Genomic DNA, 72,089 nt, shown 5'->3' with positions numbered 1-72,089 from the left:
GCCCGTGCGTCGCAACTACTGAAGCCCGTGCACCTAGAGCTTGTGCTCCGCAACAAGAAAAGCCACCGCGATGAGAAGTCTGCGTACCGCAACGAAGAGTAGCCCCCGCTCACTGCAACTAGAGAAAGCCCATGCACAGCAACAAAGACCCAACGCAGCCAAAAATAAATAAATAAATAAAAGAATGATCTCTGAGAGCTGAGGCTGTGTACCCCCAAGAGTTACAGTGTTACTAAAAACAAACAAACAAACAAAAAAAAAACCCAAAAAACAGGAAGTTCTGGGAATAAAAGACTGCACCATCATTACTGCTTACATGTGTTCACATCTCTGCTCAAAAAAGGTAGAAAACTATCCAGAGGAGGAAACCGCATACAACAAATGTGTTTATTGCCCCTCTTTAATAAACACTGGGGATAAGAGGAAATTTTAGAGATCGTTTTGGTTCCTTCCAGCTTCAGCTTTGTCCACAGAGCTGGTGGGAACCTGGGCGGGATGCTCAAAAATGGACGAATTGGGGCTTCCCTGGTGGCGCAGTGGTTGAGAGTCTGCCTGCTAACGCAGGGGACGCGGGTTCGAGCCCTGGTCTGGGAGGATCCCACATGCCGCGGAGCAACTAGGCCCGTGAGCCACAACTACTGAGCCTGCGCGTCTGGAGCCTGTGCTCCGCAAAAAGAGAGGCCGCGATAGTGAGAGGCCCGCGCACCGCGATGAAGAATGGCCCCCGCTCGCCGCAACTAGAGAAAGCCCTAGCACAGAAACGAAGACCCAACATAGCAATCAATCAATCAATCAATAAATCTTTTAAAAAAAAAAAAAAGGACGAATTGACAATCTAGCCTCTGTAAAGAACCCCAAGCCGCATCTTATCCAAGTTGCCTTTGTGCCCTGCTCAGCACCTGTGATGCCAGGGGACACGGTGTCAGAGCCTGATGCCGGTCCCCACCTGCACCCATCAGCTTGCTTCCAATGGGGACCAGGCTTTTCCCATTTATCAGAAGGCTGAAGGCTTGTTTTGGTTTCTTGGCTTCTTTCTTTGCTGAGATGTCTGGATATTTAATTTTTCTCCTTTTGGGAGCATATACCCAGATTTCTCTAGATTCAGAAACAGAAAAATAAACTCAGTTACAAAATGAAGGAACATAACATGACACTCTCTGGGCCTTTGGCATCTGCTTTTTCCTGTTGTGTTTTTAATTTGGTCATTCCTCTGTACAAATTTGCAATGCACCAATGTTTAAAGTAAACAAATAAAAATAAGGCCTTCTTTTAAATACTAAGTCACCAACTATAATATGCAGCTCTCTTTAAGAAAAACATATATTACATATGCAAAGAACATGAAGCCAAGACTTTGTGTTTGTGTAAAAACAGAGATGTGGACTTCCCTGGTGGTCCAGTGGCTAAGACTCTGCGCTCCCAATGCAGGGGGCCCAAGGTCAGGGCCAGGTTTGATCCCTGGTCAGGAAACTAGATCCCACATGCCACAACTAAGAGTTCACATGCTGCAACTAAAGATCCCACATGCCACAACTGAAGATCCCGCATGCTGCAATGAAGATCCTGCATGTGGCAATGAAGACCTGGAGCAGCCAAATGAAAAAATAAATATTAAAATGAAAAACTAAATATTAAAAAAATTTTTTTTTAATTAAACAAATAAATAAAATAAAAACAGAGACGTGGTCAGTTGTTTAAACTGATAAGGAATTAACAAGAAAAAAAATGAAAAGAGCTTTGTTCTGTCCTCTTTACTTTAGATTCCATTATTCATTGAGGACCTGTATTAGTCAGCGTTATCTAGGTTAGGTTGCAATAAAAACATAAAAAAAAAAAAAAAAAAAGCTAAATCTCATTGGCTTGCACAAGGAAGTTTACTTGTTTTGTTTTTTTTAATTTATTTTTTTACATCACACTTGTAGTTCAGATGGCTGCCCTGGGTGCTCCCCATGGTACCAAGCTAATTTTCTGACCCCTGTACTATAAGGACGTCCCTGTAACACTTGCATCAGTAGGATCAGTAGGGTGCTGTAGGAACAGATCTCAGTGCCACTGGTTCCACACTGAATCTTTTTTTGAGACATTATGGTTAAATGAAGAACTTTTCCCTTAAGGCCATCATTTGAAAGTCATTCATAAAAACTAAATTTCAAAAGTAATTGGGGAAATGATGGCAGGGATGGTTGCTAATTATCTCATAAAAGTACTATTTCTTCTATGATTATCTATGAATTTATCATGTGATCTTTAAATTGTATGTGGCCAATGCAAAACACTGACCACTCCTTTATGTTATACTTTTCTTTGGATCCTGCTTTCTGTTTTTTAATTTTTAAAAAAATTACCTTAAAAAATGTTTTTTTCTGATAGGGTGTTTCTTATTGATATATAACATATTTATTGGTGTATTCTATTATATGTTATATATATTTATCTATATATTTATCTATATAAATATGTATGTTTCTAACATGAGGAAAACATAGCATTTCTCTATTCTAGCTTCCCAAAGTTTCTTAATTTTATTTCTACTTTTATGTGTTCCTAATTAACAACAACAACTACAAAAATCACACTTTGCTTAAGCAGCCTCAAATTCCATGGCCTCTTCACATAAGTAAATGTAAAATTTTTAAAAAAAAACTAAATAAGTATCTGATAAAGTAAAAATGAGCATCATGGGGGAAAAAATGAAAATATGACGTCACTGCAGCCTCATCTTGAACTGGGCTGCATGTCCTTTGAGAAGTCCACGTAGAATGCCAATATGTACTCATGTTCAGAGAAGTCTTTTACATTTTGAAATTCTGTCCTTGGCTGCTCTGAGAAGGATCTGTGGACAAGCATAGGCACCTTTTCTCTTTACCATCATCTGGGCGCTGCACCAGTTACCATGAAGTTCATCCACAGATGTTCCTGGTTTTTTGGTTCGTTTCATTGTTCTTTGTTTTTTCTTTTCCTCCTCATGATGGCAACATGCTATAGTGAACAGAACATGAGTTCTGGAATAAGGCAGGCCAGAGTTCAAAACTCTGTTCCATCTCTGAGATATAGGCCAGTTACTCACCCACTCAGATTATTTCTTCACTCACAAAATAAGAGTAGCTCTTGTGATTCAAAGGCACATTCACGGAGCTTATAAGTCTTAAACTGAAGTCTTATAATGTAACTTTGAGAACATCTTCATATACTTTCTGGAGTCCAAGCCCAGGTAATCCTACACCAACTGAGGCAGTGCTGTCTCTATACCAATCTGAAGAATGTATTTTAGGAACCTAGCTGTGACAATCCTGGGCCCACTGGAATCAACCGTATGATGTTGGACAAAGTGTGGGAAATGCTGATTTGAGAGGCACTGGGACAGTAAAGGATGACTGAAGACTGACATGCTTCACCTGTGTGTGTTTCCATTTGATTAGCAACCAACTTCCTTACAAAGGGGAAGATGTTTGACTCATTCCCAGGTAGAGATGGAATCATCCCATCTGCCCAGATCCAAGTCTGTTCCACCCTAACCTAGCTCTACACTGTCAACACTGACATCTTTATACCTACATAGGGTCCATCCTGAGAGAAGAAGACCCCAACATGAGTGTGGATGAAACTTCTGCCCCTACTTCTCTAGGAAGTCTCCAGAATAAGGAGACTGTCACAGGATGATCATCAAGGCTGCAGAGGGTGCATGGAGGAGCCTTGAATAAATGCACGATGATACACTCCTCAGTTTATAGGAGAGCTGAACATAAGGAAGTGGCCGCAGGTCCTTTGGGGGGAGGAACTGAGGTGAAGTTACTACGTACAATGGCCTTGTTGTTGCAATGCCATTTTCACTGGGATTCAACCTCTCCTTCGGTCAGTGGCTCTGAGTATGAGAACTTGGCTCAAGTTTGGAAACTAAGAGATCTTGATTTTTTTTAGGGGCAACTGCTCTCAGCCTCCTGGTCTCCCGTTCTCCCATGATTTTTTTTTTTTTTGGCTTTTTTTTTTTTTTAACATGAGTTGAGTAATATTCTTGTTGGCTGCCCATCTATCTTTCCCATAGAAAAGCACAGTGTTCTTTTAATCATTTCCATAACTCTCTGGCCCTGTGTGCCACTCTGACCTAGATGCTCATTTTGAAAATTGTAGTCGCTTTACTGCTGACAGATAAGCACAGCCACCTGGCTTTTATTATACTGAGATCTTTTTATCCTCATTGCTCTCAGAGAGTCCTGTTTTGTAACAGCATCTCCCACCATCAGCCTTGGCTTATAGAGGACAGTCGTCCCTGACCTTTTCAACAATACGGGTGTCCCTCTTTCCAATGTCCTCAGGGCCCTCCTATGTAACTTGTTGAGCTGGTGGGTTTCGTGTCCTTATATAATATATCCACTCTTCCATGCCCATCTCCCTACCACTGTCTGCCGTGGTAGTTCGGACATTTCTACTTGAGTTAATGTGTGCCATTGCTTTATCAAAGCTTTCAAAATCCATTCTATTAGTGTGTTAGCACCATCTCTCACCTTTGCTAGGTGTTTAATCCCTATGATGAGAAAGTGCTCCTGTATTGATACATTCTTCCTTATCTATCTTTATGTCCCTCCCCCACTGATCTAAGTCCCTCAGAATCTAGGCCCACTAAGATCTTGATTGTACATATTAGCCTAGAGTTTATTTCTCCCTTAGCAGGCCCAACTTTTTCCCAGTTACTGGTCCAGGACAAGGGGGCCAACTGGTAGACCCTGTGGAGGCTGCATGCTATCTTGAAGGGCAGAAGCCTCTGCATTTTCTTCAAGCAATGAGGGGAGTGTTAGTCTTTAACAGGAAGGTGTAACAAGTTATTCAATCCCAAAGGCACAGGGGAATCACAGGATTCAAGGTTCTTTGAGTGTAACAACCCAGATTTCCCTATATTGGAATCAGGACTTCTTCTTCCCAATCAGAGCACTGACCTTGGCATAGTAGACTTGGCCTAAGTGAGAATTGAATTTCTCTAGAGCTGTACCACTCTTCTAATTAAGTCCTGGGCCTAAGCCTTAGCTTTTGTTTTTTTAGTTATAAAAGATGAGAGTCTCCATAAGCTGCCAAGGAGGCCCTCTGGCTTTTAGACTTGACCTTAAATGCATGATTAATCACCCTCAGCTTTTCATTGTCTTTCTTCAATGCATCAATAACAACTAGCCAGAGCCATCTGATTCTATAATCTTTGTAATTACTTCTTATACCAAACCTCTCACATGCCTGAGGTATAACACCCCACCAGTTATCTGTGTAGTCCCTCCCTCTGATATCCCATCCCAATTCACAGACAAGGAAAGTTTTTAAAAGTATATTACAACCATATGTCAGTGTCCATCAGTGCTCTGTGTTCTACCAGTTATGTGGTCCTTATTGTCAGTCATCCAGTCAGCAAGGAATCTTATAGAAATAAAAAAAGATTATAAAGGAATACTATGAACAATTGTATACCAATAAATTAGAAAATTTAGATGAAGTGCCTCAGTTCCTGGAAAGACACAAACTACCAAAACTTACTCAAGAAGAAATAGACAATCTGAGAGATCTATAACAAGCAAAGAGATTGAATTAGTAACTGAAAATCTATCCACAAAGAAAAGCCCAGGGACAGATGGCTTCACTGGTGAATTCTACCACACATTTAAGGAAGAATTAATATCAATTTTTCACAAATTCTTCCAAAAAAAAAAAAAAAAGAGGTGGGAACACTTTCTAATTCATTTTATGAGTAAGTATTACCCTGATACCAAAACCAGACAAAGATACTACAAGAAAACTACACACCCATATCTTTTATGAATAAAGACACAGAAATCCTCAATAAAATACTAGCAAACCAAATCCAGCAACATATTAAAAAAATTATACACCCCGACCAGATGGGATTTATACCAGGAATGCAAGATTGGTTTAACATCTGAAAATCAATTGATGTAATATACCATATCAACAGAATGAAAAGCAAAAACTACATATTTCAATAGATGAAGAAAAAGCACTTGACAAAATCCAACACCTTTCATGATGAAAACATTCAACAACTAGAAATAGAATGGAACTTCCTCAACCTGACAAAGGGCATGTAGGAAAAACCCAGAGTTAATACCATACTTAATGGTGAAAGACTAGAGGCTTTCCCCTGAGATCATGAAGAAGACAGGATGTCCACTCTCACCACTGCTATTCAACTTTGTACTTGTGGTTCTAGCCAGGGCAATTTGGCAAGGAAAAGAAATAAAAGCATCCAGAAGAAGATAGATGTAAAACTATCTCTATTTGCAGATAACACATTCTTGTACATAGAAAATCCTAAAGAATCCACTAAGAAACTAGTAGAACTAACAAATGAGCTCAGTAAGCTTGCAGGATACAAGATCAAGATACAAAAATCAATTGTGTTTCTATACACTAGCAAAAAACAATCCAAAAATGAAATTAAAAAACAATTCCATTAACAAGAACTTCAAAAATAATAAAATACTTAAGAATAAATTTAACAAAGAATTTCAAAACTTACACTCTGAAAACTACAAAATATTGTTGAAAGAAATTTTAAAAGATCTAAATAAGTGGAAAAACGCCCCACGTTCATGGATCGGCTGACTTAATATCATTAAGATGGCAGCCTTCCCCAGTTAATCTGTAGATTCAATTCAGTCTCCGTCAGAATCCCAGCTGGGTTTTTTGTAGAAACTGAAAAGCTGATTCTAAAATTTTTTATGTGATTGCAAGGGACCCAGAATAGCCAAAGCAGTTTTGAAACAGCAGAATGAAGTTGGAGGATACACACTTGTTAATGTCAAAACTTCATGCAAAGCAATGGTAATCAAGACAGTCTGCTGCTGACATAAAGGCAGACATAGATCAATGGAATAGAATCGAGAATTCAGAAATAAAGCCATGTGCTTCAAGTCAACTGAATGTTGCCAAAACCAGGTAAGGAAATGGAAAGGAACAAATCTGTACCATATGACATAAAATAGGTCAGGCAAAGCCTGACAATAGGAAACAATAGAATTGTTTCATAGTTGTGACCAGCTCTGGGCTCAGTTTCATCTGCTTGGAATTCCAGCAGGACATTCTAAGATGGCAAAGAGTCCCAGCTGTGACAAGAGTTGGGACACTCTTTCTATGTGGCCAGCACTCATGCTTTATCACCAACAAGATATACTAGTTATTTTGGTTTTGCAGAAGCAAAGGATAGTACTTTCCATCTGGCCTTCTGGGTTGTAAAGAAACCAATTCTCCTCCTTTTGGCATCAGTGTATGTGAAGTGAGACTCCCTGAAGAAGAAAGGATGGTAGGAATAGCTTAAGTCTTCCTGAAGATAAAAGAAAGCATCAAGCTCATTCCTTCCCTGGTAAAGTTAACTAAGTCCTAATCAACAATAAGAAAGCGTACCCCCTTTCAGAACCTTGGCCTCGGCTTGCTTTTGGCCTTAGGAAAACTTTACCTTTTTAGAAACAGAAGGCAGAGCAGCCACTTCTGCAGTCTCTCAGCCCCTCAGCTGAGGTTCAGTGTCAGAAAATTCTCTTGTTTTAATCAGCAAAAGAGCTATCTTTCTTCTGCTGTTAATGATTTTTTAGCACTGTTTGAACTCAATATTGTTTTTAACAGGAAATAAGATAAAAAGAAGGATCAAATCATACAGAGAAGCGGAAAGTGATTTTTACTTTACAACTCTCAGTGTTCATACCACTTTCCCTGGGAGAGTTTAATTCCAAGTGCCACTAAGTTATTTTCCAGTAGAAAATGACAGCAGCCTGTCTGAGGAGAAAAAGGGAACAAACTACATTAATATATCACCTCCCCTGCTCCCAAACTCTGTCTGCCTTCCTCCTACAAGTGTGTCTGTCCAAGAAGCTAAGAGAGGGCATTTGTGGCTAAAATGTACTCTTACAGTTTGCAAGAAGCATTCTTTACATTCTTTACATTTTAAATACATCAGGGTCAGAGGAGACAAAAGAAGGAGCTGCCCTTTATTATATGGGGTGGATAATAATGGACAAGGCAAAAAACAAGAGGACTTCCATGTCATTTTTTACCTCACTTCTCCATGGAGTGGTCAATTTTAGTCCGATGACCAGTGCAGGGGGTGGAAGTCTTCCAAAAAAGAAGAAAATTGGATCCAGAACTTCTGCAACTTAAAATGCTCTCAAGTCAATAGGCAGAAATGGTTGGAGGTTTTTAAGGTTCTGCCAATTAGTATTTTAGAAAACTCAGGGAGACTGTGTGAAACACTCTTAAATCTGACACTACCAAGTCACCAACATAACAATCCCAGACTTCTTTAAAACGTTATCAAATGATCCATGTGTCAGAACTAAAGAGACCACGAGGAGCAAAATAATAACGACCAAGTAGATGGTCTTCAATCCCACTCTGTCTAGCCTCCAGGAAGGGGGAAATATAGAGATATTTTGGCCCCAGGAAGTTCCCCACCTAAGCCTTTCAAATAAAATCTTAGTGCTAGATTTTATGACAACAGAGTACTGCCGTAGGTGAGTTGATAGTGTCCTGAATCCCATGGTGGCCACAAAAAATGGCCTTGAGGGCAGACTGAGAAGATTCTGTTTACCTTGGAGAACATGCACTTAGCAGGTCCCTCTTTCCCTGTTCTTCCAAGGTTGGATGTGAGAGACACTATTGTGGGAGGTTCACTTATAAGCTCCCAAATAACATAGCCTGCTGTTCCCAACTAAGCCTCCCGTTCATTGGTTCATGTCTTATCACCCTAAACCCCAGCCACACTGGCCCATCAGCCTGGGTGTGTGAGCTACCACCAAAGGCTGGGAACCACGTGCATGCTGTGTGATGATTTTGCACACTTTGGGGATGACTTTCAGGAGACAGGGAGTAGTGGACACAAAAGTAGATCTCTCTTGGATCAGAAGAGGGGAGTTCGTAGATTCCCCAGGGACAAGAAGAGTGGGGTAAAATGAATGCTTGAGTTTTCCTAAGCCATGATCAGCACAACAGCTGGCAAGACGTGGTGATCAAGAGCACAGACCCTGGAGACAGAATCTTCTGGGTTTGAATCTCTGCTGGGCGGTTAATAAGGTCTGTGCCCAGAGCCCCCCATGTCCAGCTTCTCTGCACCACAGTCCCTCAGATACAAAATGGGGGTAATAGAGCCTACCTCACAAGTCTGTTTTGAGGATTAAACATAACATTGTATATAAAAGCACAGTATAGGACACAGCCCTTAGTAGATGCTCAGTAATTGTTATTACCATGACAATCCCATTACATGGGGGACACTATTTTTAAAAATTTCCCAATCCTTCCTGCTCTAAATCCTCCTTTGCAAAGCACATTCTGGGTTTTAAATAGTTTTCATATACAAGGGTTAGAAGCTGCCCTTCTTACCTGGCAGACGTCCCCTTTTGGTGCCCGTCTGCTTCCACCATCCTCTCAAGGTTTCTGGCCTAAAACTCTCAGATCAGATTTGAAGAAAAAAGTAAAAAGGGAATTCTTTCCCTCCTTTTCAAACCTATGAAGATGAATTGCTAATTCCTTCTCTTAGGAAATAAGGCAAAGTATGTTCAGTAATTAGTTGGAGGACAAAGCATGCTTGTCAAATTAGGCAAAGCAGATGTTCTCTTGGAGGAGTGACAAAAGAAAACTGGTGAGGGAGGAACAAGATAAGGGAGAGCACGGCTGTCAGTCTGTAGAGAATGCAGGGCAGTGTGATCCTGCCTCAGTGCTCATCCATCGAGGAGCACCGTCCAGAATGTCGACCTTCCATGTGGTCTCCACTCCCCAGACTGCCTCTACACGCAGCCCCCTGGACTCTATATGGGGGGGGTTCTTCAAATCCTAACCTTGGAGAAAAACGCTGCAACTCTGAGCTCAATGCATTTGACTGCCATGCACCACGTTTGTGCCTTAGCTCCTAACACTGGTCTCAGCCAAGTTCCAAATTAAAGTTCCACAAAGTCCCACTCTTTTGGGATTGGACCCTTAAGTGAACACATTTTGGTATTGTTCTTCTCATGTAGAGAAATTGCATAATAATGGAAGAGAAGATGAATATATGGGTGGGCAAAAATTTTAAGTGCCTATAAATATCTCATGTATTTGGCATATTTAATCTTCATAAAATACTAAAGTTGGGATTGTTTCCTACATTTTATGGACAAGAAAGAGGCTCAATTCAGACTCATCAAGAGAAAAAGGGAGAAGGCCCAAATCAATAAATCAGAAATGAAAAAGGAGAAGTTACAACAGACACCACAGAAATACAAAGGATCATAAGAGACTACTATGAACAACTATATGTCAATAAAATGGATAACCTAGAAGAAATGGACAGATTCTTAGAAAGGTACAATCTCCCAAGACTGAACTAAGAAGAAGTAGAAAATATGAACAATTACCAGGAATGAAATTGAATCAGTATTTTTAAAACTCCCAACAAACAAAAGTCCAGGACCAATTGGCTTCACAGGTGAATTCTACCAAACATTTAAAAAAGAGTTAACACCTATTCTTCTGAAACTATTCCAAAACATTGCTGAGGAAGGTACACTTCCGAACTCATTCAATGAGGCCACCATCAGCCTGATACCAAAACCATACAAAGATATCACAAACAAACACACACATACACACACACATACACACAAACTATAGGCCAGTATCACTGATGAACATAGATGCAAAAATCCTCAACAAAGTACTAGCAAACTGAATCCAGCAATACATTAAAAGGACCATACACCATGATCAAGTGGGATTTATCCCAGGGATGCAAGGATTTTTCAATATGGGCAAATCAATCAACGTGATAAACCACATTAGCAAATTGAAGAATAAAAAACCAGATGATCATCTCAAAAGATGCAGAAAAAGCTTTTGATAAAATTCAACTTCTGCTTATGATAAAAACTCTCCAGAAAGCAGACATAGAGGAAACATATCTCAACATAATAAAGGCCATATATGACAAACCCACAGCTAATATACTCAACAGTGAAAAGTTGAAAGCATTTCCTCTAAGATCAGGAACAAGACAAGGCTGTCCACTGTCACCACTTTTATTCAACATAGGTTTGGAAGTCCTAGTCACAGTAACCAGAGAAGAAAAAGAAATAAAAGAAATCCAAATTGGAAAGGAAGAAGTAAAACTGTCACTGTTTGCAGATGACATGTTACTGTGCATAAAAAATCCTAAGGATGGCGCAAGAAAACTACTAGAGCTTATCAATGAATTCAGTAAAGTTGCAGGATACAAAATTAATATACTTAAATCTGTTGCATTTCTATACACCAACAACAAACTATCAGAAAGAGAAAGTAAAGAAACAATCCCATTTACCATTGCATCAGAACAAATAAAATGCCTAGGAATAAACCTACCTGAGGAGGCAATAGGTCTATACTCAGAAAACTATAAGATGCTGATGAAAGAAATTGAAGACAACACAAACAGACGGAAAGATATACTGTGTTCTTGGCTTGGAAGAATCAAAACTGTTGAAATGACCATACTACCCAAGGCAATGTACAGATTCAGTGCAATCCCTATCAAAATACCAATGTCATTTTTCACTGAACTAGAGCAAATAATTTTAAAATTTGTATGGAGACACAAAAGACCCCGAATAGCCAAAATAATCTTGTGAAAGAAGAACTGGCTTCAGACTATACTACAAAGCTACAGTAATCAAAACTGTATGGAACTGGCACAAAAACAGACACATAGATCAATGGAACAGCATAGACAGCCTAGAAATAAACCCATGCACTTATGGTCAATTAATCTATGACAAAGGAGGCAAGATATACAATAGAGAAAAGAGAGTCTCTTCAATAAGTGGTGCTGGAAAAACTGGACAGCTACATGTAAAACAATGAGATTAGAGCATTTCCTCACACCATATAAAAAAATAAACTCAAAATGGATTAAAAATCTAAATGTAAGACCGAATACTCTAAAACTCCTAGAGGAAAACATAGGCAGAACACTCTTTGCCATAAGTCACAGCAAAATCTTCAGATCTGTCTCCTAAAGTAAAGGAAATAAAAGCAAAAATAAACAAACGGGACCTAATTATATTTCAAAGCTTTTACATAGCAAAGGAAATCATCAACAAAATGAAAAGGCAACCCATTGCCTGGAAGAAAATATTTGCAAATAATATGACCGATAAGGGATTAATATCCAAAATATATAAACAGCTTGTACAACTCAACATCAAAAAAACAAATAGCCCAGAATAGGCAAAAGAACTGAATAGACATTTTTCCAAAGAGGAAATGCAGATGGCCAATAGACACGTGAAAAGATACACAACATTGCTAATCATCAGGGAAATGCAAATCAAAACCACAATGAAATACCACCTCACACCTGTCAGAATGTCTATCATCAAAAAGAACACAAATAACAATTGTTGGTGAGGATGTGGAGAAAAGGGAACCCTCCTACACTGTTGATGGGAATGTAAATTGGTACAGCGACTGTGGAAAACAGTATGGAAGTGTCTCAAAAAACTAAAAATAGAACTACCATATGACCCAGCAATTCCACTCCTGGGTATATATCAAAAAAAACCCCAAAAACACTAATTCAGAAAGATACATGCACCCCAATGTTCATAGCAGCATTATTTACAATTGCCAAGATATGGAAACAACCTAAGCATCCATCAGTGAATGAATGGATAAAGAAGATGTGGTATATATACAATGGAATACTACTCAGCCATAGAAAAGATTGAAATTTTGCCATTTGCAGCAACATGGGTGGACTTGGAGGGCATCATGCTAAGTGAAATAGGTCAGACAGAGAAAGACAAATACTGTATGATATCACTTATATGTGGAATCTAAATAATACAACAAACTAGTGAATAAAACAAAAAAGAAGCAGACTCACAGATACAGAGAATAAACTAGTGGTTACCTGTGTGGGGTTGTGCTGGGGGAGTAATATAGGGGAGGGGGAGTGGAAGATACGAATTATTGGGTATAAGATAGGTCAAGGATGTATTCTACAACATGGGGGAATATAGCCAATATTTTTCAATAACTGTAAATGGAAAGTTACCTTTAAAAATTGTTTAAAAATTTTTTTAATTAAATGATAATTTTAAAAAAGAAACACAAAAGAGGCTCACTGAGAGGTAAAGGCAGGCTTCAAATGCCGGGCTCCAAATCCTATCTGGTGCTTGTCACCACACTGATTTGACTCCCTGTGGTATTACTGCAAACTGGGTATCCTTAGCCTCTTTCTAGCACTTTTATGAGCCTTTTCTCACTTAAAAAGTTCAGAGATTGGAATAAATCACCTCAAAGTTACTTCCCAGCTCTGTCACTTATTAAAAGGAAGGGCATTCCTGTAATGGCGAGGCCTGAGGATAACAGGATTCTTTCAACGTTTGGAAACACCCAGCCCCCTCACTCAGGGTGGGAGACAAAGCTGGGATCCGTGGGGAAGCTGGTCGTGGGCTGAGAAACCAGGCAAGTGTGAATTCTAATCCTGGTGCTGACATTGACTTCCTCCTAATCCTCGCAGTCACTTTGTTTCTGGGTTTCCATCTCTGCAACAAGGTTAATAGGACTCATCAATCGCCCAGGAGGTGTTCACGTCTGCCCTGCGTTTGCAAGGAGCTAAAACCTCATTTCTGAATGCTTGTGGCTGTCTTACATGGAGGAACCCTCAGAAACAAAAATCAGGAATGCTGGAGGGCAAGTTGTTGAAAACCGCATTTAAAAAAATAGCATGTGTGAACCTGCTCAATGATCTCAAATCTAAAACTCATTTTAAGAAGCAGGAGTTCCATTATTTGTTCAGCTATTAGGGAAAAAATTTTGCAGCTAGAGTCCAGCCTAGGAGAAGACACATAGGAAAAAAGTTCTAGAATAATACCAGACATTTTGGAGCTCACACTCACAAAAGCAATGTACTCTAATCTCTTTCTTCTCTTCCTTTTTTTTTTTTTTTTAAATATTATCTTTACCAACAGAATGACAGACTGAGTTGGAACACAGGATAGTCGTTTACATCCTCATTTAAATGGTTGACTTTTTACCCTGAAGAAACATTCTGGAAGAAGTAGAATCATCCAGAACTTGCTCAAAGTTTCAAATGGGTAGAAATAGCTGAACACAGCAGGAAATGCCCAGATTGTACGCTTGTCTGTGAGGTGAAACAATTTGCCGGGTGAGTTTCATCTTGTCATGCCTTTTGTAGATGAATATATACAAAACACACACACACATTCAGAGCATACAGCTTTTATCAAAAAGTTTTTCCTACCCTGCTGTGGTGGGGCGCCTGCCGTGGAGAGTCGGGGGAAGAGAGTGGGTCAGCCAGCTGTGCACCTGCATCTGTAATTCCTCCGACCTGCACATTCATGGGAAGAGAAATTTCCTAATGTCTCTCACCATACCTTCTCATTATCCTCAAAGGCTGATCGTGTCTGCGCTCCCTCTTAAGAGCAGTGAGACTCACTTTTCTTTTATGCAGGTCTTCCTTATGATTCTTTTTCCATCCTGAACTGAATTTCTGACTGCTTTTCTCAGGCTGTGATAAATCAGGGACTTCTGTTTCCCACTCCGGACTCCATTCTGCAATCACAGTAGATATACAACCCACAGAGTTAGGCAAACAAAAGAATTTTTCATTTTCTCTTTCATTCAATAAGGCTCCAATTTCTGTCACCCTCCAACCTTTTGACCTGTGTCCTAATGGCACCGGTCACTCAAGGGCAGAAGTTCAGCCGTAGGTTAAGTCTGTGTGTGTTGATGTGGAGGAGAGGGTGTGTGCTCACTTCCTGTTGTCTATGCCTGCACAGTGAGATTGCTCTTGCAGGGCCCTGAAATCCCACCTGCTGAGTGAGCTCCTTCCCCTGAAAGGTTAAAAAAAAGAAAAGAAAAAGGTTGTTTTCCCTTTTCTTTCCCTCTGGTCACCAAACCCTTTTGTCTTTGCTGCAGCTGAGCTGACATTAGCCAGTCTTACCTTGAAAGGTTTGAGGGAATAAGTGCTGTAATACTGACTATTCCATTTGGTTGTAACAATTTCCCAGTTTGCATTTCCTAGCATCTATTCATCTATGAATCCTGAAAATTGCATTCAAATGTGCCTTGGGTTGCTGTTTTAAGATGTTTGAAACTAATGGGAAACTATGTATTCAATAACTGAAGCACCATGGAAACACAGACTATATGGGGAAAGTTCTAATTAAGTCACATAATTTCCCTCATAGGATCTTTCTCTCCTATATGCCTACTCTTGCCAGGTCACCTGCTACTGCCCTACTCTGCCATCCTACCACGCTGCTTCCAGGAGATAAACTCTCTACCTGCCACTAGCATTTGTGTTAAATAGCTGAACTCTTATGGAAAGTGTTGCTTTGAATCCGCCTGCCGATGCAGGGGACACGGGTTCGAGCCCTGGTCTGGGGAGATCCCACGTGCCGCGGAGCAACTAAGCCCATGCGCCGCAACTACTGAGCCTGTGCTCTAGAGCCTGCAAGTCACAACTGCTGAGCCCGCGTGCCACAACTACTGGGGCCCGCCCGCCTAGAGCCCGTGCTCCGCAGCGAAGGAGGCCAGCACAGTGGGAAGCCCACGCACCTCGGCGAGGAGCGGCCCCCGCATGCCACAGCTGGAGAGAGCCTGCGCACAGCAGTGAAGACCCAATGCAACCAAGGATAAATAAGTAAATTAATTAAAATTTATTAAAAAAAAAAAGACAGGAGCTCTCATTTTTTGTTAAACAAAGAAACAAAATTCATTCATTTATTCATTTGTGCATTTATCCAATCCGCTCAGTTATCCATTCAGCTGTTCATCTCTCCCTCTTCTAGGCAGACCCGGGCTCTAGACAGTGGACAGCTGTGAACTAGCCTGAGTAGTTCAGTATGGCTCCAGTATAGGGTGGGATGAAGGCCAGGTGAAACCGTCCTGGAAAAGGATGTAGTATTCATTAACCACTCATAATAATATACACCACGCCTTATATCTCCTGTCTTGCCAAGACCTTCTCTGCACAGCCCACACCACGTGAGCAGGCATTGTGTACATAGCATGGCGGTGCCCTCCAGGGACCCCGTTCTCTCACATTCAACTGGCCCCTGAAAGATACCACAGAAAGGATATTTAATTTGGTACCTCTCCAGAAACACTGATTTACTCTCCCTGCTGGTTCTCTCTTTCCCCTCCAAGTCTGTATGACAGACTCTAAGACCAACAATGGGCATGTAATTAACTACTTGACCTCTGCTCAGCTATGTGGACAGATGATATGTAATGCTTCCTTCCTTCTTTTCCGTTTTTGCCAGGATTCCAAGTTATGTGTGTCTTTCGGTTGCTCAGTCTCTTGTTTCGCCTTCCCCCATATGGTGTGACAGATCACTACAACAGACCATTATGGATGGGCTCCCATGCGGGAAGACTGCCTTACTGAGGCAGATTAATGATCACCCTGGAGGAGTGCCACAGTCTGCTTTCCAGGGACCAAATCCGGCTGCTACTGAGGAAGATATAAAAAATCTATAGGCACTTAATTGTGCAATGTTATACTTCTCAGTACCAGCTGGTGATCAAATTATGAGATGAAACAGGAGGATTTATAATCCTTGAAATTTCAGCTGAGCCTGTGTTGTCACAGAGGCAGTCTGACCATATGGTCCATCCCTCTTGCAAAGTTCCAAGAAACCCCCCCAGGGTACTGAGCCCCCAAGGGTTAATTTCATGGTCTGTTTACTTCCTATTAGAGCAAGAGATAAGATGCAGTGGGGTACTCCTATTCCATTTATTATTTTTCTTTGAATCTATGTTCTCATCAAATATGAGTGGTTCTCTCCCTAAAATATGTGACTCTTTTCCCCAAAATGGTTTAGCATTTCTTACTGTAAATCCTTCATCATACAGCTGTTCCCTGTTCTTTATCTGAACTGTCATACTTTCCTTCCTAGGATTTCTATCATTGTCTTCATTCTGGTTTACTATAAGCATTTCCAGAATTTTCATGGTGACTGTTTTTCTCGTCTCTAACTCAAGGATCTGTGCCAATATATAAATATATGGGACATAGTTCTCTATATATGGTTTTGTTCCAATATCAGTAGGAAAATAAAGTCCTTATGTTTCTCTCCCCCAACGTTCTTCTATATCTGTGTATGGAACTTAGGAGACAAAAATGTCTCATTCAAGATATAAATGGCAAACCTAAGGTATTTAGGAGATGTATAAAAATCAACGAGCTGCATTTTAGACACAAAAAACCATCATGGGTCTCTGAATGGAGATATTGAAAAGGAAGATAGTGGCCAGCCTGGGAAAGAGTAAGATAACTTCAACTGGATTTCATGAGTAAGTGTTGCCCAAAGATGGATCTATGTAGAGTTGCAGGTACTTATACTAAAAAAAAAAAAAAAGAAAAGAAAAGAAAAAGTTTTGAAGGAGCAGGAAAAAGATGGGAGACTCAAGGTCAAAGTCATGGACAGTAATCTAACCAATTCACAAAATTGAAAACGTCAGAGGAAAGTAGAAAAAACTATCATTAATGCAATTTAAATAAGTACTTGTTGATTTAATCCATTATTTGAAAACTAAGTTTATCATAAAAGGGACTATATTCCGGCCAGAAAGGACATAAAGAGAGAAAAAAATGTTTGTATCTTCAGAAATCCAAAAAGGCAGTCCAGTTAGGATAGACAGGTAGAAATACAATTAGCTAGTTATACCCCCCATTGACTATACCTCAGTGGTCAGATTTTAGATGCAAGCTGGATGGATATACATCACCATTAAAAGCTCAGACTTAAGCCAGACTAATTGAAATAAAAGCCTGGCTCTGCCATTTACTAGCTGGGCAACTTGGACAAGTTGCTTGACCTCTCCATGCCTCAGTTTCCTCCTCTGTAAAATGGTGATAAGAATAGTATTAACTCCGCAAATTGATCAATTGATTATGAGAACTAAAGAAATATGTTAAAAAATGATTTATATTTTATATGTATAATATATATATGTTATATATCTATAATCATATATATATATATATATAATTTTTAACAGTTCCTGACACAGAGTAATCACCACATAAGGATTAGTTGTTGTTGTGTTACTATTGGACAGAACTAAGAAACAAGAAGGTACTATCACTATTTTGACCTTTGTCAAGCCAGCTGGCTTAGGACATAGCAATAAAACTCTGGACAGCTACATTTGCAGGATGGAAAAGGGGGAAAATGAGCCAAAGGGAGAAGGAAAGAATAGGGATGCCTTAAAAATAATTTCTGCACAGTTCACATTTTTTCCAGAGCTAGGTCCAACCAGACCCTTTATCCCCACATTTTCAACACCTCAACTCCCCGTAACGGGGACTAAAAATGTAACTCACTGCACATATCTTCTGCCATCCTTCTGGAAACCACCTAGGATATTTGCTGTTTGTAATCAATTCTCTTTTAACCAGATTAGGTCCCAGTCCTCTAGCCTCTACGTGGATTCACCCCTAATCTCACTAAGAGGCAGATGAGATTCTGTAAAGGAGAGGTTGGTAGAAAATGCTATCAGTGTGAAGGGAACAGCTAGAGCGAAGGCAGAAAAAAATAGGAATCATGAGGGTAAATTCAGAGACCGTTTGGACTAGAACACAAGTACTTGAAGTAATGTAAAGGAGAAAAGGGAGCTGAGACCCGGCAGACTTGATGAATGCCAAGGTGAGGACATCATGCTTAACCTGGAAGACAACACAGGGGGGCCCTGGGGGCCTGGGAGGAGAATACTTGTTAGTATTCATAGTGTACAAGCAAAACGTTTAGGAGTCCAACCTGTTCACTACCTAGATAACCTTGCTCACATTCCTTCTCTAACCCTCAGCGTCCTTATTGTTTCGATTTTTAAAATATGTCTGGAACTTCTACTTTGTGCCAAACACTATGTGAGGCCCTCTAAGTAATTAATACCAGCATTTGTACAATTAAAGTCAGACCAAGAGACCTGTTCTGCATGTTCCAACTCTAACATCTTATGATGCTATAATCAGGATTCAGCCAACCAGATTCCCAATCCCATTAACAAAGAACAGCCAAAATATTTACCAAATGTTGTTGCATATATTCTACAGACTATTAAACACTGAAAAATTTTGTTCAGATCTACTGCCACTGGCCTGGCAATCATTTTACTTTTTCCAGGTGAATAAACAGGTGAAGAAAACTCGATAAAGAGTGATTGATTCTCTATACTGCCTAAGAAATTAATTACATATGAGAATGAAAAAAAAAAGGAAGTGTAATATTGAATGATAATCAGGAGGTACATTATCTTGCCTAATTTTAATAAACTTTGGAATTATATAAATAGAGGTCTAACTAGTTGGTTAATTCTTTTTCAGTTTGTGTGTTTTCAAGTGATTTGTGATTTTTTTTTTAAATGTCTTTCTCCTTTCCTTTTAAGAATCCCTGGCAAGTTGACATACATATGGTGAACATATGGCCTTCTCCTAATTGATTTAATTCAGAAGAGGACCCAGGGGAAAGCTCTGAGCACTATCTGTTTGAGAGGTTTGGGGAATGTTTATTTCAGAGTGAAGGGTCTAAGTGTGATAGCATCAGAGCAGTGCAATTGAAACAGGCCAGGCAGTACCCACACATGGTCGGAAGTATCAGTGGTATAAATCATTAGGATAATTTTAACTCAAAGTCTCTGAATTGGCAGAACATTATAAAAAATACATTTTTAAATAAAAGAAGGAGTTACTGATTGTGATGTTTATTTCAAGAGGGTTTTTTTTTAATTGCTTGTACTAAATTTCCCCCACTTGTAAAACTGTCTCTCCCCAGGTGAAGCTGCATTGCCTAATTAACCAGTGGATCAATTTGCTTACATTCCAGAAGGAGACTATGTTTGCCTAATGCATCGTCCACCTGATAGAGATAATTCTGTAGCTAAACTACTGCGGAAGAGCTGGGGCAATCCACTGCATTCCTTCCCTACAGACGGCTATAAATAAAGCCATGTGTCTATCGTCTGTTTGCTAAATGGCTCCTAGATGATAGTAATCCAGCTGCAACAAAACCGAAACCAAACTGAGTGTACTCTCTTTATTGTCCTTCCTGGTTTGGCTCTAACAATAAAGTCAAAATACATGTCACTAGCTCATGATGACCTTATTGACTTGGAGTTTAAATCCTTAATATTGTGTCACAGGACTGAATTTTGAAAATGTGGCATCTGGCCATGGTTCTATCAATCTAATGCCCTATACCCAAAGCCTATTTTGCTTTGTGATGCAAATAAGGGACATACCAGATAAAATCAGCCCTTCTGAGTCAGGCATAGGAAATATATATTTAATATATATATTTATGTATTTTTACATATCTAATACATGTGTATATATGTAAATATTTAATGTATGTGTATATAAGTATATATGTGTATATATACATATACATATATAACATATAAATGTGTATGTATATGTATGTTATATATGCGTGTGTCTTTTGTTTCTTGTCTCTTTAGCCCTCAGCCTGACACATATGTTTTTAATAAATGTTTGTTGAATGAATAAACGGTTGGGTTTTTTCCCATGGTTTACATAAATAACCATCTAGTGGATAATTTTATAGTGGCAGTAGCACTAGTACTAGTAGTAATAATACTGCTACTACTAATACAGCTCCTATTAACTGAACTTTTACAAAGTCCAGGTGCTAATGAAAATGTGCTTAGAACTAAATACTCTGTCTCATTGAATCCTGATAATTGTCCTACAAGAGAGATCTTGTTATTCTCCAGATTATAGATCAGGGGGTTGGGGTGTGAGGAGTTTAAACAATGTGCCTAAGAACAAATAGGTGATAATATAGAATCCAAATAATCTAAATAGTCTGCTTGTAATCACAGCAAACCCAACTCAGGGGAGTACATCATTTCAATGAGAATTCATTGGCAGTTTCAACACTATTTTTGTTTGAGCAGTATAATTTCACTTAAAGATTCCTCCTCTGCTAGGAGTTAATCATATTAAATTGTTCTGGCAAATTGTTAATGACCCTGTTTTCATAGACTATAAAATAGAAGGGGTAGGAGTGGGGCCTTTGATTCTGGACACAGATTGTAGTTAAGAACAGAGTAAGACAGGAGCCAGAAAATATTATATTTCTGAAGTGCCCTTGTCCATTTCCATGGGCCTGAGCAATCCTCCGAAAAATTATTATTGTACCTAATTAGCAACCATTGGATCATCTTCAAATCCTTTGCAAAGGAGTGGAATATCATTGCTTCAGCTCCATGGAATGTTTAGGAATTTTCTTTTAGGAATTCATCCTAAGGAAGAAGACTTTAAGATCTGCTCTGTGCAGCACATGCCAGAGTATGCTAGCACATTTTGACGTTTTGTAAAGTGATGCAACGTAAGTGCCATAGAAAACAGCACCCCAGTCAATGACCCTAAATTAAAAATTCCCTTCCTGAATTCATATGACTATAGTACCAAGGGAAAAAGGAGACCTGATATATTTCTCTGTGCATCGTGACAGTACACTTTGTCTACCCAGTGGAACCCAAAGAGGGAAAATCAAACCAAATATTATTTCAGAACTAACTGTTAGCTCATGTGATTTATTTCACACAATAGAGTTACTAACACCTCTGGTGTCATTTCTTAATCAACTGGAACTTGACCCTCCATAGTTATTATAATTAATTGCATAATTTGAGCATAAATTGTACACTTAACATTTCTGCATTATCACAGCTATTGACTTAATAAGAGGAATAATGTAGACTCATACTAGAGGTCTCTTCTGGATACCTTGAATGTCATCTCTATTTGTGAACAGAAGCAGAATTGGAGTCTATCCCTTTGAAAGTCTTTTCACTGAATTTCCTCCAAAGCCTTTCCAGTTTCATCTCATGAACCTCTCTTTAATTTATAGGCAAGGCGATTATCCAGTGCAGAGTTTTCCAGACAACATAGTTATAAATATTCTTTTTCATAGGCCACATCTGCACACTCAGGGTGGTCAGATTGTGTGTCCCGATTTGAGGTTTGGAAGCCTGGCCACAGGACGCACGTAACGACTAAGCAGCATAAGGTGAAGACAGTGCCGTGTCTATCCCAGAACTGGACAGTATTGTGAAGGGAGCGGGACAAGACTCATCAGACTACAAGGGAATTCACACCATGGGAGCTAGTGATCCTGCTAAAATAGTCCCCTTGCTAAAGAAAGATCATTGGAGTAAATATTTGTATGGTGAACAATCCACATTCTTCCTTTCCCGTAAATGTCTACCTATCATCAAAGATCCACTTGTCACCTGCACAAATTGCAGGTGTTGAAGCCAGGCCTGTGACCCTGAAGACCATCTTTGCCGTTTCTGAATGACCTATGCATCCAAAAATGTGCCCAACGTCTACAAGCAGTTGAGCTCCTGAAATGTTCTTGAAGGAATACAAAGCATATGCCATGCAGCTGGCTCACATATCACCCATGGTGTCAGACAACTGCTCTCTGAAGTGCTCTGGTTTTCTGATCAGGAGACACCTGTCATGCTGGTCATGCAGTGGGGAGAGCCTGGGGCTGGGATGCCAGTGACTGGATTGTGGGCCTGACTTGGCCACCAGGAATGTTTGGGCACAGGAGAGTTCCCTTTTTCCTAAGCCTCCACTTCCTTGCTTGACAGGTGGCTCTATGAGCTTTAAGGTCCTTAACCCAGTTCAAAACACCTGTGCTCATATGATTCTATAATCAAACAGGATAGTGGGAACTTACTTCAATCTACTCTGAGAGCTTCTTTGGAATTCTACTGGTTATTAGATACTTTGGAGAATATTATTTTCAGAAAATTACTTTTTGGTAATTTTTCACTTGGAAAGAAAGTCCACACCCACCCTCCAACAAATCTACAATACATTATGAACATCATAAACTACCATGTATACCTTTTCACAAGCACAAGCCCTCACTGCATTATCACAGCTATTGACTTAATAAGAGGAGTAATGTAGACTCATACATTATGAGTCTCTACTACATTATATAAGTACACAAGGCCTTATAATCAAGCATACTTATCCATTTTGCAAATCTGGTTCAGCAGATTCATAATAGATGGAAGCTAGCACAAAGACATCCGAACTTATTTTATGGTGACAAAGAACTGGAGGAAAATAGAAAATAACTATTTTGTCTGCTTGAAGCATTTTGTCTGAGTGACTGGGATTCATTACACAACCAGGACAAGTGGCAAGAAGTAGGTGCCTCAAAGAACTCCTGTTTCTGAATGGCTGTTTCCTCCAGCCATTCAGAAACATCCTGAGCCATGGTGATTTATCACATCAGCCATCTATGATCCCTCCAGTGTCAAGTTGACCCCTGTCTGAGAAGCAGCTCTTGTTTAAAAGCTCCCACCCAAACAGAAGAGTGCCTCCTCCTGAAGCACTGGGTACATAAACCATGACATCCCTAAATAATAGAAAAATAACAACATAAGAATTAATGTTTTCATGACAATTTACACTTAACAAAGCAATTTCACCTTCCCAATTCAAACTCCCCCCAATGATCTTTAGAAGACATTTCCCACAGAACGGGTGCTTTGTTTTGCTTTATTATTATAATTTTCTCTGCGTAGGAAATAGTATAGACACACAACAGACTGCAAAATCCAATTTTATCCAAAATCACAGACCTTGACATGCTGGAAGCTTTGAAAATGTTTTCCAATTTCAGTAACGATGAGAAGCTATGCAACCTGCACCTGTAAATGTAAAACATGAAATGGAAACAGGTAGCCATTCATCTGCTTTCCATTTGGAGCTGTAAAACTGTCCTGGGATGTGCTGAGGAGGCATCTAGGGGTGTTTCAGAGTAGAAAGTACTTGCTAATGGGAGACAAATTTAGGTGGCCAAGAGTTGAGGGAGAGCCAGATTTAACCCCTCAAAAGCAGATACTAGTTTGTCGGGAGAAGCTTTTAAATAAACCATAGCTCTAGTGATACTTGCTTTCATTAGGACTCATAGTCCCTCATGTAGGCTTTTTAACCCAGTTCAATAGACCCCTCCCGGTTTACCAGATGTCTCTACTCGGGATGGCCTCTGTAGACAAACCCTCTCTACTCTAGTCTCTTTCCCCTTATCTCTTTCCGAGTTTCTTCCTTGTCAATCACCCACCCAGAGAGCCTCCACAGTCTGCCCTTCCCTCTCTCCCAGGTGGACACCTTCAGTTGACTTAAGGACATCTTGGTGTAGCCTGCTGTCTTGTCATCATTCTTAATACTGTTGCCTTTCTCTCTCAAAAGTACCTCTTTTTGGAAGATAAATTATATGGTTGCCTTCTCTTATCTTGCCTTCTTCCCTTGCTCCTTTTATAATATCTTTAATATCTAGTTCTGTAGCATCAAAATACCGTGTCAATATGAATGTCTATCCGGTCACTCCTCCAGCCCTGCCTCTCCCTTTCAAGCTGCAGACAAACAGTTCCATTTCAGTGTTCTATGTCTATTTGAGTGTCCTTCTAGAACCATAGATCCAACAAATAATAAATCAAGTCATCTTCCCCTCTTTCTCAGACACATACAGTTACTCTCTGGCATTATTATTTCTGTTAAAGGAAGCCAGTAAAGCTCAATATTGGAAAGTCATCTTATCAAAGGAATCATATGTCATTTCCCATAACTCCTTCTGGGTCAAGATGCTCCAAACCCATGTTTTATGCTCCCTTCCACTGGAAGCACCTCCAGCCCTAATTTCCTCACTCCCAGACTATTACAAATGCTTGCTCACAGCTGTTCAAAAATTAGCCGTGATTCCACAGGACTGCTAAATGAACTTAAACCCCTTGGCCTGGCTTTCAAGGGCTTGCATATTATGCCTTCAAATCAACCTGTTGATCTATTTCAGCTCTAACTTACCAGAACTTTAGGATTCTAAATATCCTTCCTTATTTCTCAGTAGTAATCAACCTTGTATTCTATGCCTCAGGTGAATCTGTCTACCTTCAAACAGGTTGTATTCATTTCTGAGAATAATCTGTAATTCCTTGCCTTTGTGGCCTCATCTGTGTCACTTTGTAAAAAAATTTTTTTAACAAACTTTATTTTTCATTATAGAAAAATTCCAAAGATAGTACAAAAAGTTTCAATACACTGTGCCATTTCTTCAGCCTGGAATGTTCTCATCTTTGTTTCTACCATTGAAGTCCACCCATTCTTCAAAGACCTATTCAAACACGGCTGCCTCAGAAAACCTTTCTTTCTCCACTCTCCTGCAAATAAGTAATGTTTTCTCGTCTTCACGTTCACCACTATTACCATCATTCTTTATTTTCAGAACTTTACATTATAGTGGCCTCTGAAGGTTTCACTTCCTTTCAATAATAGCCAGATCCAAATTCATTTTCCATATTGCTGTCAGGCTGATCTTTCTAAACATGAAACTCATCATAGCATTTCCTAGCTTAAAGGCTTTTAATGATTCTCTTTCCCACCGGACAAAATTCAAACTCCTCAACATAATATGCAACAATCTGGACACTATTTATCACTCCAAACTCAAGTCTGCATTTTCCCAATTTTCATCCTTTGGGCTTCAGCAACACTGAACCTCATAACTTTTCCCAAACAGACTATTGGGTGTTTTGCTATTGCCTCTCCCCAAAAGTCCTTTTCCTCCTTGTATACCTGGATAGCTCCCCTAAACTCAACTCTGATGATAATTGCCCTATGACACTGTCTTTGATCATCTACTATTTTTGCCTTCTCCACTCCAGACAAGAGTAATTATTTTCTTCTCTTGGTATTACCAGATAGTACTTGTATTATTTCAGTTATCACGATATATTTAATTTGATTAGATTTTTCTACTAGATTGCAAATGCTGTAGGAGGAGGACTTATGTCATGGATAAGAGTATGGACTCTGGAGAGAGAATGTGAGCTCAAATCTTATCTCTGCTACTCACTAGCTGAGTGCTCTTGTACATCAATTAGTTGTGACTACAAGAATGCGGCATAACAAGCAACGACAAATCCTCAGTGGCGTTAACAACTCTTTTTATGCTCATGAGTCTATGGGTTGACTGGTAGTTTGGCTAATTTAAGTCAAGCTTGGCTGATATTGGCTGGGCTTGTTTATGCATTTGTGGTCAGTGGTGGGTCAGCTGGGCCTGCACGGTCTGGGATGGCCTCAGCTGGGATAACTAATTTCTACCTTTCTCTCATCCTCCAGCAGACTTGCCTGGACTTGTCATCGTAGTGGAAGCAGAATTTCAAGAGAATTTCAGGGATATACATGGCCTCTTGAGACCTAGACTGGGAACTACAGCAATGTCATATTTCTCCCAAATTACTGGCCAAACAACATACAGCCCAAATTCAAAGTGTTGGGAAGTAGACTCCAAATCTACCAGAAAAGATGCAGAGACACATTGCAAAGGGCATAGATATAGGGAGGCCATTACTGGAGCCACTTGTGCAATCAATCAACCACATATAAGGCAACTACAACATTAATAATTAACAAACTTTTTCAAAGCATTCACTACGTGCCATGTCCTATTCCAGATGACAAGGAAAAACAGTAATCAATAAAAACAAAAATCCAGTTCTCAAAATGCGTGAATTCTAGAGGGAAGACAGGGTATAAATTAAAAAGGAAAGTTAAGCATATGATTTGTTAGTAGTGATGAAGGTTAAAAGTGAGTGAGTATAAAGAAGAGAAGGTAGAAATGAAAGTTGTGTATAGGGTATGTTTTACATTGAGCGGCGAGAGAAGAGGATTAAAAGGGGTGAAAGCATGAATTATTAGGATTTGAGACCAGGGGCTATGGGGATGTGAGAGCGTGAACTATTGGGATGTGAGAGCATGAAGTGTGGAGATGTGAGAGCATGAACTGTGCGGATGTGAGAGCATGAACTGTGAGGATGTCAGAGAATATAAACTGTGGGTTGTGAGAGCAGGAACTATGGGGATGTGAGAGCACGAAACATGGGGATGTGAGAACAACAACTATGGGGAAGTGAGAGGACCAACTACAGGGATGTGAGAGCATGAATTTCAAGGATGTGAGAGCATGAACAGTGGGAACGTGAGAGCATGAAATATGAGGCTGTGACAGCACGAATTATGAGGCCATGAGAGCAGAAATTATGAGGATGTGAGAGCACGAATGACGGAGCTGTGCGAGCTCGAACTATGGGGAAGTGAGAACATGAACTGAGAGCATGTGAGAGCATAAACTATGGGAATGTGAGGGCATGAACTTGGGAATGTGAGGGCATGAACTTGGGAATGTGAGACCATGAACTGTGGGGATGTGGGAGCATGAACTGTGGGGATGTGGGAGCATGAACTGTAGGGATGTGAGAGCATAAACTGTGGGGATGTGAAAGCATGAACTGTGGGGATGTGGGAGCATGAACTGTGGGAATGTGGGAGCATGAACTGTAAGGATGTGGGAGCATGAAGTATGGGGATGTGAGAGCATGAACCGTGGGGATGTGAGAGCATGAACTATGGGGATGTGAGAGCATGAACTGTGGGGATGTGAGAGCATGCACTGTAGGGATGTGAGAGCATGCATTGTAGGGATGCGAGCGGATCAACTGTGGGGATTTGGAAACATGAACTGTAGGGAGGAGGGAGCATGAACTGTAGGGATGTAGAAGCATGAACTGTAGGGATGTGGGAGCAGGAACTGTGGGGATGTGGGAGCATGAACTGTGGGGCTGTGAGAGAATGAACTGTGGGGATGTGGGAGCATGAACTGTAGGGATGTGGGAGCATGAACTATGGAGATGTGGGAGCATGAAGTGTGGGGATGTGAGATCATGAACTGTGGGGATGTGGGAGCATGAACTGTGGGGATGTGAGAGTATGAACTATGGGGATGTGGGAGCATGAACTGTGGTGATGTGGGAGCAGGAACTCTGAGGATGTGGGAGCATGAACTGTAGGGATGTGGGAGCATGAACTGTACGGATGTGAGAGCATGAACTGTGGGGATGGTAGAGCGTGAACTGAGGGGATGTGGGAGCATGAACTGAGGGGATGTGGGAGCATGAACTGTGGGGATGTGGGAACATGAACTGTAGGGATGTGGGAGCATGAATTGTGAGGATGTGGGAGCATGAAAGGTGGGGATGTGGGTGCATGAACTGTAGGGATGTGGGAGCATGAACTGTGGGGATGTGAGAGCATGACCTGTGGGGATGTGAGAGCATGAACTATGGTTATGAGGGAGCATGAACTGTGGGGATGTGAGAGCATGAACTGTGGGGATGTGGGAGCATGAACTGTAGGGATGTGAGAGGATGAACTGTAGGGATGTGGGATCATGAACTATGGGGATGTTGGAGCATGAACTGAGGGGATGTGAGAGCATAAACTGTGGCGCAGTGAGAGCATGAACTGTAGGGATGTGGGAGCATGAACTTTTGGGATGTGAGAGCATGAACTGTAGGGATATGAGAGCATGCACTGTAGGGATGCGAGCAGATCAACTGTGGGGATGTGGAAGCATGAACTGTAGGGAGGTGGAAGCATGAACTGTAGGGATGTGAGAGCATGACCTGTGGGGATGTGGGAGCATGACTTGTGGGGATGTGGGAGCATGAACTGTGGGGATGTGGAAGCATGAACTGAGGGGATGTGGGAACATGAACTGTGGGGATGTGAGAGCATGAACTGTGGGGATGTGAGAGCATGAACTATGGGGATGTGGGAGCATGAAAGGTGGGGGATATGGGTGCATGAACTGTAGGGATGTGGGAGCATGAAGTGTGCGGATGTGAAAGCGTGAACTATGGTTATGAGGGAGCATGAACTGTGGGGTTGTGGGAACATGAACTGTAGGGATGTGGGAGCATGAACTGTGGGGATGTGGGAGCATGAACTGTGGGGATGTGGGAGGAAGAACTGTGGGGATGTGGGAACATGAACTGTAGGGATGTGGGAGCATGAAATGTAGGGATGTGGGAACATGAACTGTAGGGATGTGGGAACATGAACTGTAGGGATGTGGGAACATGAAGTGTAGGGATGTGCTAGCATGAACTATGGGGATGTGGGAGCATGTACTGTGGGCAGGTGAGAGCATGAACTGTGGGGATGTGAGAGCATGAACTGTGGGGATGTGAGAGCATGAACTGTAGGGATATGAGAGGATGAACTGTAGGGATGTGGGATCATGAACTGTGTGGATGTGAGAGCATGAATCTTGAGGATGTGGAAGCATGAAGTATAGGGATGTGAGAGCATGAACTGTGGGGATGTGAGAGCATGAACTGTGAGGATGTGAGAGCAAGAACTGTAGGGATGTGAGAGCATGAACTGAGGGGATGTGAGAGCATGAACTTTGGGGATGTGCGAGCATGAAGTGTATGGATGTGAGAGCATGAACTGTGGGGATGTGAGAGCGTGAACTGTAGGGATGTGGGAGTATGAACTGTAGGGATGTGGGAGCATGAACTGTGGGGATCTGAGAGTATGAACTGTGGGGATGTGAGAGCGTGAACTGTGGGGATGTGGGAGCATGAACTGTGGGGATGTGCGAGCATGAACTGTGGGGATGTGAGAGCGTGAACTGTAGGGATGTGGGAGTATGAACTGTAGGGATGTGGGAGCATGAACTGTGGGGATGTGAGAGCGTGAACTGTAGAGATGTGAGAGCGTGAACTGTGGGGATGTGGGAGCATGACCTGTGGGGATGTGAGAGCGTGAACTGTAGAGATGTGAGAGCGTGAACTGTGGGGATGTGGGAGCATGACCTGTGGGGATGTCAGAGCGTGAACTGTGGGGATGTGAGAGCATGAACTGTAGGGATCTGGGAGCATGAACTGTGGGGATATGGGAGCATAAATTGTAGGGATGTGAGAGCATGCACTGTGGGGATGATGGAGCATGAACTCTGCAGATGTGGGAGCATGAATTTTGGGGTTGTGAGAGCATGACCTTTGGGGATGTGAGACCATGAACTGTGCGGATGTGAGAGCATGCACTGTACGGATGTGAGAGCATGAACTGTTGGGATGTAAGAGCATGAACTCTGGAGATGTGGGAGCATGAACTGTAGGGATGTGAGCGGATGAACTGTGGGGATGTGAGAACATGAACTTTGGGAATGTGAGAGGATGAACTGTGGGGATGTGAGAGCATGAACTCTATGGATATGAGAGGATGAACTGTAGGGATGTGGGATCATGAACTCTGTGGATGTTGGAGCATGAACTGAGGTGATGTGAGAGCATGAAGTGTGGCTCAGTGAGAGCATGAACGGTAGGGATGTGGGAGCATGAACTGTGGGGATGTGGGAGCATGAACTGTGGGGATGTGGGAGCACGAACTGTAGGGATGTGGGAGCAGGAACTGTGGGGACGTGGGAGCATGAACTGTAGGGATGTGGGAGCAGGAACTGTGGGGACGTGGGAGCATGAACTGTGAGGATGTGAGAGCATGAACTGTGGCGCTGTGAGAGCATAAACTGTAGGAACGTGGGAGCATGAACTATTGGAATGTGGGAGCAGGAACTGTGGGGACGTGGGAGCATGAACTATAGGGATGTACAAGCATGAACTCTGGGGATGTGAGAGTATGATCTGTAGGGATGTTGGAGCATGAACTATGGGGATGTTAGAGCATGAACTGTGGGGTTGGGAGAGCATGAACTATGGGGATGTGGGAGCATGAACTGTGGGGATGTGGGAGCATGAACTGTAGGGAGGTGAGAGCATGAACTGTGGGGAGGTGAGAGCATGAACTGTGGGGATGTGAGAGCATGAAGTGTAGGGATGTGGGAGCATGAACTTTAAGGATGTGGGAGCATGAACTGTGAGGATGTGAGAGCATGAACTGTGGGGATGTGAGAGCATGAACTGTGAGGATGTTAGAGCGTGAACTGTAGGGATGTGAGAGCATGAACTGTGGGGATGTGGGAGCATGAACTGTAGGGATGTGGGAGCATGAACTGTAGGGATGTGGGAGCATGAACTTTAGGGATGTGGGAGCATGAACTGTGGGGATGTGACAGCATGAACTGTGAGGATGTGAGAGTGTGAACTTTGGGGATGTGGGAGCATGAACTGTGGGGATGTGAGAGCATGAACTGTGGGGATGTCAGAGCGTGAACTGTGGGGATGTGAGAGCGTGAACTGTAGGGATGTGGGAGCGTGAACTGTTGGGATGTGAGAGCATGAACTGTAGGGATGTGAGAGCATGAACTGTGGGGATGTGGGAGCATGAACTGTGGGGATGTCAGAGCGTGAACTGTGGGGATGTGAGAGCGTGAACTGTGAGGATGTGAGAGCGTGAACTTTGGGGATGTGGGAGCATGAACTGTGTGGATGTGGGAGCATGAACTGTGGGGATGTGGGAACATGAACTGTAGGGAAGTGAGAGCGTGAACTGTGGGGATGTGAGAGCGTGAACTGTGGGGATGTGAGAGAATGAAGTGTAGGGATGTGGGAGCATGAACTCTAGGGATGTGAGAGCATGAACTGTGAGGATGTGGGAGCATGAATTGTGGGGATGTGAGAGCATCAACTGTGAGGAAGTGGTCCCTGGAGGGGGGAGTTTCCTAGGCAGAGGGAAGAGTTCGTGCACAAGCAGTGAGGTGGGAGTGTTCCTGGCACTTTCCGCAAATAGTGAGGCCACTCTAGCTAGAGAATCAGCGTGAGGAGTGGGAGGAAACATGCAGGGATAGGAGAATGGCATGGCCAGGAGGATTCTGTCTGTTACTCTAAGTTAGATGGGGAAGCCATTGCAGTGTTCTGCAGGAGAAATGACATAATGACTTAACAGAACAAGGAAGGCCGCTGCCAGAAATAGCCTGAAAGAGCACTGTGCAGAAGGAAGACCGGTTTGGAGCCTGTTACCACAATGCTTTGATATCCCACACAGACCTCACATTCTTCAGAGCCAAATGTGCCTTCAAATCCAGAGCAACTCAGTCTTTTTTGGTTTCTCTCACTGCCCACTCTTTCCTCCTCTCCTTCCTGTGCTTTTTATAGAAGTGACATGACACAATTTTTCGTCCTGTTTCTACCACCTGCCCTCAACTGCCACCCCAGGGTGAAGGTCTTAATTGTCACATCGTTTCTCACAGGAACCAGCATCTTTGGAACTTTTTAAAAATGTACTTCTGAAATATAAAATATCAGAATAAAGTCAACTTCTTTGTATTATTTAAAGCAATTTGAGACATTTTACAGACGATGGGATGTAGTAGAAAATTTAAAGTTCAATGTGTCATCTGAGTTAAAGGACATACCTACTAATTGTGTCCCCTTAGGAAAACAGCCAAACTGGTCTCTGCATCCCATACCATCTCCTTGAAAATGGGGATAAAAATACTGGTTATGATTGACGATGGCAGGGAGTAAATGAGAGAGTGCGAGAAGTCCTAGAGTAGTGTCTAGTGTGCATGATAATTCCCTCCTTTTCAAAACGGGTGATTTGGGGATGGGGGAGATCTTATGTGTGAGTAAAGTTATAAAAAGATAGAATTTAAGTCAATTAATGCTAAGGTGGGGTGAGTTCATTTTATATCCCTGAATCTGAGTGAAGCTGGACTGATGGTAGGCATCAGATTGGAGCTCACTACAGTACTTTTGGCTGGTTTGGAAATTTTTTAACTCTGAAAAAAATTGACTGCCCCCAAATAACCCACAATTTGCCTTTGCCTTGGGCTGACTGCAGCCCAGCATTTGCCAGAGTTGGGGCATCGCCTTTAGGTCTCAGTGTGTTAAGGCCTTTGAGATTTGCCCCTACTTTGCCCTTGGAGCCCCTACTTTGCCCTTGGAGCCCCTACTTTATCGCCAGGGTCCTTAACGTGTCAGGCACTTTTCCTCCGTTCCTCACAGCTACCTCCACTTACCTTGTAGAAAACAGTACTACAAGCTCCCACTTCCTCCAATTTAAAAGTCTAAACAACAAAGAATAGGCAAGGGTAACTAAACAAATATATAGAGATTGCTAGAGTTCCAGAAATCACATAATGTGCAGCTCAAAAAAAAAACTGTTATGAAAGTTCTTGGCTGATTTTAGAAATTGTCTTTAGAAATCTGGCCCAAAACTATCTTGATTGGACTCTACATGGTCTTATTTTGGTGCCATTGTTTCCTCTAACCCCAAATCCCCCAATTAACTGGTAGGGAAATGGTTGATATTAATAGTAATAGTTAACAGGTATTGAGTACGTGAAGTGTATAAGTGTGGACACACCCATTTAATCTTTACAATGCCCTATGACTTAAGTACTATTAAACCTACCCCTATTTAACAGACTAGGAGTCTTAATGAGACACAGAAAATTCAAGTCACTTAATCAAGGTCTGTCTTGCTGGTAGGTGGCAGGATAGGGAGTTGGTCCCAAGATGTCTGTTTCCAGAGCCTGGGCATATTCCTGCCTATCAGACATGAATGTGACCCAATATGACTGTGAGGGAAAAACCAAAATCAAATGGAAATATCTGGATGGTGCTTGGGAAGATGTTTCTATCTCTACGACATTGTCAAGAATGTAAATTTCTAGCAGTGGTTGGTACATCCTTCTCTTCCTCTGGAGTATAAAAGGTGAAAGAAAAAAAGAAAACAGGGGGATGAAGGTAGAATTGGAAAATTCACTGTATTCAAAAATATTATCTGACAAAAAAAGAGATAATTGGCAATCATTTTTAAATAAATGTACATGCTTTTTATCTAATTAACCATTTTAGAGTAACAATGTGGATAAATCAGAGTATTTTATGAGTGATAGACATATGGAAATAAATCTAAATTATTGAAAAGAACAAAAGTATTAGTACACGTAATATCATCATCATTAGTGTATTGTCTGATGATGACAGAAAAATAACTCAGTACTCTTTGAGTGGCAGTCAACCAACTTCATTTACAACACTTTGCATTAGTGTCTTTCTTCATTTAGCTTTCTTTCTTTCTTCCCCTAATATGGAGTGACCTCTTTTTTCAGTTTTGAAAAGGGTCATTTTCCTGATGGATAAAAAATGTTGATTTTGAACTGTTGCTTACCTATCCTCTAAAAATGCTCTTATAAGCTTGAACACAGACACTCAAGATGTGGAGAAATATTTGCCCCAAACATTGCATGAGGCAGTCTAATTGGTATCTGTACTTTGAGCTCCTCTGATGAATATAGAAACAACACATTTAAAAGTAGATTCAGGGGTATGGTCCTGTGTAGCCTACAATTCAATGAACAGTAAATAAATTTTATTAAAATAGGCATTTAAAATTACTATAATCAATAATAACATATGTGGAATATCCTACTTAATTTTATGAGCTATCTTTACACAATTGAAATGACTGTTTCGTTCTTAAGTATTCTATACAAAACCAACACAGTTTGATTCCTAAACCAAAGACTCTCAGAGTAGTCTTACATATTTATATGACAGTTTTACAGGTTGACTTGTTTCTGAAAAATAATGTGGTAGCATGAAAAATGGATAAGGATTCAGGCACACACAATTTTTATTGTCCATATGATTTCCACCAGAGTTAATGTGTATATCAAGTTTAAGGCCTCTGGTGAGCATTCTTATGTGCATAAACTAGAACATACGTTATTGAGGAGAATAAGATTTTTGAAACCTACGGATTCAAGAACATTAAAGTCCAAAAAATCATTCTGGGTTGTCAGCAAGTCCAGAGTCTGATACATGTTGACAACAATCCTTATACCCCCTAAATAGAGTAAATAGATGTGTGAATTCAGACCCAGAGGCACGCACCGATACCCCAGACTGATGCGGATATAGGCGATCCTTTATGTCTGTTCTGACTTTGGCTTTTGCAGCTGCTGTTTTCTCAGTGTTGTCTCCGGGGCAGTTTCCTGTTGCCATAGCTGATGGCCTGCCCACGCCTGCCTGGGCCTTTCAAGTGTCAACACTCCCAGGCCGGCTGCAGTGGTCAAATGCTTGTTAATGAGATATAGCAGCTGGGTAGGGGTGAACCACTGAGACGGATAAAGGAACGCCTCTGGTGCAGGAAGCGATGCCTTTTGAATCTTTTCAGCAGGGTGAAAGCTTTCAAATCAAAGAGGGTATGTTGTATTCATTAATAAACCCAAGTTCCCATGCAGTCACATTAAAGCCAGCAGTTTAACTTTGCATCAGACAGGTGAATTTCCCCCCGATTTTACCCTGAAAGACAATGAGCAAGAAAACAAGGCTTTAGGTTGGAACAAAGCAGCACTTCCTCATCTGTGAGGCTGACCGGACTGCTAAACCAAGCAGGGGTTGCTGCATTCTTTTTCAATTTATCCTTTTGTCCGTGTATTTGTATGTGTGCATGCACACGCACGCGTGCGTGTTTCAAAGCTCATAGCAACCACTCCTGCTCCCTTCTCTTGAGTCGTTTAGCCAGAGCGTTTCTTTTTTTCCCTTTCTTTTAATACCTGACTTCAAAAACAGAATTAACAACTTAACAACTACGTGTGAGGAAAAAAATACACAGGCGTGGCTATGGGCCCGTATCACCTCTGTCTCAGAAGGAATATACCTGTCCCCCCCCAATCTCCTACCCACCTCCCAACCTGTCTCTGCGATGGTTTCTCCAGGGGCCTGTGGAAGTTGGCAGCATCATGAGACAGCTCCAACAGCTGGGAGAAGGCAGAAGGGGAAAAAAAAAAAAAATACTGAAAGCATCTAAATCATCTAACTGGGGGAGTTCTAAAGATAGTGTTGAGGAAAGTATTATTATTTCCTTAAGTACATTTGCTAGAAAATTAGACTCACAGAGAATGCAAATAGCCACAATTAATAGATCAAAGATGGATTCTCTGTTTTAGGGTTGTGTAAGATAGTTCAGGATAAATGACACAATTTTAGAAGTGTGGATGCATAACTTGAACCAACAGAGATACAAAAATATTCTAGCACCACTGTCCCCATTTTTCCAACAATCTTATGAATTAGCTAATAATTCACCAGGGCTATCTAATCACTAGAAAGCAAAGGCACTATCTATGTATTATCCTGATGACATTAACTACAAAGAAGACTAGCTATCCAAGGAAATAAATAAACAGAGGGGAAGAGATGCATTCTTCAAAGTACTTCAGTTTTTTGAATATTCACAAACTGATATATTTTAGGTCTCAATTCTTATAAGAAGGCCTTAAATAACCTACGTGAAAAAAGAAATGGAAATCCCATTTATTGAATGCTTATAATAATGTCAGGCACCAAGCTAGATAAACACTTTGAAAAAATGTATATATAAAAATATAGATGTAAATATGTATAATCTCTTTAAATGTTAATAATACCATGAGTAATTTTATGAAGCCTTTTTTACTAATCAGGACCTTCAGTTGTGGAGAATTTATATCATCTCCCCAGTGCCATAACTGATTGATAATTTTTAAAAGAACACTCTTTACTCTGCCTGCAATTTTTATTTTGCCAAATTGCCTCCCTGACTGGTCTGATTTTGGCCACATCACTCAGACCTATCAAGTACTGTTTGGTAAAAAACAACCCACCAATCCAGAATATTCAGTGCTGTATATAAGTGTGCATGTGAGTGTGTGTTGTGTCTTTGTGTGAGGCATGGTAGAGGGCTGCATTAATACTAAATAACCCAGAAATCTAAAGAAAGTGCCATAATGGGCTTCCATGGAGCCTGTATTTCCACTAGATTTAGCCTTGAGGTGACTATGGGGGATGTTATATTTATATTTCATATGTTAAAAGGCACCTCAGGACTATGTATCTTGATAGCACTCCAGAATGGGATTAGAATGAAAGAAGAATTGAGGAGGAGAAGTCAGGTCTGCAAAAGGTCATTGATTAGAATCTACAGAGCATCTCCTTCTGGAACGCCCGCTGTGCCCAATCTCTCTTCTATGCCAGATTAGGAGAAGCCTTCCTTGTAGTAGGGATCTAAGGAGGTTCTGCACAGAGAAATTCTGCCAAAACTTGACAATTCACATTTATTTAAAAGACATCGTCCAATGGTTGGTTTTCTAAAATCTCATCTTCTGCCTTCACCCCAAGTTCTGAGCGCCTCCAAGGAGCTGTTGGGTCTTTTCCTTCCAGCTGCAATAATAGTCTGACTCATCTGGAGCCCCTGCCTCTGCCCTGGCTCCCAGGAATTGGCCTGTCTTCTTCATAGCATACAGTCCAACCCCATACAGTGGTAAACTGGGTAGCCACCAGTAGCCTAGAGTGTTTTCTCCCGCCCAGTGGTGGAACACAGAAGCACATGTCCGAGCCCTGTAAGCACCTCAGACCTAAACTTTTTTGCCTGTATCCCTCTGTTTTTAAATTCACTGGATCTTATTAGTTCCTTGGAAAGCCAAAACCCTAAACAGCGCAAAATTATTACAGTTTCTATGTAAAACAAAGCAGAAATCCCATCCCCAGAACACACGTGCCTTTAATGTAAGTTTGGCATTTGATACACTACTGAATTTTGTTCTTTTCTTTTCTGCTTCCTTCCAAATCACCCCCACTTTACACCATATTCCCTCATATCTTTTGCTTTTTTTTTTTGGCTAAGAAGGTTTTGACATAAAACTGAAAATATTCCAAGTGACAAGTAAGTAGCCCCTTCTCAAATAAAACCTGCAATAACGTGCCTGGGCTACATTAAGGAATGCTGGAGGGGATCCCAAAAACCAGTGTTTGAACAGTCAACCTAACAGAATCCTAGGACACCATTGAAAGGGCTCCAGTTACCTAACTGACTTAGAGCTAATCGGTGTAATCCGCATGACAATACATTGTCTGACTTCGGGACTCTGCTGCATTACCGGCAGGAGGGGGAGAGCCAGAGGGAGCCACTGGGAGTGTCCCAAGCCTCTGTCACAGCAATGTGACAGCAGCTGCCTTGCCCTCTGGCTCTGCTTTTGAACAATGTGGAGCAAGAAGTTTCATAGAGTGAGATAACTTAGATTTATTAGGGCGAGTAAGCTTAACACGGAGACAAAAACAGAAAACCACAGAACGCGATCAATAGCTAACATCCAAATCCCAGGAAACAGAATAGCAGTGAGCGTAAGTTTCTTGGCAGGAAAACCAGATTGGTCTAGAAAGAAGTTTTGGGAAAATGTTTGAACCAGTGTCAACAGAATGAAAATGTTTTTAAATGAGCCCTCTGACTAATTTTTCTCTCGGACAACGTGAAGACCAACTGACTGACGGCAAGGTTAAGTCTTTTAAGGGTAACTTAGACTTTTTTAAGGGTAACTTAGACTTTCCTGTGGCTATTTAACCCATCTCTGAGAATTTGTTTCAAGACTCTTTAAAGCATAAGAATGAAAGAATAAACTCTCAGTGGCGGTGGATCTGTCACCTCCTGGATCTGGGTTGAATCGGTAGGTAGCACAAGTCATCTTAGTACCAACAACTGTGTCTTTTGTCAAATGTCCCTCCCACTCAAGAAAGTACACCCAATATCTGCTATTGACACTTTTCAAAAAGAACACTTCTGTTGTGAGATTCTTGTTTGAAACTTTGATCAGAGAGGAAGGTATGTATATTTACACTCTGGTATCACTTCATTTCAGGCCATGCAGCCCATGAGAAGAAGGCAGGCTGATAGAGAATGGCACTCTTGTTTCTACTTACATCCTGCAGACACAACTTATGAAAAATAAAGGATACTAGAGGGAGGGAGAGGAAGAGAAAGAAGTTGAGAATTAGAAGGTATATTCTATGGCTGCTACATAATTTTGAGCGAGATTACTAACCTTCAGTGGCTTGAATAGCAAGATGGTCCTGTTGACTATCAGCACAGGCTACAGTTAGATTACTATTTCTTATCTCTTGTTCAAAGCTCTACTTCAAAGGACTATTATCAACTGTTCAAGTAGACAGCAAAACCTCGCAATGCCTTAGAGTACTCCAGAGTGAGGAAAATGTGAAAGCATTCTTTCTTGAGATAGAGGTAGGTCTGGGGCATGTTGAAGAGAAGAGAAAATGGCTGCTAATCCAGTCACAGTGTTAAAGTACTGATGAGTGAATAGACACCAAATAAGTCCATGGAAAATTACAGAACTTAATTAGAAGTCAGAGTAACAGGGAGTTTGGATGAAACTGAATTTAATTCTAATCTGGGAAAAGCTAGACACTGTATCGCAGCAAAACCATTCAATTTGTTCCAGTAATTTTCTTAATGATTCACTCATTCAACAAGTATTTATTGAGCTACTATTAGCTGCCCGGCTCTGTTGAGGGATTGGCAAAGCTGCAAAGAACAAACTAGGTGAGAATCCTGCCATCATGGAGCTTGTATCCTGGTGATTATTACCATTTTGCTATACAGTCAATACAACCAAGCTGAGAGTGCAAAGACTGGCCTTAGTCAATCATTCTGACCATTTTTCTCTAATAATTTATGTTTAATATAGCATGTTGAAGTCTATGATTAATCTAATCTATGAAGAAAAGACACCTTTTATGTCAAAGTACTATTAATCACAGCTTAATTTGACTGTATGTGTGTGTATGTGTGTGTGTTTGAGTGGGGGTAGGAAGGCATTTTAAAATGTGAAATCCAGAAAATAATCACAGAGAAGAAACTTATTTTGGGGAGAGAGAGTTGGTCTTCCTGGAGGCACTCTATATTTTTTCTCCAAAATCACAGTTTCCCAAGAGAAATAATTTACTTTCTAAAATCTCCTAGGATTTTAGACTTGACTCCTTCAGGGTCAAGTGGTTACAATTCACCCAACTCAAGGGAAAGGAGAATAGCTTCAAGAGTATGCACCAGGGACTTCCCTGGTGGCACAGTGGTTAAGAATCCACCTGCCAATGCAGCGGACACGGGTTTGAGCCCTGGTCTGGGAAGATCCCACATGCCGCGGAGCAACTAAGCCCATGCGCCACAACTACTGAGCCTGCGCTCTAGAGCCCGCGAGCCACAACTACTGAAGCCGGTGCGCCTAGAGCCCGTGTTCTGCCACAAGAGAAGCCAGTGAAGTGAGAAACCCGTGCACCGCAATGAAGAGTAGCACGGGCTCGCTGCAAATATAGAAAGCCCACGCGCAGCAACGAAGACCCAAAGCAGCCAAAAATAAGTAAATAAATAAATAAAAATTAAAAAAAATAAAAACACGAATATGCACCAAACACAGGGAATTTGTAATGAGGACCAAGTCCAAGGATATAAGAGAAGCCTATGTGTTGCAAAGGGGAGAATGAATCTGGAAATTGACTCTTTATTAAATATGAATTCTGCTAACTATTGTTTTGTGCATAGAAATAGACCAAGTATTACCTAATTATAATAAAACTTGAATTCAGAAAGAAGAAAGGCAGTATCCTTTGAAAGATAAATATAAGTTGTGACTTGTTACATTTTATATAAGCTTTGCAGCAATAATAAAATAATCATTGGGACAAATCCTTATCTTTAAAGATAAGGATTAAAGGATTCAATACAGTATACTATATTTTCAAGTGTAAGGACAACAAGGAAGTTCTCTGTAGAAAATGCCCATCTATTTGAAGCACTTTCTTTCATTTTTCCACCTCTGCCTTATATTGGGCTCTTCCCTCTGCAGTGCCTGAAAAGGTATGTGGTACTTTGCTTTCCAACACATTCTCTTGAGGTACCTAATAACTTTTGCCCAGGGTTATAGACAGATCATAGCTGATTTGACTATGCAATGTATTTGTTTTATAGGTCATTGTCATTGTTTTATAAGTCATTTGTTTTATAGGTCATTGTATCCATTCTATATCCTCTTCCGTCCATAGAGCGCGTGCAGGCACACGCGCGCACACACACACACACACACACAAAGAAAAAAAAACCCTAACAGATCAATCGCAGACTGATCCCATAGGAGGAAGCCAACCCTTTGATTTTTATCTTAGGTAAGCTCCAGTACAAACAACGTTCAGCTGTTCACACTCAATTTCAATTTCAGCCATCTTATCTCAAACCCCAAATTTATGGATATTACCAGGTAACATAAAAAAACTAACCTCATTTTTCTAAAATTCTTTAACAGACATCTATAGTATAGATGCATCTATTCCAAACTATATTTTAACCATCTGTTTTCATTCAGTGAGTCTTGCTGTTGGCATGCATTGAAACCTCTGTTCCCAAAGTGATGCCACTTTTTTCTTTTCCTTCTTCAAACTGCATCAGTGTAGTAAAGGGAAATAGGACATTTTCTTCACACAATAGAAAGAGCCCAACTAAATAATGAACATCAAAAAATATTCCCTTTGGAAATTATTAAATCAAATAAAGTTGTTTTTGCTGAGTGGTCAAAGGTCTGTATTTGAAGCAGACAGTCTTTTACTCTATATGATATTTTAGGATGGTTATAGAGGTCTAGTGGGTAGAGTAGCATCATTATAAGTTGTCTTGAGAATGAGGAAACCCAAAGGCTGGGTCCAGTTGACTGAATGTGGCTGATGCAATCCACTGACTTCCTAGTGGATTGAGCCACAAGTTATTTAAACCATGAAGATGATTGATGTGATCAGATTAGTCATGCCAAAGTATAGTTTCAGAATCACCAATAGACATCCAGCTAAAGTCCATGTTGCCTCAGCTCTCCCAGAACCTAATTGATTCTTGAAAGCATTGCTGAATTATAGGTGTCCCTCATCCAGGAAAACAGACTAACAAAATCCAAAACTCTCAAAAAAAGTTACTACAAAATAATCCAAACTGCAATAAGATTTTCCCTGTCAGTTAGCCTTAAAGTATAAGTGCTTTACACACGTAAGCATTGTGTGATTTGCAAAAACGTGAATTGTATTCAATGTTTCTGTGTCACATTCATTGTATAAAACAGATGGCACATGAATTAAAATCTCAACTTTTATGGAATATGAAGCACAGAGGAACTGATTGGAAAATAATCTAGGTTCAAAAACCCATTTTACACAAAACAATGAAGAGCAAAGGATAACCAGTCTGACCAGAGCAGTCACAAACCCTAGAGATTGAATCCAACCATCAGCACGTCTTAGACTTCTAAAATATCGAATGTTTTAGCCACTACACTCTTTTTTAATCTACATACTGTTGACTATAGTGTATGAATCATTCAACAGTCACAATTCAAGTTTGACCTTTTACTTTCTTATCTAGAGACAATTTCATTTTCAAGTGTCCAAGAATATTTAAACTATTTAAAGTATTTCAAGAGAACTTTTGGCCCAAGTCACCCAAGCTCAATAGCTAACAGTTGCTGCCACCTATAGGCCCAATCTCAAGAGAAGGAACTGAGACAAGAACAGAGGCTTGTAAGTTTCAAAGGCACAGCTCAACAAAGCAAGTTTTTAGGTTTTTTGGTTTTTGGGCTTCCTTCATAGAAAAACACAGTTGGTACCAGAGACTGTTGATGCAGTTCCCTGAAACATTGTATGAGATATGACAAATTTCATTGGTTTCATCAACCACAATCTCCTTAAACCACCTCATGAGGGGCAAGAAGTTTAAAGCAGCAGCCTCTCCACTCACAAAACAAGCAAATGAAACAAAATGAATCAAGTTAGCGAGGTCTTCAGTCACATCTAACTGTGATCGCCATGGCTATACAGTCGTGTGAAAATAAGTGACAAGGAGATATTTTCTCTTGTGTCCATTAGCATGTATCACATGTGAGAATTGAATTTTTGGGGATAGACCCTCTCCCTTTTGGAGATTTTGTGAAACTTTCCCTGTGATAAATATATAGATAATATAAGTCCATCCTAAGGCTGAAAGAAAAGAAAAAGTTGTATACATAAAACAACTCAAACTTAAATCTCAGCTTCAGGATTTTTTAATCAGTGGAGATAATAATGACTACCTTCAAATGTCATTTAAAGATTAGAGACATTTTATTTTTATAGATTATATATACATATACATAAGCATATAAACATTTATATTTATTCATCGAATATATATACACACATATGGATATACACATGTGTATATATATATATTCTCAATGAGTAGCACATGACAGTTTATAAAAGTGTTACCCCAGTCACACCCACTAATTTTATGATGTTCTGTAAGTCATTTCATAATTGGACTTTTGCTTCTTTATTTGTAAAGTGAGGAGCTTAGACTAATTCCTAGATTCCTCCTGGGCTGAGTATTCTAGCATAAGGCATTTGAGTTTGGCATCCTCTCTACCCATAACATTTGGACCTGTTTCTGTGTTTGGGCTGCCCTTATGTTGGATAAGTGGTTGAGAATCAATGCCCTCTAGTCATGTATTTCCTCTGTATTCTGTACTCGGAGACCAGAAGAGGAGGAAAGTCTTCTTGGCTGATGTCCATTTCACTATTCCTAAATACAACTGGCCCCCTTGTTATGAGCTGAATTGGGCTCCCCCAAAATTGATGGGTTGAAACCCTAACTTCCAGTATCTCAAATGTGACTGTATTTGGAGACAGGGCTTTTCAAGAGATGATCAAGTTAAAATGAGGCCATCAGGGTGGGCCTTAATCCAATCTCACTGGTGTCCTTATAAGAAGAGGAAATTTGGACACACAAGATACACCACTTTGATACACCAGAGACACCAGGGTACATGCCCAAAAAGGAAAGACCGTGTGAGGACACAGAGAGAAGGCATCAGGAAAAGACAACATCTACAAGCCAAAAAGAGAGGCCTCAAAAGACCCAATCCTGTCAACACTTTGATCTTGGAATTCCAGCCTCCAGAATACGAAAAGATAAATTTCTGTTGTTTAAGCCTCCCAGCCTGCCGTATTTTGTTATGGCAGCCCTAGCAAACTAATACACTTCTTGCCTTAACCCTGTGACTTTGATGAAGTTATGTATGTTCTCAGATTTCTTATACTTCAAATAGAGATACTTTCTTTGAAAGTTGTAAGATTAAAAAAGCTGATGTATATAGATAACCTACTATGTGCCTAACACAAAGCAGTTACTCAAACATTAATTCTTTCCCTTCCTGAATCCTGCCTCTGCTGCCAAGTGAACTTGAATTTATGGAATGTAATTTAACCTATTCTTCGTTCTTCCAGTAGTCACATAGTCTATGTGTATGGAATTCAATGAAATATTTTAAAACAAATATGGATATGTAACATCGTTTGTGAAACTATAAACATTAAATGTAATTAGTTATATTTAACAACATATTTTGTTGAAAAGAACAAATATATATGTGAAATAAAAAACCTCCTAATCACTCCAGATAGTATAGGTACCATATCTGGGTGAGCTCTAGGCTTGCCTTACAAAGCTTCATGGATTTCACCATTTAGATAAACACTTCAAAGTCTAATTGTTCATTCAGATTTCACCTTAGGCATACATGTATGCTGAGCTTCCAAAACCTAGTATGATCAAGATCATCTTAATATGTCTTTTTTCTCTTCCCACCTTCTAGCAAAGGTTCAAACAAAAATGTTGGTGCTTGCTTCTCTTACAGCCAACATCATCTCTCTACCTTCAGTTATATCCCAGTTTCTGCCTTCTTATGTCAGTGTAGGGTTAACTCAGTATCTTCCTAATATATTTTTTTAAATTTACTTCTGCAGATTTTATGAACTAGTAAAGCTTAGGGCTAATAAAAACAAATCAATTACTATACTTATAAAACTATACAAATTCAAGGAGGCAAAACTTTCAATAAGAATACTTAACCTTCTTATTCTTTTGGCCCAATTCCATAGTCTTTTTATTTCTCCCTCCTCCCTTTTCCTCCAAATCCAAAACCCAAAGCAGACTCTCCCCAGAAGCCCATGAGAAAAGAAAAATAATGCAAACAAATGTACGTTAAACTTTTTGCAAACTTCAGAAAATGAACTGTTCTGGTTCATTTCAAATTTTTTGGCAAAGATCCAGGATCAAATAAGAACCAAGATCAGATGTCCACCGTGAAGGGTGGAGAGTGCACCCAGTATAAAAGAAAAAGAAGAGCTGAACAAGTATTAATCTAATTAAGAATAGGGAGCCAGCTTTCATAATCAGGTAAAGTCAAGAATTTTCCTCATATATGACTGAGAGAATTATCTGCCATAACCCCACATTTAAGATTAAAAAGTAATATAGCAAAGTTCTCAAACTGACAACTGCTTGAATAAATAGATGACAAAACTTGAATAATCTTTACTTTAGCATAAATGGTAAATACAGGAAAAGAGAAAAATCATTTGAAATTAAATGTGTCAATCTGGTTCTTTAGTTCCAAGTAGCCCCAAGTATGACTATTTATTTGAGAAATAGCAATAGAATAAAAGACACAATTCAAAAAATAGAAGAGAACATTTATTAAAATTCCAGTTAGTATCTTTGGTGGACAGGGTTAATTAGCCAACTCAATCCCAATCACAGCTCCTCCTCTTTAAACACCTTCCAATGACTGGTCCATGGTTGCCATGTGACCCAATTCTGGATAGTGGTATTTAAACAGAAGTCACCAGGTAGGACTTTCAGGAAAGATTTTTTCAATATATAGCTATCTTTAGATATAGAAAAGATACAAATTCATTTCAGCCTTTTGTCTTTATCTTTTTTCTTTTGTCGAACCTGACAAGATGCAAAAAAGTGCAGTAGAGCTGTCTTACGACCATAAAGAGATAAGCACAAGGAAAGAGGTCCACATGCTAAAGATGGCCAGAGCCCCAAGATGGAGAAACCCTCTTTGCTGGATCAACCCCAGGCTGCCTATCCCCAGATTCCTGCTTCAAGGGACAAACCCTTTTGTTTATTAAGCTACCATAGTTGGATTTTCTACTACTCATGGCCAAACACACTTGTAACTGATAAAATATCTTTAAAGAGATTTATAAGGTAGTTCATCCATAAAAACAAGAACAGGTTCCTATGAAAAAGGAACAACCAGAGAACTTGACAGAATTCTTGTGATTTCTACACAATATTGTCAAATTTTAAAAAATAATAATAGAAGGGTTAAAGGATAGAGTAAAATTGGAAATTCCCTGGTGGTCCAGTAGTTAGGACTCAGCACTTTCACTATAGTGGCCCGGGTTCAATCCCTGGTCGGGGAACTAAGATCCTGCAAGACGTGCAGTGGGGCCAATAAAAAATAAAGGATAGAGTAAAATCGATTTCTATGATTGTAGAACAAAAAGCAAAGATATAAAATTTAAGAGAAAAGTTCAAGGAAATGGCAGATAAATCCAGTAGGCATAAAATCTGGTCCAATAAGATCTCCAGAGCAAAAGAAGAGGAAACAAATGGGAGAATATAATCAAAGAAATTGAAAGAAATTTATTTTTCCACTGAACTGAAGTTCAGTTCAAATTAAAACGAATCACCAAATGTCAAACAAAATGAATGGAAAAAATATCTATACCTTGGCACCTTATAGGGAGGCTTTAGGAGTCTAAGAATACTGATACATCTAATAAGCAACCAGGAAGAAAATATAAGGGTTTCATCTACAAAGAAATTGTCAACAGACTTTTCATCATCAACAGAAGAGGCTAGTAGAATATTTAGCAATGTATTTAAAGTTCTATAGGCAAATGATATTCAATGTAATGTTGTACATTCAGGCGAACTATTATTTTAGTACGAGGATGTAATAAGAATCTGACTCCATTCTTGACATTGTACCACTGACAGTTTTCAATCTCCACCCCTCTTGGTTCCTTCGTGCCATACATCTAGGCAAACTTATAAGAAGGACCATGTACTTCCTCTCTTGGCACTGGCAGTGGTTCAAATGCTCACTCTAGCTTTATGGTACCTCTAATCACAATTAAAGCCAAAGCCACTTGTCCCTCCTTTCACTCAAGCCTCTTCTGACTGGCGTGGGTACCTGCCCTGCCATCTCCCAAGAAAGCCTCATTATGTAAGTGATCATTTTTCACACCACCCGGCTGAATGTATGATGGCATGTCTCAACATTTAGACCAATTTTGAGTGGGGGACTGATCCTGTCCACCTGGAGGCAACCACAATATACAAGGCCTGAAAAAACTAACTTTCCATGTACCTTTCTGGAAAAAAAAATCTATTGAAGATGTTCTCCAGAAAAGTGTAAAATGTTCCCAAGATGATATCTATCTTAAAAAAGAAATATGTTTCAAGACATAGAAGACTTAATTCAGCAGTGTGATAAAAATAAATCCTGGGATTTCTATGGCAACTCCAGAAACGAGTTAGACCAAATCAGAACAGGAAGTCAGAACTCCAAGTAGTCAGAATTTCTAGAATAACTTCAAGACAAATGACTGAGAAGTTTAAACTTCTTAGTGACATGAATTAAACATGTTTCTTATGTCAATAAGAATAAGACAACTGAAAACTTCAGGGGGAAAAGAGCTCAATAAAAAAGTTATAATTCAAACACGGAGCAAACTGAAATGAGAAATGATCTTGAGTAACTGACGGTAGGAAATACAAACAGCAACAATGCAAAGAATCTCTCTGGCACTGATATTCATTTAGCAATGTAGAGTTATTATTTCTTTCTCTGTGTGTCAGATCTTACTATTTGGTTCTTCAGGTAAAAATATATACATGCTATATTATGAATATTCTTCATTACTTTCCAACTTTAGGATCAACATATAGATAAAGCATAAAAGATATAGTTTCAGATTAGAATGTCATTGTTAAAAATCTTAACAATGAAAAATAATATCTTAGCTAACAGACACCTGAAATAAAGATGGAGAGGGTAAGAGGAGACAGAGTAGATACTGTGTGTGTGTGTGTGTGTGTGTGTGTGTGTGTGTGTGTGTGTATAGACATAGATACACATATGTGTGTATATATATATACACACATAAAATATATATAAAAAAAATGCATATATAAAAGATATTGTGTATATATACAAACAATATCTTCTTTATGGTTTTTTTTTAATAAATAGAAGTTCTTAATTTTAATGATGTCTAACGTATCAATGTGTATTTCCCTGGTGATGACATTCTGGGCCTGTAGTTTTCTTCTGGGTAAGTTTTAAATTATGAATTTGATTACATTAATAGATATAAGACTATTCTTATTTTTCTGTTTCTTGTTGTGTCAGTACTGGTAAACTTATTTTTTAGGAATTTGTCCTTGTCATATAAGTTGTCAAAATTATTGTAATAAAGTAGTCTATAATATCTTTTTCTTACCTTGTACTAGTGTATGATATATACTCTTTGTTTATAAAATATACATATTCTCTATCTTCTTGAATTTTTAAATGTATGTATATGCATATATATACATATATATAATAACGGGATATATAAAGCACACTTGTGAAGCAGTAAGAAAATATTGACAAACCAATATTAAAAATGGGCAAAAGACAAATATTCTCAGTTTCTTTATCTATAAAATGAAAATAATATCTACTCCACAGAGCTGAATTAGAAAATCTTTGTAGAATAAAACACATGAAATGAGGCAATTATAATTATTTTATTATTGTTATCTAATATTAAAAGAATCTAAGAAGTAAACAAAGTTGGATGATAGATACAAAGACATAAGGAAACATAACCTATTTCAAATTTTCATCTTTCAACTAGATGTGTTGTCCCATAAGGAGAGTCAGAACGAGAAAAAGAAAAAGAGAAAAAAATTTATCAATGTGGACGGAAGATTTGCTACCAAATAAATTTAAGCCAGTGCAGGAAACACAGTCTGAATTAATCAATTTTCATTAATATCAACTCTTTACTCCATCAAGACTGTGTCACCATTTTCTAAAAGAAGAATGTCATCTGATCTCATAGGAAATATTTTATAGATCCAGAGCTAGAAAGATAGGAAACAAAACTTCTGATTTTTCAACTTCAGAAAAATCTCTTCATTATCAGTATGCATTTATCAACTTCATCTGCTAAATGACATTGATAATAAACCTAAAAAAAATACCTAAGTTAAAAAACATATGTGTAAAATACCAATAAAATAATACCAGAATATAAAAATAGTATTCACTAAACATTTAGCAGCGCTAGCTAAACCACATGGATTTGTTTTATATTGTTGCCAAAAAAAAAATCATTTTAAGGTTTGTCATTAGTCTGGACTCTAAAGCTGACAACACTTTGTAAAGTAAATTTTGTATTTATGTAAAGTATTGGACATGATTATACATTACCTTAAAAATTCCTCAGAGTTCATGAGTTTTTTCAACACCTATGCAGCTTAAATATATTATGGGATGTCATTAAAAGTGTGATGGATGGACATTTAAATGAGGTGCAGCCAGCTGCTGTGAGGCGGCCACTAACCTGAACTAGATCCCAGAGTGGCTCACCTTTTTTTAAAAAATTAATTAATTAATTAATTTATTTATTTTTGGCTGCATTGGGTCTTTGTTGCTGTGCATGGGCTTTCTCTAGTTGCAGTGAGCGGGGGCTGCTCTTCGTTGCAGTATGCAGGCTTCTCATTGCGGAGGCTTCTCTTTGTTGCGGAGCACGGGCTCTAGGCACGCGGGCTGCAGTAGTTATGGCACGCGGGCTCTAGAGCACAGGCTCAGTAGTTGTGGCGCACAGACTTAGTTGCTCCGCGGCACGTGGGATCTCCCTGGACCAGGGCTCGAACCCGTGTCCCCTGTATTGGCAGGCGGGTTCTTAACCACTGCGCCACCAGGGAAGTCTCGGCTCACCTATCTTGATTTCAAGAATTCTACATGCAAAATAATCCAAAGTGAAACTGGTCTTTAATCTAAATGAATAATAAAGCTGCACCAAAAAAACAAAACAAAAAGCATCAGAGGAAGGCATTATTTATATTTTAACATCTAATTTTTATCCTAGAATTTATCTATGAACCTTACTGTTCCTTAATGGACTCACAAAATGTGCACAGAAATGTATTTTTAATGGGGAGTGTTAACTGAGACCATTCTCCCAAATTTTAATTTTCTTGTAAAACCTTATCCTCTGGAATTACTAAATTTTGTTTGTTTGTTTTTGTTGTTGTTTTTGTTTTGGCCATGCCACACGGCTTGCAGGATCTCAGCTCCCTGATCAGGGATTTGAACCCGGGTGACAGCAGTGAAAGCCCAGAATCCTAACCATTAGGCCACCAAGAACTCCCAATAAGTTATCATTTTAAAGGGCAATCAGGCTGTTTCTCTAGAGGTAGAGCCTTAAATTCTGCTTTGAAGGAAAGAACTTTTTTTTTTTCCTGTTCTTTTTTCTAAGCATGGACATTTGGCATATTCAACATGAAAACCAGGACCTCTTCTGGAATTCTCTATCTTGAAATATGGAAGAGGTAGGCCATGAGGGGATTGTTTTCTTGTTGGTGAAGAGTGGCCTTAGTGGGCCATGATGCTTCCCAAAGTTCAGGTGAATGGATTCTGAGAGGGAAACTGGATGGGCAAGGACATTGACAGGGTAGATGTCCTGGTAGATGGGGGTAGAGAAACCTGTTCAGGTGAAACATTGACAGATGGAGAGTGGGCTGGGGTAGATAAGACTAACTTCAATTCAACATGTTTCACTAAGGGTCACACTTGTAGCCATTGCCTGAGGCTGCATTCTGGATGTTTAGAGCTGAAGTTCAGAGTAGAAAAGGAAGGAAGGAGGCCAAAGGGGAGAAGATGACCATTATCTTCCAAAGTTCCGTAAAGCTAGTTGCTGTGTAACTCTCAGTTTGAAGAAGAAATTAATGACTCAGATTAAAACTTGTTTTCCAGATAAATCTCTGTTATAATGTTCACTTAACTAACGTGGATAGCTATTTACTCCCTAAGTAAGGTATTACAGTTCACAACTTAAATAAGATAATAATAAGTAACTTTTTAAGTGAATAAACTTAACGTTCTTTTATGGAGGCCAAAGTTTGCTAGGATGAACAAAACAAAACCCCTTAATAATTAAAGAAAAACTCAAATTAATGGATACAGTAAGAATCAATTTAGTTTACAAACAACTTTTTACTTCACCTTCATTTTCTGAGAAACAGATAATATTTTGAAGAGTAGGCCCTAGTCTTCCTTCAAGATAGGGAAAAATCATAACAATTAACATTTATACAGGGACTTCCCTGGTGGCCCAGTGGTTAAGACTCCACGCTTCCCCTGCAGGGGCCACAGGTTTGACCTCTGGTCGGGGAACTGGTATCCTGCATGCCATGCAGCATGGCCAAAAAATATATATATATTAGTCTATCAATAAAAATGTATGTATGATTCCAATTTAATAAAAATGCACAAAATATTTTTTAAAAATTTACACAACCTTGGAATATGAAGTTTAACTTCCACTGAGAGTCCATGGATGGTATCTATGAACTTTGTGAAACTATGTGAAAATATTAGCCTTAACTGCATTTTAATGCATTTTTTTCTAGAGAATATTCACAAATTTTTATCAGATTCGGAGTCCAACGTCCCCCAAAATGAATAAAATCCAGAAGCAGTCCCCAAAGGAGGCCACAGCCACCACATTGGAATAGATGGCATTGGAAGCCCTGATCTTGTCTAGGAGAGAACCAGTATCCCCACTGGGGGTCTCACTCTCCCCAGCGTGAGGCACTACTTTGTCTTAAGCAGGAAGAGTCTCCACCCTGTCTTTCTCACGGCTGTCAGCCACAGGGAACAAACAGAGGATACGAGTGGCCCCTCCATTTCCTCCTCTCTTGCAAAGAACATTCGAGTCCGGGCCCTGGGTCTGCCTTCTCGAGGGTTGCAGAGATAGGAAAAGACCCCTCATGCCACTGGCCAGAGTCTGATTTGCAGAACCCAACTCTTGCCTGCAGATGGGTCTCAAGGTTGAGTTTTGAGAGCCCATATTAGGTTCCCGCAATTGGCCTCAGGTCCATGCCATATACTTTAATGCAACTTTAGCTGGGAACGACAACTTTGAGAATAATTGGACCCCCCATCAATACTGTTGATCTCCCTCTTGGTCCTAGCATTTCTTCTTTACTAGTTAGAACCCAGAAGAGTGGATGAGTAAGTACCTAGGAAGCCAGAACTCCAGTAGGAACCTCTAGAACAGACTTTGCAATTTACAAAATACGTTCACTTTCATTATCTCCTCTACTCTTTGTTACAACCCTAAAATTTAGATAAAGTATCATCATTCTATATATGAAAAATGTTCAGGTTCGGACAGCTGGTAAATTGTAAGGCTAGGGTTCAAATGCAGATCATTGACTCCAAGTGAATTGCTTTCTACATCTCCTCATCCCAACAGATACAGAGCCAAGGTCATTCCCCTGAGGATGGTGTGCACCACTATGGTCCATTCGGATATCAGGATCTGAGGAGAACCTGACATCCGCCCAGCGAAGTGTGTTAAGTGGCCACCCTTTCCCCCTGATATTTAGATAAACAGCATTGCCCTCCTTATATCATCCTTATCACTTCTGTTACCTTAACTGGTAGGCATTTAAGTGGAGACTTAAATCACCAAAATATATGGAAGCAGAGATTAGAGAGAAGGGGTGAATATAGTACTGATGCCTTAATTTCCACAGATAAGCACCAAAGAAACTAAATTAACAAATTCTTCTCTAACCAAATACTATTGAATTATCATTAACGTTTCTTCCTTGGTTATGAGAAGAAGGACATATGTTTTAAGGGCCTCGGAGGGTAATGGGAGATTAGGCCCCATTATAAGGGAGCTACCCACCAATATTCTTTCTGTTACTCATACATTTGTCTAAATTCCCACTTAGTTCCTTTGATATTCAGCATCCTCATGGCTTTATCAGTCACCCCCACTCAGGCCACCTCATCCGTCTCTTCTCTCCTACCATGAATCAGCTCAATCCCCTCTCCTTACCTCTGTTCTCCCCTGAGCTCTGAGTGATCTGACCTTTCAGTTGGGTGCCCTTACAGGTTGCTTCTTGGAAGGATATTTCAGGGAGAGACAAGAGGAACCACACCACTATCCAGAGTAGAGGGATTAGTAAATCGGGATGTAAAACAGGGAGCTAAGTTTGTGATTAAGAATATAGGCTTTGGAGACAGATATATGGATGTCCAAATATTCAAATCCTACCCCTGCCACAAATGCACTTTGAGTGTATCTCTTATTGATAAATTGGCCAAGCATCAGTTTCCTCATTTGTCAACATGAGGATAATAACACCTGCCTCATCTAGTTACTGTGAGATTAAATAAGATAATACGTGTAAAGTGATTCCACAATGTCTGCTACATAAAAGGTGTTTAATAAAGGAAAACATAACTTACTGTATTCTATGAAGATTTCCTTAGCCAGAACTGAACCTCCCTAAATCTTACAGCTTTTTTGCTCATGCTAAAAAATACTATTTTATAGCCATTTATCTCAGTTATCGGTGTTCATGCACCATCTCATCTACTGTTCTTGAAACTTTTTGAAGGAAAATCTTGCGTCTTATACACTTTTGCATTTTCCTTAATGCTCAGCAATACTCTGCGTAAAGTAAATATTGAAAGTTAAAAGCAATTTGCATTTAATAGCATGTCCTCACTGTAAGACTGATTTCACTATTTAGCTATGATGCGTGCCTTTGGCATTCAAAGCTGATGCCTCAACCACACCCAAACTTTCCCCTATCCGTGTTCTGCTCAAAGGACCCAACTGAGAGGGGATGAGGGCTTCTAGAGGAGAAGGCCACCAGTCTGAAGAGGGAGACTTTATTCTGCAACATTTTGCAACATTCTGAATTATTTTACTCAGTACTTAGTTAATTTTTTAAAGGAAGAGGAGGATTAGGAGAAAGAAAAGGAAAAAAAAAAACAACCCACTACTCTTGGTCACAGACCTTCCAAGGAGCAGAATTTGAGTTAGGGGGCCCTCCTTTGCAACAAAGCACAGTTAAAACCTCCAGGGCTGAAGGTACAAAACCATGTGTTATGAATGACAGTCGGTGTGAATATGGCTTTTCCAAAGCGTACATTTGATTAGATTGTCCGTGGCCCAAAAGGCACTAAATTTGAAAATACAATTTTATTAGGATAGATATTTATAACCAAGAAAGTGCTTTTATGAGAAGATTAATTCAAGGCAGATACATTCTGTCCAAGCAGAGCAAAATATACACTTCTTTTTTTTCAATTTAACTGCTAATGAATCTAAGTTTTTGGGGTTTTGTTTTTCTTTTTTAAAGTGCCAAATGACCTCTGCAAATAGTCTTGCTAGTGCTTCTGAATGAATTGGGTTGCTGGTAATTAACATCCATTTAACATCCCCCATTGAAGAAGAGTCTGTAAGACAGTCTGGCCTGATTAAAAGCCAGTGATGGTATGTGTCTTCATGTTGCAGGAAACCTCTTAGAATGTGCCTGGTGTGCTGAGAAAATCCTATGTTTTGTAAATAACCTCCCTCAAGTCTGATCTGAAAGTGCTCTCTTCCTGATTTCATCAATAAGGTTACTATGTGACTTTAAAAAATTCCACTGCTCTAGGAAAACTTCTGTTTCCTTTTATGCCCAGATTTAGCAGGTTTTTCAAAGCCCTTCTTATTAAGAAAAGTTGTGGCTGGAAAAACGGATAAGTAGTTACAACTATTCCAGGAAGCTATAAATATTCTGGTTTAAGGCATTTAAGAAATTATCCTCTCCTTTATTGTCTCCCAGGGCCCACCTACAACTGGGTGCTGCCCTCCCAAAGTGAAGTGGATGGTCCTAAATGATCATAGGTGGGTTTTAAAAAATAAACACAAAATTAGTTTCACACCTACTTAGACAGCTTAGAATTTTAATGTGTGAAGTATGCCAGGACTCTGCAGTGAAATAAAGCTTTGCATTCAAACTGATGTCAGCCAATCAGAAAACAGTACAGAGAGCTGCCCATTTCATAATTAGGGAGCATTACTCCAAGTTCTAGATTTTACTTATTAATGAATAAAGCATTTCTTGACCCAGTTTCGCCATTTATTCAGAAGGACCTTGTTTTCAAAAAGCGTTAAAATAGCATGAAGGCCCTGATTTATGCCCACCAAATCCAGGAAATTCAAAGTTAGTCCTCAGAACTATTCGTGTCTAGTTTTGCAGCACACATTCTATATAATACTGTGCTCTGTTCGAGGATGACACAAAGTAAAGAGACCATGCAGGCCGTCCTGCAAGCTTGACTTTTACAGCTTCAAAACTTTAAGTTATACACTGACATATTTTCTATTGCATTTCTCTTTCTGCCATAGCTTATTTCAGTTTTGTTTGCCTGTCCTTGATTATACCTTTGACATCCATGGGACTTCATCCAATAGTCAGGAGCAATGGCAACTTTGACCAAGAGTCCCAGTGGGGTAAGAACGCTCAAAGGCCAGGAGGTGATAACAGTTACAAAAGCTCTTCTTCTTCCTCCTTCCCCAAACTCCTCTCCCTGGAATCATTTTTAGACATACCAGATATTGAGGAAAGGTTCTTAGTGAGAGGAACACAATACCAAAGTGATTGGAATATGAGTCAGGAGACCATCATTCCCGTTCCTTCCCTGGAATGCCATCCACTCTCTATGTCTAGACAGTCCAAACCCTCACTCATCCTACACATGCCGTTCACATGCCATCTCCTTCAGCAGGTTATCCCTGTCTTTCGGTTCCAGTTTCCCCAAGTGTGACATTAAAGGGGAGATTCAGATCTTGAAGGTCTGCTCCAATCCTGAGATGCTGTCTTTTTGTAACCTCCCAAGTACACAGTGATTTTCCAGGTCTGAACCTGGAAATTCAAGAACATTTTGTCCTATTCATGTGGTACTTAACATTTGCTGACTTTTATACTACTTCAAATCCCAGCTTTGCCACCGGCTACCTGTGAGACCTTGAGCGAGTTACTTAATCTCTAAGTCTCAGTTTCCTAATCTGTAAAATGCAGATCATAATGGTATGCAGCATACATTACAGAATTGTTTTAATGACTACAGGACAGAACACATAAAAAGAGCTCACCACCACGACTGACAATTAGTAAGCACTCCATGAATATTAGCTCAAGCTAATTCTGGCTGTTTTTTCATGTATAAGTTCCCTGTCAGCCCAAACATGATCATAAGCTACTTGAAATTGAGAACGATATGTTTGTTTGTGTGCCCCCATCTTGCTTACTACAATGTCCTAAATATAATAGGAATTGAACAGTGTTTTGTTGATTACTTGATTGTTACAGCTTTATGTCTGATTTTCAGTCATCAACTTTTCTGTACCTAGGTTTTCTATCTATGAAGATGTAACTTCTGCCAGTTAGCTCTTAAAACTGTGTGGAGATAATGATCCATGACAATAGTTTAAATTGTTTCCGACTCCATTGCTATGTACATAATTTTAGAAGAGCAGTCTAAAAGCAAGAGCCTATTGGAATTAGGTTGGGCTCTGCCCTGCTCAGAAGGCACTCAGCCAAAAAAAGGCTGAACCAAAGTTAATGGAAGCCATTGTGTTTCTCCATTGCACTGTACATTCCAGTGGTTTTGAGTATATTTGTGTGTTTGTCATTTGTTTTTGAGAGAAGGGAGGAGGAAAGGATGACGGGAGAATGGGAAGGGGAAAGGTGTATAGAGGAAGAAAGAAGGAAGGGGAGAGGAAGAAACCAAAAGGTAAGAACAGAGAAAAAGAAGATGGAATGAAAGGTGTTCTAGGAGAGGCAGGGTGAAAGGCAAGGACTTGTGAGGAAGGAAGGGGAGATAAAGAGAAGAAAGGCTACTGTGTTTCCAAAGCTGTAGAGGAAACTCCATCTCCAAGTCCAAATGCGCAGCCTGCTTACCTGGCCTCAAAAATGTTAACAAGAGGCATGGGAATTACTTAAAGAGGGTTTCACTCTGAAGCTGAAAGTTGGCCGACTCTATTATTAGCTTACTGTTGTTATTTGATGGAGATTTCCATTGTGGAATAGAAAATGGTGGGTTTGCAGGCTGAGGGAACCACATCAAATCATCATTTCTAGTCTGACTTTTCTACAGAAGCCTCTTCACGATCCTGAGGAAAGTGGGTGTGCAATAGACATAGGTTTTTAGAGATTTTTTTTCTACCAGGTGCTTTTTTCCCCATTCACACATCAGAGACTTCTAAATTCCATGTTCTGTAAGGAAAAAGACAGCGCTGCAGTGACTTCCCAACTGGCCGAATGCGCCCCCAGAAGAACCAGCATCATTTCACAAAGCAGTTTCAACAGTCTACACTGACATCTTCTGGGTTGCTGAATAGTTTGCCTTTCAGTTGACTTAAGAATACAGTGCTCTTAACCAAACCATGGCCCCACTGGGGAAACCAATCAGACACCAGGCTTAAAACCCAAAAAGTAACATGAATGGCCTTCTGTGAATCCAAGATAAAGGGTGGTGTTGTTAGGAATTACCCAACCTTCCAAGCAGATCTGCATGTATAGAAATTGATTAACACACCCCAGTCCCAATCCACCTACCTTTCGGGAAAACAGGTTTCTGCATCCACATAGGCGGCTTATCTCTGTGGGCTACAGGGACCTTCGATTAAGTGTGTTTCGTAGGGGAGACATCAGCAAAGATCCCTGTAAGACATGACTTTCAAAGTCAGAACTATCAGGAGTGGGATTTGGAGGTTTTAACTGCAAATGTTACCAGCAAGCCTAGCGGCAGCTGCCTCTCTAACAAACACACAGATTTACTGGATTGCCTTAGCTCCCACAAGGGAAGAAATCATTTCCTGAGAATTCTGAGTCCTGCAGGCTACTATCTCTCCAAAGGCTACTTTCCTCTGCTGTGTAGCAGTGGACATCCCTGGCCCGTTTCCATGGAAGCACATCGCAGGAGACTCTAGTGCCTGGGTACCGGACCAAGAGCTTTCCACTCTTAGAAAACACATTGGCCTCTAGAATTTCAGTGCCATTTGAAAACAGATACTTCAGTTTTTAAGAGTTCTCTTGTGAAATGTGCAGCTATGTCAGGATTTAAGTCATGCCTTATCATCAGATGGAAAAACAAGTCTACGAGGGTTAGAAAAGGTGAATTTACATAAACCTTCCTATATGTGCTTTCCTCGCACTGCTCTGGAACACTCTGACACTCTGAAACCAGGACTATTTGAGACATTTTGGTATCAGGGAGTCAGATGGCTTAGGTTTCAATCACAACCCTACCACCTCTAGCTGTGTACCCTGGGTAAGTTTCTTGACTTCTCTGAGTCTCAGTTTCCTCATTTGTATAATACAGATTTTTAAAAACAACTGGACTTCTAGGGTTGTTATGAGAATAAAATGATATAATGTATATGAGGCCCAGCATAGAAGAAGCCGTCAGTAAGTAATAGACTCCTCTGATGTGAGGTCAAAGTGGGTAAGGAACTTGATATCAAAAGAGAGTCATTATGGAAACTAAAATTCATGTTTCCTAACTTGTTCAATGGTCTGTTAAACTACATCACCTCCCAGCCTAGCGGCTGTCTTTCTCCGAACATTTTTCAAGTTAATTCTCATGTCATGTTACAGTCAGGTGTCTAAAGAATGTAATTCTGCTCCCCGCTAGGACAGGAGTATTCTGATGCATATATGTTAACCCGGGAAGGTTTGGGTTTATTTTTTTTTTTAAAGTTTTTATCTGCCACCATCCCTGCCCTTGCTTGCTCCTTGAGGCCTTCAATCCAGTCCCCTGGCTGTTTAGTTCCCCCACAGAATTCTCCCCTGACTCTTCTTCAAGCCTCACTCTTCCCTCCAAGTTCAGATTAAGATCTTTATAGTACACTCCTAATTAATACCACCCTCCTTGTTTTCTCTGAAATGCATAGAATTTATGGCCTATAAAAAACAATTTTAAGATGTGGTACATATGTACAATGGAATATTACTCAGCCATGAAAAAAGAACGAAATAATGCCATTTGCAGCAACATGGAAGCAACTAGAGATTATCATACTAAGTGAAGTAAGTCAGAAAGAGAAAGACAAATACCATATGATATCACTTATATGTGGAACCTAAAATACAACACAAGTGAACATATCTACAAAACAGAAACAGACTCACAGACATAAAGATCAGACTTGTGGTTGCCAAGGGGGAGGGGAGGGAGAAGGATGGACTGGTAGATACAAACTATTACATTTAGAATGGATCAACAACAAGGTCCTACTGTATAGCACAGGGAACTGTATCCAATCTCCTGGGATAAGCCATAATGGAAAAGAAGATGAAAAAATAGAATGTCTCTATGTGTATCACTGAGTCACTTTGCTGTACAGCAGAGATTGGCACAGCATTGTAAATCAACTACACTTCAATTAAAAAAAAGAAGAAAAAGAAAAAATTTTACATTTAATTATATCTTATTCTTACTGGTTCATGTATTAATTGTATCTCTAGCTATATAAGTTCTTTGAGCACAAAGACCATTGTCTGTATTCTTCCCCCATAATTGCCAACCTAGTTTTCAGCAGAGAAGGTGCTCAGTAAATACTTTTTTTACTGAATTGAGAATTATCAATTGGTAGTTGATATAGTTTTATCAAAATTATCATCTGCTTTTACATCAACCACCTACACAGAGTGTTCGCAAATGGGGCTTCAGCCATGGCAATATCTTGTCCGGTGCTTCTCTCTCTCTCTCAGCTCTACCTGTGACCTATACGTAACATCTATTACTATCCCAGTCTCACCAACAGTGCGACCTAAGCATGTTTCCACTTCCCCAGCACTGAATCGATGCTTCCTTGAGTTCAGGGCTCACAGGAAGGATACATGGCTATCAGGCACTAAAACATGTGATTTCTACTGTAAGAAATATTATAGAAAAACCCAAAGCAGAACATGTTATTCAGGCCCCACATAGATGCCTTGGACCTTCAAATAATATAATACCTCTGTAGAATTCACAGAAGCAAGAAGCATGGGTAGGTCAGCCCAGGAAACAAATTAAGTATGGAGGAAGAAGGTGGTGCCTTCACATTGAAGGAACATGAACCACCATGCAGTCTACTGCAGGGAAGAACACGAGCAAACAAACAGATGACATTCCATAAAATTGCACAACTCAAACATAACGCAGTTAACATTTAGTAGAGATGCTTCCAATTTTGTTTCCAGGTAAATATATATATATATATATATATATATATATATATATATATATATATATATATATATATATATATATATATATACATGTTTTTGAGTTGGGATCACCATGTACATAATGCATTTATGAAATAACATTTATTTCAATTAATAATTTATAATTATTTTTATGTCATTCTATATACTTCTGCAAGATTACATTTAATTGCCCCAGAGTATTCCATTGCATTGGGTGGAGAAATGTCTACAAAATTTCCATTTAATGACATTATTAGCCATCCCGAGATACAAATTTATAGCTAAAACTTTTGTGTATCCTTTATGATATCCTTAGAAGTTCCTGGAAGTGGAATTTCTGGTACCATCAATTCTTGCTCTCTTAACTCTATATCTTCCCTCCCGTCACTAGTTCATTGCTGATGTTTGTGCTGCGAATCTTCCACTTAACTCTCCAAATCCACTCCCTGCCCCTCTTCTGTATCTCGGGAAATAGATCTGCATGAACTTCACTGACAAGCTCCCTGGCCTTCTTGCTTTTGTTTGGGTTCAGTCACTGAGGCATGAAACCAGAGATCGGAGGGATGGAGAGAGGAGAGTAAAATTGGGGTAGACGTTCCCTTGACTCCTTTACCTGGAAGGTTGGCCATGGGCTAACTGCATCCCTCCACTGAGCACCACAAATTCCATCAGGGGGTCCTCTCCACGTAGCTCTTCTCCCTTTCCCTCTCCAGGTTCTAGTAATGACTCCCTTCTCTCGCCTCTTCAGGTTAGGGTAATAAGAGAGCCCACTGTTAGGTTAGGCCTGCAGTACTGTGTTATCCTTTATGGTTTCCCCACTCCCTGTCCAAACCTTTGCATACAGTCCATTTATTAAAATCCCAAATTATCTAAATTGAATTTGCCATCAGTTCACTGTCATGCCACTGTCCGGGCCATCCCCTCTACAGCAAAACTCCTTACAGAGTTGTTCTCATTTATTGTCAAGGCTTTCTCTCTTCTTTTTCTTTTTTTAAAATATTTATTTATTTATTTATTTATTTGGCTGCGCTGGGTCTTCATTGCTGCATGCGGGATCTTTAGTTGAGGCATGCGGGATCTAGCTCCCTGACCAGGGATCGAACCCGGGCCCCCTGCTTTGGGAGTACAGAGTCTTAACCACTCCACCAGGGAAGTCATTCTCTTCTTTTTCTATCTTAAGAAACTCCAATCGTGCTTGTGTCCCACCACTATCACAAAACAGCAATGCACCTCACATTGCCAAATCCAAAGCATAGATTTGAGCCCCACCTTTCTTGGCCTATCAGTAGCACTTGGTCCAGTGAATCCGTCATTCGTTCTTCAAACACTTTGGTCACTTCACATCAGGGACATCATTTATAGTTCACCCTTCTTTGCTGGTTCTTCCTTACCTCTCTTAACCTCTAACATTAAAATTGTAGGTGCCCCAGTCTTTGGACCTCGTCTCTTCTCTATGTTTACTTCTTCTTGGTGATTTCCTTTAGTCCCATGGCTTTAACTATCATCTCAATACCAACTACTTCCAGATTCATATCTGCAGTCTGCACCTCTCCCCTAAACTCCAGACTCACATATCCAACTGCTTACTCAACATCTCAATCAAAACTTAATTCTACTGTCTCATATATAAAACCTAACCCTTGATTTTTGTTTTTTTCCCCTGCCAATGTGTAGATGGCAACTCAGTTTGTCTAGTTTCTCAGACCCAAAACTTTGGAGCCATCTTTCTTTCTCCCGTACTATGTGTCCACTCTCTCAGGAAATCCTGTGGACTCTGACATCAAAATGTACAGAAACCCACAACTCTCTCCAGTATGAATTCTCACCAAGGTGAGAGAAATGCCTCGGAACTGGTCTATTTTCTTTCTTGTTTTGTCCCTTCCCCAACAGACTCTTCTTCTTAGAGCAGCCAGATTATGTTATCCATCTGCCCAAACCCCAGTGACTGATGTCTTTATTTAACGTGCAAAGCCCTAAGTCATCTTGCCTCTGCACATGTCCCTCTATTCTTATCTCTTACTCCTCTCCCCTTCACAGATTGTCCTTGCTAGTTCTTCAACACACCAAGCTTGCTCTTACCTCAGGGCCTTTGCCTTTACTCTCCTTCTTCCTGGAATGCTCCTGAAATGTTTGTCTGTTAGATATTCACAGAGATTGCTTCCTGAGTTTCTTTATGTATCTGCTTAAATATCATGCCATCAGAGAGATTTTCCATAAGGACCTTGTCTTGAAAAGCACACAACGAATCCCCTTGCAAAACTCACTTAACCTGCTCCTGTTTTTATAGCAGCGATCACCACTTGCTGTATTTTATGTTCACTTTTATGTCTTTGTAGCCTTTTCCTTGCCCCTAGGATTAAGCTCATTGACAGCAGAGATACATTTGCTCCCTACTGTATCCCCAGCACTTAGAACTGTGCTTGGCACATAGAAATGCACTTAATCAATAAACAAGTGAATGAAAAGATGTGTGCATTTCTTTTTAAATGTTTATTATGAAAGTTTAAAAACATACACAAATTAGAAGAAATCGTTTAATGCGTCTTCATTTATTCATTAGTGAACTTCAACGATTATGAATATAAGGTCAATTTAGTTTTATTCTTTCCATTCGACTTCCCTCCACTCACTTCCTACTAGATAGTTTTAAAGCAAACTCCACAAGTCATGTCATTTCATCTGTAAATTATACGTGGATTTTTAATTGTCCTCTAAAAATGTATGCAATTTATACTCACGGTGAGCAGTGTTGAAAAAGCCCATTTCCTCATCTCCTACTCATACTAGCAGATATGATCTTATAAAAATCATCTTTGCCGGTTTTATTGGTGAAAAATCTCAATTCTTTCATTTTTAAAATAAAGAGAACAATAAATAAAAACAATATTCCTGAGGTCTGTGATAATGTCCTCTCCTTTCTGTGACCTCTCACAATTCCAAAATACTAATAGACAAAAATGTATTAAATCAGCTTTCCTTCTCTTAAAGTTTGTCTCATATAATTATATACAATAACATATAATTATAAGATCAGAGCCCTATCTTAATCCTCTCAGCACATAATACTAAAAGGCATATTAGAAGCATCATAATTTTTTTGAAAAAAAAACTCCTTCTTTGATTTTAACAGTTTAAGTAGAGGGTCTGGAGTAAATAGAGAAATTGCTGAGAAAAAGAAGGTGCATGACCCTGGCCAGTATCTTTTCCAATTGGTCACCTCCATGGTTAACCTCATAAAAAAAAATCTTTCTGGAACCTTGGCTTCATCTTTGAAGCCATCTTCCAACTGTGGATGGAGAAAATCTGTCCAAGGTGTCTCTCATCTGCTGGGACTGGAGACCCACTGCATCTTGGCAGAGCTGGGAGGGCTCAGGTTCGTGGCTCTGGAAGTCACACAGAGCAACTCCGTGACTCTCCCTGGAGAAAGCCTTCTGTTCTCATAAGTGTTAGCATATTAAGCATCTACTGCATGGAATAGGATGGGGAGGGGTTCGGAGAAGAAAATGTGAAGACAAATGGGGATATTTAAAAGGAGAAAAGAAAATCTAGTGCTCAGAAACAGCATTCTTTAACTTAGACTAGCTATAAATTTTCTCTCGTTGATTTCCTGTCTTGGAAAGAACCCATTAATGGAAAAAAAAAAAAAAAAGTACCGGCTGGAAACTCAACTGTGATTTTTTTTAATGGTAAATCTGGTACCATTCATATCCAGGAAATGTGAAAGGCAGATTTGAAAATCTCATTTTGTCATTTTACCCAAAAGCTTGAACAACCTATTTAAAAGACAAAAAAATAAATTTACAATCCGGGCGGAGGTTGAGGAAGTGCCTTTCTTGCCTCTCCTCCTCCTCGCTTTACCAACGGAGCTTGACGCTTCTTAGTCTGTCGTCACATTTAACTCCACTCCTTCCCTGCCAAGAATCTGATGGCCGAGGTTCCGGTTAGACTGGGAGTAGAATAAATCTCTGTTGTAATTTACTGGAGACCCTATCCAGCTAGATTTCTGGATGAGAAATTTACTGTGTCTCTTCACTGAGGGATATAACAACAGGTGACCAATTTCCACACCCCATGTGAATGGACGTTCAGTAGACCATGGATGTGGTCAACTTACCCATCAGAGTGCAAATTTAATTGGAGGCAAAGGGTGGAAGTGGAGGGCTGCAGGGAATGAGACCTCCTCAGGCTGGTCCTTTCTCCACTTCCTAAGAGGGCTCTGGGGTTTCCGAGCAGCTTCTCCAGGTACCTGTGGCTCCTGCCTTCCAAGTTCTGAGGGGCAGACTGGTCCTTCCATGAGTTTTCCAGAGGCCCTCAGAACCCTCTCACAGTAGCTGCCATCCAAAGTTCACAGACTGGCCTTCTGGGGTGCCTGCCCAGAGCCTTTTAGGAACATAAATCTGAATAATACCCAGAGTGACAGGCTGCTGGCCGTTCTCTCAGCACCCTAGACTAAGGCAGGATGGATATTACGCCACCGACTCTGCCTTGGTTGAGGGTGCGTCCTCGCAATCCCCAGAGGAATCCTTTCCCAGGCAGGAGCAAGCCACTTCATCCACAGCGCAGAGCATGGGCCCTGTCTGTGCAAGAAAGCAGCCTGGAAGGAAAAGAAAAAAGAAGAGGACAGGAGGAGAAGGGGAGGTGGGGAAGGGGAAGGGGAAAGAAGGAGGAGGAGAGGGAAAAAGCAGGGCGTTTACTGCTTTCATTACATCTGTTTCTTGGTGCCATTCCAGAGACTGAAGACACCAGCCTGAGATAGGGGTTCTTCATTTAATTGCTTGATAGATGTAGAAAGGTTTCAGTAGTACCTCAACTTACATAGCAGGTATGCTCCTCAAACTCTTTTTTCCTTCTTTAATTTATATAAATTCATATACCGGAAAGATTCCCTACTTAAAGGATCCCTATTAGGAACCTATTTTAAAAGTGAAAACTCGGGGCTTCCCTGGTGGCGCAGTGGTTGAGAATTTGCCTGCTAGTGCAGGGGACACGGGTTCAAGCCCTGGTCTGGGAAGATCCCACATGCCGCAGAGCAACTGGGCCCGTGAGCCACAACTGCTGAGCCTGCGCGTCTGGAGCCTGTGCCCTGCAACAGGAGAGGCCACGATGAGGAGTGGACCCCGCTTGCCACAACTGGAGAAAGCCCTCGTGCAGAAACGGGGACCCAACACAGCCAAAAATAAATTAATTAATTAATTATAAAAAGAATCCTCAATGTCTGATCATTGTTTAAAAAAAAAAAAAAGTGAAAACTCCTTTTGAAATGAGAACAATTGCTTCCTATATTTTGTTTTATTAATGTAAAATTCCCTTTCACAAGTTATATAAAAACCAGAATTAAAATGTTATATTTAAATAGAACCTGACTTAGAAGTTAAAATAGATAGTTTTACTCATTCTTTAAAATAGCCTGATGAGGAAATAATATACTGACTCTGCCTCTGGCCAACAACACAGTTTACAATGTGACTAGAACTTGGGTCCCCTGGCACTAAGGGTATTACCTTTGAGAAAAAGGAAGAAGTTGTAGCAATGCCTCATTTAATAACTTATTTGGGAATAAATATTTTCAATAACAAAGTCTCTTTTAAAAAGAAATAAATACTTTTGAAAAGAACAAAGATTTGAAGATAAAGCATTGCGTGAGGACTGCCCTCTGTTCCTCAATCTCCTCTTTTATTTCCTTTTCCATTCTTAGATGTCAGTCCCTCCCCATCCCACTCCAATTCTCCCTAAAGCTCTCTCTCACTTCCTTCCCTATTAATCACTTACTATCAGCTAATCAAAGAAAACTTTAATGTAACAGAGTTTCAGAGTATCGACCTAAACAACAATGGTATTAAAATAAAAGGTCTGTATTTCAGTGTATTCGTTTAAAGTTTTTGCCTCCTGTAAAAAATACCTCAGAAAAAATACACGCACCCTAATGTTCATAGCAGCACTATTTATAACAGTCAAGACATGGAAGCAATCTAAATGTCCATCAACAGATGAAGGGATAAAAGAAGATATTTTATATATATATATATATATATATATATATATATATATATATACACACACACACACACAATGGAATACTACCAGCCATAAAAAAGAATGAAATAATGTCATTTGTAGCAACATGGGTGGACCTAGAGATATCATACTAAGTGAAGTAAGTCAGACAGAGAAAGACAAATGTCATATGATATCACTTATATGTGGAATCGAAAAAAATAATATAAATGAACTTACTTACAAAAGAGAAATAGACTCACAGACATAGAAAACAAATTTATGGTTACCAAAGGGGAAGGGGGGAGGAGCGATAAATTAGGAATCTGGAATTAACAGATACACACTACTGGATATAAAACAGATAAACAACAAGGATCTTACTATATAGCACAGGGGACTAGATTCAATATCTTGTAATAACAAATAATGGAAAACAATCTGAAAAAGAATATGTATCTGTACATGTAACTGAATCACTTTGCTATACATCTGAAACATTGTAAATCAAATATACTTTAATATAAATAAATAAATAAGAAAACATCAGACATAAGCAAATAGATAGTGATACATAACTTTTTTAAAGTCATGAGGCCATTCCTCCATGGATTTTTGGTGGTAGGGTGAGGGGCAGAATTAGCCCAGGATAACTCTTTGGAGCTTCATGTTCTGTCTAAATGTTTTCTTTCTGGCATGTTCTTCCCTCACTGATTTCCAATCTATACTCTCTCACTCCTTTCAACCTCACTACCGTCACTGCTTCCACCTACTTAAGACTCACATTAGATTTTGATTTTAAGACTATTTTAGAGTTACTAGCGTTTTTATCTCAATTGCGGTGGCAAAACATAATTTTTGTAACTTAAGAACTGATTCACACAAATACACAATGAACATGTATAAAATTTATTCAACTCATTAATTACTGAGGGCACCAGTAGATGGTAAAATGGTTTCAAAAAATATTTTAAGGACCTGGCTATTTATAGGCAATTTGAAAAACAAGAAAGAATAGTAGGATAAGATTGCTAGCTTGACACAAAACTGGTTAATGTCCTACAAGGCAATAAACCACTGTGTATCTTTTCCATCAGACAGAAATCATTTGCATCTCTATCAAACAAAAACTACAAGTAAATGTGTAATTCCACAGTGCCTGGGACCAATCAATAATAAATTTCAAAGTCAAGCAGTAGTACATTGGCCTACAACAGTAAATAATTTGGAAATGGGCATAACATATGACATTAAAAGGTAATGCAGTTATTCTCTGGACCTTGTTTGTAGGTTTTGGATTTTTTTTTTTTAAGTAGGAATGCAAGTCCTATTGCTCTATCATTATTCCAATCCAGTTTATAATGTTTCTGATAATATTTAAGAAGGGTCTTTAGAGCATATGTTTGTCATTAGTTGAGGTATCAGTATACCTATGCATCTTAAATAGGAAAGATATTCAACTAAAAATATTTGCTAAAGGACACATCTGTCATGCCAGACAGTGGCACTCATCAGACTGGAGCCTTCAAGGAAGGTCACTAAAATAGAAAATCTGAGTAATCAGAAACCATGTCTGAGATGGATCATGGCAAGCTAGAGACTGGGAAACTGATTTAAGAATTGGGATCAAGGAGTATGCAGGGCTGGGAAAGCCAGAAAGCAAAGCTTGAGGATAGACCAAGTCAGATGTCAAGATCTATAGCCAAGATCTTAATTAGCCAACAGGCCTCAGAGGTCAGAACCGATGAGGTAGACAGACAGGGCCAAAGTACTCAGAGAGACTAAATCAAGGGTACCACCTAAGAAATGTAAGAGCTTTGATCTCAGACTATACTTGACACCCCTCATCTACCCACACTAGAAAGATTGCTTAATACAAGGGCAGAGGCTCCATCCCAGGGTCAAGTGTTGCCCAGCTATGTGGACTCTTCTACATGCTCCAGTGTTTAGAAACTACAGATAAATTTTGACAACGGAAAAAAATAAGAGATAGAAGAATAATATTCCTGTATTCCCAAAGTCCTAGTTAAGTGGTCTATTCCCTCTCAAACTAACTGCTTATAAAAGAGAAAACTGAAATGAGGCTAATGCCTCCAGAAATCGATTTTTGAATCATTACCAAGTTTTTATTTGATCCCACTGACATACCTTTCTGATGTCAGTGAAAGTATAACTCCTATTTTTACGTAAACAAGAATCTTCATCTCTTTTGCATTGTTGAGTGAAGGTAATTTGAATATTAAACAGTGAAATTAATCAGCATAGGAAGTTAACACGAAGAGCACTTATCCTTTGGAGTGACGACCCAGGACATGACTATTTCTCTTTAAGAATTGCATCTCCCTCTCTACACATAAGGGTTGGCCCTGGCTGCCATGTTGATCCTGTCCCTTTGGCAAAACTGGTTGAACCAGGGGTGGTACTCACACAAGTTGGGCCAATCAACGTTTCTCTCTTGAGAAGTTGGAACTGGGATTCAAGGAAGCTGGTTAGTCTCTGCTAGTTGCTCAAACTGAGGGTGTGCAAAAGCAGGCACTCCTGGGGAGTCCTTTTATTATTTTGCCATCTAATATGGCAGAGTCGGGCCTCATGTGGCCATTTAAGTTTAAATTAAAATCAAAAATTCAGATATATAATCACCGCAGCCGTATTTCAAGTGCTCAATAGCCACATATAGCTAGCGACTACCATATTGAATGGTGCAGTTATAGAATATTTTCATCACTGCAGACATTTGTTGAACATCACTGATTTACCACATACTCAGAGAAGCAGAGGAAGCCTGTGTGCAGAGGCAGGGGAAGGAAGTAGATGTGTAGACAGAAGTAGAACCAAGAGACAAAGAAAAGGCAGGAGATTAGCTACCTCTATTTTCGAGGCCCTTGTTCTGGTCTCTAGTAAGACTCAACTCTTACCTGCCTTTAAACTCCGTGATATATGTGTCTATATCCCTATAATAATTTTTCCTTTCTCACTGAAGCTAGTTCATTTAGAATGTTTTACTTGCAACTCAAAGATGCTAGATTAACACAATTTGAACCATTTTAGCCTTCCCCATCTTCTTTCCCATCACACTGGTGCTGAATTTCTCGGATCGTTATTGCTGTTTTTCACTTCATTTTGTCTACAATATGTTTTTTACATTTATCTGCAGTGAAAATTTCAAAAATGCACTGAGCAGGGGGTATTAATTTTTAATTTTAGATCTTCAAATTAGATAGTCCAGACTAATTCCTGTGGGTAAAACTTGGGTGGGTTAAAGTGAGGTCTTAGGTACAGAATTAATTGAAAGGTGACTTGTTTACTTCCTCTATCCAGAAAAGTACTAAATAAAGTGCCTCCCGGAGAAAGAAAGGACTAGTCAAGATGTAGCATGAGTCTCAAGCTTGCCACATACATATTATCTCAGAGAACTGCAGAGAACTGCAGAATCTGTGTGACTTAGGAGCCCCCTTAGAAAGATTTTATTTCCACTTAGTATCTTTCTTTGCTACAAAGTTTTGGGAGAGAAGGCAGTGGCCTTATATCTGCAGACATAACTTTAGAACACACAGGCTTGCAAAGCAAGAGCAGTCTTGACCTCCGGCGGGCAAAATACCTTTGATCTTCACCAGCCACGTAGCTGCCTGAGATTATCTCAAATGCTAAACAGAGAGAGAGAGAGAGCTAGCCTGAAGCTACACTAACTCCACTACCTGCCCTGTGCAATGATCCTTACAAGTGAAGGGACTGCTGTGAAAAGCGACTCAAGTCCTTGGGTGGGAGGGTGAGGAATTTCTATCTGAGAAAGAAGCAGTTTGCCACCTGAAACTCTGCCTGTTGTCTAAGGGAGGTGAGTCACCTTCCTTATGTGTTGATGGGTTTGTGTCTGTAAGTTTAGGAGTAAGATCCAGAAGTACAAAGGGGAAGAAAACTGGAATTGGGAAATCAGAGGAGAATCTGAGTAGAAAAAAAGAGGCGATACCAAGGCTAGATTCTATGAGAGGAAAAATCCAGAGAGAGAGAAAACTAACAAACCCAGAGAAGTGGCCCAGAAAACACTTTAAGGAGGAGAAATGTCTCATACTTACAGGTTTAAAAGTTGTTTCTTGTGAGATGCTCAGCGCAAATGTTCACTCCAACTTCTCTCCTATAAAATTTTAGTAACACATCCTCCCAAATAGCAAAGGCCTCTCCTGTTCAGGGAGATGAGCTAACCTGACACAATTCATGAGAAGTGGGCCAAAGACAAATCCCTCAGTAGGAGGCTACTCTATGGAATTCTTCTTCATAATCAGTGCTTAACTTTTATTAACAAATGATGGCCTTGAGTAAGCTTTGTGAAGCTGTTCAATCTCATAGGAAATTACATTTCAGCCATCTTAAGTTCAACCTTCATATTTTTGCCCAACAAAGGTTAGTTGGTGCTCAGATTTAACGTGAAGCAATGAAAAAGGAGCAGTAGTAATAAAACCAATAACAACCACTACGACAATAATGGCTTTCATTCACTGGCCATTTATTATATTCTTGGTACTGTACCCATCTATCTCATCTAATTCTCACAACAAACGTAAGTGGTACTGCCCTGTTTTATAGATGGCATAACTGAAGCCCAGTGGACTAAGTAACTCACTCAAGGTTAATCTCTAAGCGATGGAAGCAGAATTTGTATCTAGGCATACAATTCATAGCTATAGTAAGAAATAAATGGCCCACAGGAAAATTGGAACTCAGTGAGTTTAATCAATGCATGTGGAAAGTATAGGGAAGTATTCCAGGGCTAGTTCCAGTGGGAGCCATCACTATCCTTGGCTCAAAGGGACAGGAGATGTGGTGCTTATCAGCAGCCGGTGTCTTTCAGAAGCTATGACCTTTGGTCAGGGATATAGGTAGCCCATGGTGACCATGGAGAGGAAGCTGGTGAATTTAGTACCCTGACCACACACTCTTCCTTCTCTCTACTGGAGCGCCCCCATCGGTAAAACTGAATGCGAAGCAAATGCTTTTTGTGAGCAGATTCTTTGAGGCTTTTGAGTTTCACATCCGAGTCAATGGATAAACCACAGAAAGTGAGAACTCAGAACCACAGAAACTAAGAGGCCCACAAGATAACAAGGACATGGAAATCTTGGGGAGGCTTAGACTTCCCCAGGTTATGGAATTAGGGGTTTAAGACAATTATGTCTAGATGTCAAGTTGGAGACTCTCCTGAGTTCCATTTGATGTCTGGTTTGCATAGAGATAGAGTTCACTTAGGTTTGAAGTTATATCTACTGATTGCTGAACTTTTCATTGTTCTGAAATATATATGCAGTCAGTTCTGCTGTATTCTTTGTTTTGAAAAAAACTATTTTTTTACAACATGATTGATATATTAGGGAACAATTTGAGCATAATTGCTCGTGCACAGTTTTGTCCAGTAGAAACACTAGAGTAAATACAGAAAGTTACACCAGCTGAACAAAGCTGCATAGAAATACACAAAACACACACACACACACACACACCTTAAACACCTACCAGCTATCTCAGTTCCTTGTATGTTTTGAGCCACACCCATTCACACCTGATATTACAACTTTCCGTGCAAATGTATGATTTTGCATAGCACAGTGATTCTTAGGAAAGAATATGTCACATTGTAGCAGAACTGGGTGTATGTATCACTGATGGGCCAAAGACTTATGTCAACAACTGGTGCTCCACTGCCCAACTTTTCCAGGCAGTCTCTGAAATATGAGATGTTCAGCCTAAACCATGGGTACTCTTAGAGGCTCTCCTACTTTTCCTTGCTCGTGTTTGAGCCCTTCCTTTCCCCAGATCTCTACTGAGGTCTTTTCTCCTCACATGCTTAGTAGATCATGGGAGAGACTGTCAAAAGAAAATAGGGCCCACTCTCTCTCCCTGGTTGAGAGGTGATAAAACTTGGGTTTAAATCTCTTCTGCTTGGTCTAGGCCAGAGGTTCCTCCTAATGTCAAACCATCAACTAGTGGTGGTTGATCATGAAGTTCCTATAGTCCTTAGGAAAATAAGAAAAATAAAAATAATGTGATTATTTTTTCATAAAATGAGATACATTGAATTTTAAGGATTATCTTTTATTCTGATCTTTTTTATGTGAAATGGTCATTATTTGGGGTTCTATTTTTTCTTAACACCCTTACCTTCCAAAATGAAAACATTTTTAAAGTCTGTATCCCATTTTTTTTTCCATTTACTGTACTGTAAAGTTCCAACACCTAAGCATCACTT

This window comes from Eschrichtius robustus, chromosome 18, assembly GCF_028021215.1.
Source record: "Eschrichtius robustus isolate mEscRob2 chromosome 18, mEscRob2.pri, whole genome shotgun sequence".
Taxonomy (NCBI): Eukaryota; Metazoa; Chordata; class Mammalia; order Artiodactyla; family Eschrichtiidae; genus Eschrichtius; species Eschrichtius robustus.
The sequence above is the reverse complement of the archived record's forward strand: the minus strand, read 5'-3'. Positions refer to the sequence as shown.